This window comes from Poecilia mexicana, unplaced genomic scaffold, assembly GCF_051168715.1.
Source record: "Poecilia mexicana isolate PSO_F unplaced genomic scaffold, ASM5116871v1 scaffold_10, whole genome shotgun sequence".
NCBI classification, from domain to species: Eukaryota; Metazoa; Chordata; class Actinopteri; order Cyprinodontiformes; family Poeciliidae; genus Poecilia; species Poecilia mexicana.
This window is the reverse complement of record NW_028263379.1, coordinates 32,540,552-32,612,640: the sequence shown is the minus strand read 5'-3', so window position 1 is coordinate 32,612,640 and position 72,089 is coordinate 32,540,552. Positions and strand designations below refer to the sequence as shown.

The following is a 72,089-nucleotide window of genomic DNA, read 5'->3' as shown; positions in this document are numbered from 1 at the left end:
CTTTGTCGGCCTGATTGGAACCACAGCTCTTGTGGTTCCAAGGAGCCGGGTGGCACCGGGTCAGAAGTTCTAATGTAAACACGGTCGGCCCTACTTTGAACCCGTGCCGTTCAGTTCCTTGCAGTGCAACCACAACCACAGGAGTCTGTAAACAACTTTATACTTTATTGTTATGACCTTTCATATTTAAAAGAGAAAATTCTTTGGTCTTAATAAGATGTAGGTCTAGATATAATGAGCAAGTTATATTGAGATGCTGCTCCTGAATTTATTTCCGTGTTCTGGCAGATAAAGGCTTCCATACTATTAGGCCTGTCAAGATAACAATTTTTGCTGAGCGATTAATTCTCTAAAAAAGTATTGCGATAAACTATAATATTGTTTAAATACGTTTTAACTCCAATTTAATGGAAATTACTAATAATGCACACCATTTCCTGCCATAGATGGATACACTTTATTTTCAAAAGAACACATAACACTGGAACTGATAACTAAATAAACAAAACAACCAAAAACAAAAATAAAATGGATTCTCAGTCTCCATTAACAAAAAACGTACTTGAATAAAAAGTAAACAACATAAAGCCAAAGTGGAAATAAATACTGCATTCAACCAAAAGAGTGCAGATTATGAAGTCTGTATACTGTATTGCCCTTCAGTAATCACTAGATTTAATTAGAGAAGATGGGCACATCCGACTACCTAATGCAATAGTTCATACTACACGATTTTCTGCCCCCATTTCCCCCTGAAGATAATCTTAGAACGTTGGCCGATCTAAGATTGTCGCTGGTGATTTCTAAATCATCCTGCAGTGTAATTTAGATCATCGTGGCCTCTCCGATCTAAATCAGCGGTTTTCCCCGACTGGGAGCTTTAACGCTGAATGTGACAGGTAGCCAATCAGAAAGCGCGGATTCTCCTCCTGCTTTCTGAGGGGAAATTACAGAGGGGAATCCCAAACAGCTGACACGGCGCAACCCGAAGTCCAGCGGACATCGGAGATATGTGGAAACAACATTAATATTTATTTCACATTTCGGGCAAAGAATATAGAAATGACAAGGAGAGGAGTTGGAGCCAAATTGCTACCGCAGTTGATAAACCCGGTAACTTTTCAGCTGCTCTTCGTTAACGTGACATAAATAGGTTATAATGACTTTTATTCAGTCAGGACTTTACGCTGACTCTAGCCACATGCATCACAGGTAGATTCTAGTAAAGCATTGATTAATGCCCGATTTTAAAATTAGTTAACTGGACTTGTAGCCATTATTTTGGGCTACAAGTCCAAAATAATGGCTGTGTGGCTCGACACCACACAGCACGATCGAACCGTTATACCTATGATTTCTGTCGGCTAATGTGTGATCTCTCAGGTTTTGAAAATGGGCCGACAACTCGTGTCGTGTGCGCTGGATATTACACTAAGGAAATAGGAAGGGAGGGTCAGTGGAGAGCACCGGAGTTGAGCCTTTCTTCATTCAGTGTCATCAAGAGAAAGAAAAAAAAAGGCAGGAAGAGACGATAAAGCCGATAATTAAAATGAGGTCGATAGGTTTAATTTATCTAATTGATTTATCTTTTATCGCGACAGGCCTACATACTACTGAACATTTTGGAAAACTGCTGATGAACTTAGATTTTCATTCAGAATGCTTTCTTAAAGTAAAGTTTCCCAGTTGTTACAACCCCACCCCAAGGCCCCTAAGGTAAGTTCTGGCACTAGGTTTAACATAAAAATCAGTAGTTAATGTCAGTAACAAAAATATAGTTTATTTTACAATTCTGGTAACATCTCAACAACAGGAGACAGAAAACACAGGGAAGCTTTAAGCTTCAGGGTCTCCAAGGCTAAAACAACAAACAAAACACCTCCCTTAACTATAAAATAAAACAACCACTTTCAGTGATGTGCGGTGAGGTTCATTGCTGGTGAGGCACTGACTTATGACTTAGACACCACACATATTATTGGACGTACGGAAATTTCGCGCATGCATACAACGCTGGAGGGCAAAAAGACTAATCATTTACATGTCATTCATAGCTGCGTTAACTCAGTGAAACTTAGAAATGTAAATATTGATTTCGTGCTATGATCCACAGCAAAGTTATCTGTATTCGTTAAGCTACGCAAACTCGTTGCCAACTGACAACAATGAAACTTCATGTTTTAGGATTTAACACCAAAAAACATTCAAGAATTTTGCTCACAGAACATTCAGTCGGTTGCTGTAGTACGTTTTAGGCTTAATGTTTAATTAATAAATAATTGCTGCGGTAGATTAGCTACCGCTTCTACTTTACTGAATTATTTAGACATACAAACTGTAGCCCAAAAAACACACATTTCATAAAAAAAAAAACATCTTATTGCTGTCTTACCTTTTGTATCAATGAAATCCATGCACCTAATTCTGCACAAAAATATCCGTTCATCCAAAGCCAAGTCTATCTTCGGCATGTCTTTTCTACTCCGTTTGAGAATCATCAAACTGTCTCGAAGCAAAACTTACAGCTCCGGTGTTGGTCTTCCTGTAGTTATTTCCTGCTTCAATTGAAAATCCACTTTAGAAAAAAAAAAACTGCTAAAGTGTAGAAACGTAGTCTTTCATGTTTACGTCGGAAGAAAGGAACAAACAAATATATCGCTGTGCTTGACTTATTTACTCTATGGCTAGTTCCATGGCTAGCTCACTGTGTCTTACTCTGCGCCCCCTGCCATGAGGCAAGAGAACTGCCTGCCTCCCCTGGAGTCACACACACACACACACACACACACACGATACACACACAGTTGGTGACAAAAAAACACTGTACATTATATACATAAGCTAAATTATGGAAAATCAGTCCATATATTAAATGTTTTTTTAGCCATTTCATTGCCGGCGTACAGAAGGACGAACTTGCTCCCATAGAATGGCAGCCAGTGCAGTTAGCGAGAGGTTGCGCAATCCCAGGTGAGGCTCAGCTCGCTGCTGCCTCACCGACTTCGCTTCTGAGCATTTGAATGGGAAAATGCGAAAATCCAGCGATTTTGAAGAACAAATCATCAGAATTGGTTAAGCTAAGTAAAAAATAGATACTTTATAGTACAAACCACAGGGTGAAAATAGCAATATAAATGGTTTTTATTATTATATTATTTTTCCATAATGACAGGTGAGGCAGAGCCTCACCTGCCTCCCCTGACCGCACGTCACTGACCACTTTCTAAAGAAGAACTAAAAGAAAATACAAAACCTGACCTCCCTGGCTTAACACAAAACAGGAGAAAACAGTTAAAAATGGTAGAGAACTCCTACCGGCTTCCACTGTGAACAGAAAAACACAACTTTAGTTAAACACTAGACCCCTCACAATATGCTCACAGCAGAATAACTTAAGTTCCCACAAACAGTCAGACAAGATCACATCAGATCAAGGACCAGGGTCTCCAGCATGAAGCTCTTTATGGGGTGGCTGACGAGCTCCAATATATTTCACCTGCGGCAGCCAGGTAGAGCTGAAACACAGACCCAGAGCTCTCTCAGGAAGAGAGCCCCTAGAGGTCAGTGACCGTAACACCAGTTAAGTCTATTCTTTGAGGAATTAAGAGAGTTCTGAAGTCATGAAGTAGTCTAGCCCAGGTTTTTTGCTGCCGATTCTGATCATCCATGAGCAGGGGCGTGGTATAGGGGGAAAAGTGATGACGATTCTAGGGGCCCTGACCAACAGGGTCAGGGCCCCTAGACAATTAATTGTTAAATTGTTTTAACAAATAATTAAAACAATTTAATTATTTGTTTTTTGTTCATAGAAATAAAATAAAAAATCGGAGCCCTGTCAATTACAAAATTAATCATATTGTATTTTCAAAGATTTGTTTTTAGGAGTAAAAATTTAATGTTCCCACTCCCAGATCAAAAAACACACATCCATATTTGCTATGAACTCTCCCCCTCCTGCATGAAATGGTTCATTCCTGCTTGGAGCGCTTCTGAGTGATGCTGTTAGCAGCAGACAGTAGGAAGACACAAACGATTGTGGCAGTTACTGTGCTGCTAAGAAAAGTTATAAAATCAGGTTTTCAAAAAAAGAGAGAGAGAGGGGGAGAGAGAGAAAGTCAAGAGTGTTAATTTATAACCCAATTTTTCTCCAAGAGAGGTGGGTAGACTGTGTGAGATTATCAACCATTTAGCATAATTAGCTCAGCTACAGACTACTGCTTGCCTCCATTTCACCAGCATTTAATTAATTAAGGAAAAAAATTACCAACATATTCATATATTTAACTTGTCCATTGTACCTTTTGCCACTTAACAGATGAGTCAGTCAGCAGCAGCTCTAACCCACGTCCATCCTGACCCATCCTCTCCTAAGTGAGCTGCAGTATGTCACTTTTATGTAAATATTTTTTTTCACATATTTGTTAAAACTGTCATTATGTTGTGACAGTATGGTATGAGAGGTAATCTGTGAAAAATCTATTTCCTCTGCCTTCTCCCAATGCTAGAAACAAACAGTCAGTGACAGGAGAGTTTCAATGCTGTCAATCACAATCTCATGTGGTGCTGCTCATCCTTCCTCCCCCTTGATTTGTGCCGTGCTGCAGCTAACATAGCACAGAGCTGTGCAGATTCAAACTGAATACTCAGTTTAGTTAGCATAGCTACCAATGATGCCACATAAATAGTTTCTTGTAATGATAAGTTGTTTCTCCACCATTAGCACATTTAGCAGTGAGTGAATGAGGCTAACTGACAGTGCTAAGAGTACCCTACTAGTTCTGATTGGTTGTTTTGGTCGGAACGGTGCATTACTTTCACCAGTAATAATAGTCCAGGAAGGAGGTGGAGGAGATTGATTGTTTTCACAGATTATCTGTCTCATAGCAAACTATCACGACATGGTGGCAGCTTTAACAAATATCCTCCTGACTACCAGTAGTTCATTTTTGTCCTCTGTAGAGGACATTTCTAAACTTGAATATCTCCCACCCCCTGCATTCTACTGAATTAATTCCTTTTGGTATCTGGAGAGGACATTTAGGGCTTTTCAATGATACCACATGTGAAGGGGTGGGACTTTTGTTCGTATCTTTTTCTAATACATAAAAATTGTGTTCATCAGTAATAACACATTCTATGGGACGAGACAAAGTAAGTGCATAAAACCTTTTATTACCTTACGAAGAATGTGGGATTTAAAAAAAATGGTGATTGGACAATATTTTTTTTCCTGGTAGTCAGGAGGATATGGAGAAAACATATTGTTTTATTAAAGTTATGTACTGCAGCTTGAATAAAATGCAACTACAGCATTTTTAGAAATCTGAATTGCTTTATGTGTAGTTGCACGTTGCTTTTGACTGTTGCTCATGGTGAGACATTTCAGAATCTAAAACTAATAGAAATAATTTAAGCAACCAACTTGCATACTGGATGTGGACTGTTGGATGTTAAATTCATGAGTAGTAAATATTGTGCTAATTAACAGTATTGAACCAAAGAAAGCAAGACGGTTGCAAGCCTTTAAAATTGTGACGCTTTTTATGGGTCAAATAGCTTGAAAAAATTGTAACAGCAGCTGCGCGGGGGGGCCTGAGCAAATTTTTTGTCAGGAGGCCCACAATTCCTGGCGGCGCCTCTGTCCATGGGGGCCGATCACCAATCACCTGGCCTGGCTGTTAATTTTTCACTTTAGGTATAAGTGATCGATGTGAGAGTTCACAGCTGGGAGGAGGTTGAGCTGCTCTCCATCTGTGAAATATTACTACAGTAGCGCTTAGGGGCGGTCCAACAGCGAAAGCAGAACCAGCGTCTTTTCCACTGCTAGCCCGAAGACTTAAATTATTTTTCAGTTTATTTGTTTAGCTTTCTGAGTGGGTGTTGGTAATTGTGCGCTGCTTTACCTGCTGTCTCGTTGTTCGGAATGTCTTTTTTTTCCTGCGTTGAGCCTTGATATAGCCATACTCCGTTTAGTGCTTGTTTCTTAAATGTCATATTAGATGCGTTGTGTTGATGCATTTTGACGTGGTACAAGCTATTTCTCCGTCGCAACACAACTTACCCATTCACTCTCAGAGCGTTAAAGTTCCTCACCACTTTGCTTAGGAGTGGGGTGCTGTGGTGGCGCAGGGGCAAAGCACGACCCACGTGTTGAGGCCTTGGTCCTCTGGTGACATTTGCCACATGTCTTCCCCCTCTCTCATTACCCTCTTTCCTCTCGAACTACTTTCAAATAAGGGCCACTAGAGCCAACAAAACCTTAAACAAAAAAAGAGTTTCTATGAAGTAAAGAGGAGATGAGCTGCACACGTAGGCTAAGTGAGATACTTAGCCTACGTATGCAGGCTAAGTACCTATTATAAATTTATAAATCCATTTATTATGGAAATTCGAAATTTCCATGATAAATTTCCAATTTATCATGGAAATTGTGAAAAAATCGGCCGATTATGATTGGTGGTCAACCTCTAGTGGATATAGCTGTTTATATGTTAATTTGTGTATCTGCTACTGTACATTTATCATAGCTATGAGGTGGTGAAGAATCATGACTTATACACACTGGAATGTGTTTCAATAAGACTGTAAAACTCATTAAAAACATGGTTGACAAAAAAGATCAACAAAAGACGACCATTTCAAGATATTTTGTTTCTGAAGTAGAGACCCATCACTGAACGTCTTAAAGCAACGTACTGTTATAAATTCTAATGTACTTATTTTGTTCTTAAAAGCCACAATTAAAAACCTGTAATAGTGGAATTTACATAACCAAAAAATAAAAGACCAAAATATCTTTGAAACTAATTATGAAAGCCACTGAGTTAAAAATAAAATCTTTCCATCTCTTATCTGTTTCTGTTAGCCTAAATGAATAAAGTTTCTGTGTGGAGCGTTGTGTTCGGGTAAACGAGGGAGTCACTTCAGGTTCACTTTCCATCTCACACAAAAGTGTTTGGAAGCACTTGAAGTAATACCCAGCTCTTTGCTAAATTACAGAGAAGGACAGAGAGCGCTCTCACAGGAGGCTGGTCAACTCAGGATTTAATCAGGTAAAGAATTCCACTTCTGAGGGTCCACACTATTCAGACACATAGTCTGCTGAAAGAAACGTATGAACAACAAACATGGTGTTCAACTCTTACTCTGCTAGCAAAACACTGATATGTAAAACTAGCACCACACTGTGTGCACGATTATCGACTTCATTCACCTTTATTTGCCACACAGACTATAAATCTAGAGAGACCACAATTATATATACACATAAACATACATACATACATAGACACACACACACACACACACACACACACACACACACACACACACATATATATATATATATATATATATATATATACACACACACACACACACACACACACACACATATATATATATATATATTAGGGATGTGCCGATCAGGTTTTTTCTTGCCGATACCGATACCGATCACCCATGAGGGCCGATACACCGATACCGATCACCGATACCGATCACATAATAATTATTATTATTTTTATCATAAACACTACCGGTTACATTATGTGGAAAAAGGAACCATGAATTCACCTTAATTTAGACAAAAACCTGTTTTTAATAACTTTTTTCAAGAAGAAAACTAAACAAAACAGGCATTGTGCAAATTGTACTGCTATTGATAATACTACCTTTAACAGACTGATAACATATGAAGGCTCTGAAGAGGCTAAATAATACAAAGAGCCAAAATAAAACCTCTCAACATTGCCAAGAAGTTCAAGTATAAAACTTAACATTCAAAGGCAAAAACAGGATCCATTACAATAAACAATCCAGAGTTACTGAATGAAAACTTCCTGATAGCATGGCGGCTAGCTGATTACTGCTAGCTCTGATTGGCTGTTTCTGACTGAGCGGAGTAATTATGCAGAACAGGGAGGAGATCGATTATTTTTTTAGAGATTATCTGTCTCATGTTAGGACAGCGAAAGTTTTAATATGTAGGTAAAATATATTTTTTTAAGTTAGATGCTGCAGCTTTAAGCAGGTTCGGTGTGAGAGTCACTACCAGGTGGAGCAGAAGCGAAGCTCCGTCTGTCAAATATTACTACCTGTAGCGTAGCAGCGGTTCAACAGAAGAGCAGAATCAGCGTCTTACATCGCAGCTCGAAGACTTAAATAATTTTGCGGGTTATTTGTTTAGCTTTCTGACCGTCATGCTAATCCAGGTGAGTGTTTGTAGCTGTGCGCTGCTTTACCTGCTGTCTGATCCTCCGTATGTCTTTTTTACTGCAGTGAGCCTCGATGTAGCCAAACTCCGTCAAGTATGGCTTTGTTTTTATGTCGTATTAGCTTCGTTGTGTTGATGCATTTTTGACGTGCTTCAATTTTCCCCACAACACGCAAACTTCCCCATTCACTCAGTGCGTTATAGTTCCACATCGCTTAGGATTTGTTGTTGCGCGTTTGCGCAGAGTGAAGGAAAGAGGAGACCAGCTGCACAAGCAGGCTGCGAAATGAGAAGCAGGTGATCGGTATCGGTAAAAGAGACAATGATCGCCGATCACCGATCATGCACTTTTTCACGAAAATCGGCCCGATTATGATCGGTGACCGATCGATCGGCACACCTCTAATATATATATGTGTGTGTGTGTGTGTGTGTGTGTGTGTGTGCGTTCGTGCGTGCGTGCGTGTGTGTGTTTCTTAGTAACACGTTACTAATGTAATAGATTATAGTTTCTTAATTGTGCTATAAAGTGCCACCATGTGCCTGGTAAACCATTTAAAAATGACTGCTTACTAAAGCTTGATCTGACTCAACCATGCAACATTTTACATTCTACTTCATGTTTTTCTCTGACCCAAAATAACAGCAAAAAAAACAAAAAACAGATGCTGTGGATGCATTGAGACAAAGTGCAATAAAAAAATAAATTAATAAAATATTCGAAATGTCCAGTTAAAAACCATGCTGGTTTTCGAGAAAGCGTCTCGTCTTCTGTGTTTACTGGCACACACAGATTTCCTTACATTTCCCTGCCTGACTTCAGGCAGCTTAAATGTCTCGTTAAAACTGGCAGCAACTTCTTACACCCCTTCAGTTCTTCAGAACGCCTTTCATCCACAGGAGCCCCAAGGTTGTTAATATTGGCTTCCCAGTTGTAGAGCGCCTGCTGGCAGAATGTGGGGGAGGCTTCCTGCAGCGGAGGACACAGACCGAGAGGCTGCCTTCGCTCACCGACCACACACTCACCCAGACGGTCCGATACACAACCCTGGTTGGGGACTTGTGTGTTTGTGGCACACTAATGCGCCCAGTTGTTGCACGTTTGCCTGTGTGTGCGCTCAGGTCAACTGTGTGTGTGTGGGAGCACAGATTGTAGGACCGGGAGTCCAGGTGGAGCTATAACTCTGGAAACTAGGCTCTCAAAAGAACAATAATCGTTTATAAACGCTACATGTGCCCGACTGAGAGAGGGAGGGAGTGTGTGTGTGTGTGTGTGGGGGTGTGTGTGTGTGTGTGTGTGTGTGCACCATTCCAGTCCATGGATCTGATTTATGAACTGGACCGTATTGTGTGTGCGTCTGCATTTGGCTTCAACATCATCATTTATCCAGCACCATTTTTTGTGTCTCTGGCATTGGTATTTAAACCATTTTGGCTCTGTGTGCTTGCGTGTGTGCGTGTGTGTGGGTGTGTGCGTGTGTGTCCAGATTATGTAGCATCTGCCTTCCTCCAAAGGCCACTCTGCAGGAGCTGTTCTCTTTGAAATGAAGACAAGCGGTTTGCACTCTCGTGAACTTTATAAAACAATCCCCCTCCCCTCCGCTGTCACACAGTGGGAAAATGTCACATCCTTGAGAAGGTAGCTTTGCAATAAATCATATTTCTTTATCAAAAGACTTAAAAGCAGGTAGATCTGAAGATAGAATAAAGAATTAAACACCTGCTTTTACTGGATGATAATGATAGTAGTGGTGATAAAGTTTATTCAGTGGCACAGCGACTCAAGGACACAATGTGAAAATTAATATCAAGTCAATGTCACCAAAGAGACAATAAAATATGCAGGTGCACTAATTCATTAGTCGGCCGATAATTTGGCTCAAATTTCATTTATTTTGGTAGATTGAACGAATGAAGTAGATGAAACTGATACATTTTTGTTAACTGAGCTAAATAAAAATGGTAATTAATGAGGAAGAGCTATATCCAACTGGAACTTTGTGAGTTTATAAACTAACATATTAACTTATAGATATATTATAATTGTTTTTGTGTTTATGAATCTATTTACTACTATTTCAAACTTTTTTTCTTCCCCCACACAAGCAGCTTATGTCAGCTGTCAGCAAATTGTGGCTCTCCACTTTCCTCCTGGGGGCGCTTGAATCTTTTTTTTTTTTTTTTTTTTTTTTTAAACTCCTGCTCTTTCTGAAACTCGTCCTTCAGTAAGCCATCACACCAAGGCTCCTCTATTAACTCTTTAATAATGTTTTTACCGCTCTTTCACAGAGAAGTATCTCCTATAATGAACTCAGATGTGCAGTTCCACCAGGTGTTTGCTAATTGTAGCTCTGAAGCGGAGCTGCGTCTTAAAGGCAGAGTTAGGTCCACCCAGGTGTTTTGCACAGCAGAAGGTTGCCATGGAGTTTAAAAGATTTCTCAAACATGGATGAAAGACTCAAAGCAACACCTCAGGTGTGTTTTTGATGAGGGACATAACACTATAAAACATTGTAAAGGTGAACAAAGTCGAATTTACATAATACTGCCTCTTTAATGAAAGGGATAATTTCATTAAAGAGGCATAACTGTATGATGGTGTGTGGGATGAAAGACTATATTAAACAGGCCTTTATCTCATTAAATACGTTCTTTACGACCGTTTAAGATTTATATTGAGGATTCCTGATTTACGGTCTCCTGTACCAACAGAAGTTGATAAACTGCACGAGATAACAGAAACTCCACAGCGTTTCACTGTAGGTAGGGCGGTTTTATTTTTATAGGCTTCAGTTCATTGCCTATAAACAAACTGAAGCACTCCTCCAAGTGCTCCACATTCATACTAGTCAGCCCGAAGCTCTTCTTTCTTTCATTCAATCAGCACTACAAGTTTCTCTTATTTTCTTCTGGGTGAGCTAACAGTTTTATCACCTTGTCTACAACATTATCACAAGAAAACAGGCCTTCATGATTTCTGTGTTTTGCTTGCAGCCTTTTGGCATTTTATTTCTTTTGTATCAGGTCTGCTCTTCACTCTGTCATTGTATGAAGAATGTAAAGAAAAAAAAAAAAAACAAGACCCAGAGAGTTTTTAGTCAAGCAAATCTTACAATTTAATATGACCCTAAGATAATCTGAAATATTTACAAGGAGTCCTCCTTACATATATTTATGAGAAATAAGCAATGTTCTTTAAAATGGCTCTATGTTGAAGAAAAAGCACTTCAAAACTATCTGCTGTTCATGTTCCTGTGACCACGATGTTAATAAAAAGGCAGTGGGTTCATTAGACTGCAGCCAGCCTCCCATTACCTGAATGCAGTAGGAAATGCAAACCCAGGTCAATCAGATGTACCCTGTGGATGGCAGCAAATTAGTCAAGGAAACCATTCAGGCTGAACTCAGAGGTCAAGGTACATAACTTTTCTCATTGCACCACCCGTCACATTTTGAATCCTGATGGAAGAAGACCCAGGAAGGTTTCACTGTTGGCGGATAAACAGAGACTGGAATTCATCAAAATGCATGTGGACATGGCTGAAAGTTTCTGGAAAAAGTTCCATCGGAGAAACAAACTGCGGATTGTGGTCAGTCACGTACAGAGTGCTTGACCTTACGGTGGATTATGACCGTTGCAGGAGGAAGCCTCCAGCAGCAACTTTCTGATTTACAACCTTTAAACAAAATGAAGCAGCATCAGATTTATTTCTCTTTTGTCTTTGGTAAAAGACCACTGCTAGTGCTAGACTTGCACGTTTGTTGTATTTACCCAGAATGCCCTGCACTGTTGCCCACTTCCTGTTTTTGGAACGGGCTCCAGTCTGCTTGACATTTGCACTCGAACTGCACCAGTGTTCACTTCAACCGAACCGAGACCGAAGTTTGTAGATGCACCAGAGATCAAATCTTTGGTCCGTGTCAGAGTTAGATTACGCATTCACACCTCCCCAATCAAATCAGACTTTCTGGGTAAACGAACTAGAGTTCAATTAAAGCGGACTGTAGAGGTTTGGTGTGAATGCACCCTTAGTGTCAGTTAATATGTGCCTAGTTTCTACAGTAAGCTCCATATGGTTTAAATGGAGTTAGCTAGCTAGCTTCAGGAGGACGCACATAGTGAAAACAACCCCAAAATAAACTCAACTTCAAATTAAGTTCTACTTCGCATTGATTTTCCATGAACGATCCACTTTTTCTCTGTATACATTTATATCAATTTAGTCCACCATAAAAACTAATGGTACTACTTTGTGTCAAATTTTAATTAATCGAGTTTGATGGATTAAAATGCCACGCCCAAATCAAAATCGATGTTATCGCACACAAACATCTGTTTATTTACGTCATAAAATGCTTATCGCACACAAACACCTGTTAAATCTGCGTCATAAAATGCTTATCGTATAAAACGACCGTTAAATCTGCGTCATAAAATGCTTATCGTATAAAAACATATGTTTTGATTAAAATTAAGTTCTTATCAAAATAAAACAGGCAGCATTCTGGAACCTTCTCTCTCTTGCATCATATAAAATTAAGTTCTTATCAAAATAAAACAGGCAGCATTCTGGAACCTTCTCTTTTATATCATATAAATCAAGTTCTTATCAAAATAAAACAGACAGCATTCTGGAATATTCTCTCTCTTGCATCATATAAAATTAAGTTGATATCAATGTAAAGCAGGCAGCATTCTGGAACCTTCTCTCTTGCATCATATAAAATCAAGTTCTTATCAATGTAAAGCAGGCAGCATTCTGGAACATTCTTTTTTATATCAAATGGTTAATAAGGGGTCAGGCCCTCTTTGTGACTTTTGACCCAGTTATACCAATGCAACTCCTCCTCACACAGATAGACTCCACCCCCAACTGCTTTTATCTTCCTGCTCCTGGCAGATGCCCCAGCCCACTTTTATGAATCAGCCAATAGAGATAAAGGGGTGGGATTTCTGTTTTTCTGCTTTAAATAATTTTTCGGAGGCCCTGTCATTCTACTTGTTGCATTTGTTAGAGGAAGTTCCACTTTGATCTCACAGAAAACAAACAAACAAACAAACAAAAAATGGTTCGCATTAAAAGAGAAAAGCCTCAAAAGAGAAGACATCAGGAAACCAATCGACTACCATGTGGCTCATCTGCTCCAACCTCACAGACTACAGATGGACAAACCATCATGAGGCCCTGCTCCATGGCTGATGCTCCATCCTCTGCACTCCTGGATACAAATCTGGTCTTACCTCCATCAGCAGCGTTCGAATCCTCGATTCAGCACGAGATTCCCACCTTCCAGGACTCCCAGCATGCTCCGCCTGATTCCAATGAATCCCACTCTGCTGAAGCTCCTTCATCCGGTGTGGGAAAAACCACCACCACCCGGTGTTGTCCAGTGGGACCTCCCTTCTCTGTCAGACTCCAGGCTCGGTCTATTCAATTCCAGTCCATAAATTGGATGCTTCCCAGAAGTCCGCCTTTTTTTGTGAAAGAGAAAACCTGAAGACAAAAGGCAGCAGGTTGTGAAGTGAGGTGGAGAAGCTAGTCTGCTAACATCCAACTCAATTGCTTGAAGATCCAAAAACAATCAGATGGGAATCCCACCACCTGCTCCATGCATCACCCCAAGAAGAAAATCATGACAATTGGACAAAGTTTCCTCTCTATTTTTTTTTATTTATTTATTTATTTATTTTTTTTTTTTTTGCTTCATTCATATAAATTTAATCCAACAAAGAACTTTTATCTCCACCTCCAAAACCTGGATCCACTCTCAGTCACTTCATCCCAGTCAAGGTTGATGAAGAAATTAAGGTCAAGGAAATTATAGTCACTATCTACTCAATAGTTAAGCATTTAATAAATCATGTTAATTGTTATATTAATTTCAAATCATAATAAAAAAAGAGAATAGTTTATTTCATAAACAAAAATGTATCTGTGTTTAACTTCCTCACCGTTTCTTTCTCTGTGCTGCTCTCAGCTGGTATCTGATGAACCGTCCTCCACTCTGTCACTTCAGCCAACCAACTTGGCTCGGGGTGAATGAAGGTCCAAAATAATTTCGAGTCATTATCTACTAAATTGTCAAGTATTTTATTGACTAATATTTTTGTTTTTATAGTAAATTTTTTAAAAAGTTACAATTTAAATAAGAGAATGGGTTAATTTTGTGGACAACTGATCCATATGTTTAACTTTGAGAGCTTTTCTTTCTCTGTGCAGCTCCAGCTGCTGAGCTCAACCTGCATCAGATAAACCAACAGTACCTCTGCAACGGTCACTTTACCCCTGCTAGGGATGGGAAATAGTAAAAGTCAAAGATATGTGGAACCAGTAAACTGTCAACCATCAATACATTTTAGAATAATAATAAGACAAGCATACTGTTACAATTATTACTATAGCTTATGAACAAGTTTTTGCTGTTTCTTTCTCTGTGCTGCACTCGGCTTGTATCAGATAACTCAGCAGCCTGTCTCCCACAGTCACTTTAAGCTGTTGCTTATTTAAAAAAACAGTCAAGGAAATCTGGTTCTACTGTTCCCTAACTCAACAAGTATTTACTAAGCCATCAAACATGTACAAAATTATTAATATTAGTACAGGTTAATCAGCAAGTTAGAATTGCTTACCATGTCTTTAGTTTTGTTTTCCTTCTGTCAGGTAGTTTTCTATTTATCATTTTAAACTCCTCTCCTATCTAGAGATACCAAAGGAAATGAAAAAAAAAACCAAAACACCGTAGCACTAGCACATGATTAAAGAACAAACTTTTTCATAGAGATTAGGACAGCGCATAAGAATGACAGGATTGAGTGGAAGTTTGATAGCTTGGCCTCTAGTCAAACCTGAGCCCATATAAAAATAAATGCATAATTAAAGATTAGCTTTGTGCATTTCATCGTAAACCAAAATGAACCAGCTTTAATAAAAATCCTTTTGTTCATGTGTGTCAGGCTTAAACACACACAAAAAAAGAAGAGTCTCTTATTCAATATTAGTTTATGGAAAACTATTTTAATATTTAGTTGTTTTTTTCTGACTGAAACAAGCCTGACCTCTACTACGTTTACACTACATCTACCGATACCTGCACAAGACATATGAGGGACATTTTTATCATCCTGTCTGATTATGCATTGCCCATGCTGTTAGTGATTCTATTCAATCGTTCAACCTTATTTTTCCTCAATATCTTTCCTAAAACCCATTTAGTACCATCTATGGTTCAATTACTGGTTGCCATCTTCAAAACACCAGGGCAAGAACATGCATGCAGTTATGTGTTGTAGGAAATAGACCTCCCTGAAAGGAGAAAAGTTGGAAAGAAAAAAAAAACAAACAAAAAAAAAACAGGAAAACATGACCACAGAAGCAAATCCACTCAGACCTGGTCTCCAAATTCAATTCTGAAGCAAAACTGTATCAGTAGATCCACAAGTCCACCACACTTTTCAGATGTTTTTTTTTTTTTCTTTTTTCTAATCCTTAACTTTATAAACCATGTATCCCATATAATTGTCAATCTATTGGAAAAAAAAAAGGAATACACTGACATATGTGGTTATTTACTTTCTTACATTTATTAAGCTCCTGCACTGGACTTTCTTTTTTTTTCTCTCTAGTTGTATGTCTGAATGTTTTAGCACGTTGAATTCTCTCATTACTGAAATCATCAGTACAGACAAAGTTTCAAAAAATGAACATTTATCATTTTCATATTGTTTTTTCTTGTAAGCTAACAAGTGAACCATTCTTTATAATAAATCCCTCTAGTCAATATGTCATCACCAACAGTTTACTTCATTAGGATGAAAAAGTTGATTGGGCAGTTTAGCTGAAATGTTAATTTAGTAGATTTCTTTTATTACCTCAGAGGCAGGACTTTGATTAGACCCTAGCCTGCTAATGACCACACAGCAAACTTCTTTCTGCTTTTTCTGATGTAAGTTTTTGCATCAGTGAAATAAGAACATGTTTAGTTTACGGGCACGGATGTACTTGCAGCCAGACCCGAGTCATACAGGACACAAACTTTCATTTTTGTTACCTTCTCCCTTTTGCAAGTAATAAGTTATTTTTTTAAAAGTAGTTGACAGTCTTTTTTTTTTTGCTCGTCAATATGTGATCGCAGTAAAGTCAGAAACACAAGCATTATGCTAACAAAGTATTTTTTTCTCTCTCTACTAAAATGTACGATCTTTCAAATTCATCTATGTTGTGAATTCGTACTGTTAAATTCTGTGCTGTGTAATCGAAAAGATGGTGACCAAAAAACCCTGCAAGACATGTTTTTGACAACCTTGATTTAAGTTTTAACTCTGTCTGCTAGGAAGGGTCCAGTGAACATTTTAGTTTATTTTCAGTTGCATCTGTTTGACTTTCCACAAAGAAAATTTTTGTAGTCCTCAACTTGATGAAGTGTGGAAATGAGTTAAGCATGAAAATCAAGGAATGTTCAAACTGTTTAAATCATGATTTCAGCAAATGGTCTTCACTGCACATCAATGTGAAAAAATATATTTTTTTCTTTCAATGTTTGTTGCACAAATTCACATACTACCTGTTCACTAATGTTCACCAACAGACAGTTCACCTCTTGTAATTGATAAGCTTATAAATGATCAATGTTATCCTTTCAGTTCCCTTCCAGTGAGGCAGTGCTTCACTGGGAGGGAACTGTCAGTCTCAAGCAGAAGATGTTAAATGATTAGCAATGTTTTATAGGTTGATGAAAGCAAAGATTGGTATTTTTTGGTAACATCAAAAGTTCATTGTTGAGGCAAACAGAAAATCCAGCTTATTGTAGTTTACTATAAACTTGGACTGAAATCCCCCTTGACAAATTTGGAAAAAAAAAATTCAGCTAAAGTGGGTGGTGCTTTAAGGCACAGAGTGACTCAGCCAAATCACATAGTGACTCAGCAAGTGTTGGGAGTTAAGCAAGGCTGTAGTAAGCGCTGTTACCAACTCGGCACTTTATTATAGTTTTCTCCAAGTAGCTAGCATTTGGAGAAAACCTCAACATGTGCAAAACTGAGAAACTCCATCGATCAACCAGCTGTGCATTGAAGTATGTCACTGGAGATTTGTTCTCCTGCCCTCGGGATGAATCCTTGGCCCACTGCATCAGTGAAGACTGTCACATGGGAGCAGGCATAGCGGTGATGTTCAAGAAGAAGTTTGGCCGAGTCTCAGAGTTAAAGGAGCAGAATGAGTCAGACTAGTCTTTGTTTGGTAAAAAATGTTTCATGCTTATGCACTTCATTCAAATGTCTGATTTCAACATCAAGTGCTAACTCATGTCCTGTTTTGCATTTTTAATGTATGTCCTAACAGAGAAGCTGCCAGGGCAGTGTGCTGTCCTGCCACATGATCAACGTTTCATCTACTATCTGGTAAATATACCACGGTCAATTTTACTGCATAGGACCAAAGTTGGTTCATTATTCAGTCTGGTAACTGTACATTTCCTATTATTTGTCTTAGATCACAAAGACAAAAGCCAGCCAGAAACCGACATATGTCGGCCTGAGACAGAGTCTGGAAGACATGAAGTCTCACTGCTTCCAAAATGGTGTCAATAGGATATCAATACCCCGGTTTGTAGAAACTACTGTGGATACATAAGTATAATAAGTACCCTTCATTCTTCTTCTTTATTGGGAATAATTGTTTGTATCGTGTCTCTCTCTCAGAATTGGTTGTGGCCTGGACCAGCTGCAGTGGTCAAAGGTGTCAAAGATCCTGGAACAAGTCTTAAAAGAGACAAATATCTCTATCACTGTGTACAGCCTGCCCTGCGTTGGGTCAAAATAGCAGATGCATGCCATGTAGTACATTTTTCATTGTTTCTTTTGCTTAAAATCATTTATAATCTTATAAATTATGAATGAAATCAACACTCCTTAAACAGTTTTAAGGAAACAATAACTAAGGAAACTATAAAACCCTCCCCATAAGATGTTTAGACGCAAAACTTTTAACATCCCATTGATGTAAAATAAACAAATGAGGGTGGAAAACGGGTAAATACAACATTGTGTCCTTTTTCACCACTCATATCAGAATATAGTTAAACTCATATTACCTTCATGGTGAAATAATTTATGTATTTTTTCCTGAAACATAGAATTCATATTCACTAGATATAGAAACTTCTGAAGCACTTTTATCGAAGGAATAAAAGCGATATTGTTCAAATAAAAGTACCACGATGAAAATTCTGTTTCCTGCCATTGATTCATATAAGACGCAAAAAAAAAAACTTATTGCAAACTCTGATGTTGCACTCTGTCACTAATTTTTTTATTCTAAAATTATAGGGTTGTTGAAAATGAAACTTTCCTATAAATATGTAAATTGAAATTGTGAAAGAGTTTGCTCCTCTATTTCCTGACCCAAATTAAGGAACAAAAATATTTTCACAAGGTTTTTTGTCATGACTTTATTTTGATTCATAAGCTTGTTTTTAGACTTTTTAGACTGTGTGTTCTGTAAATTATGTTGTAAATTATGTTGTGTCTTTGAAAATTGCTTTGTAAATAAAACTTAAGATCATGGTTTCTGACAACAGCTTCTTATTGTTGCGAGGGATGACCTGTACTTGCTCAGACCAGGCTGCAGTATGTGAGAAATGTATTGGAAAACATTTTTTAAAAATTCTTAGGTTCTTTTGCCTCAAAAAATGAACTTTAGTGCTACATGTAACCCTTGTTTAGACATGAGTCTATACACAACACTGGTTAACACCAATCAACATGGTCTAAAAGTGATCTAAGTTTACGCTTAAAAGTTACAAGGTTTACCATAGAACTTCAGTAGGTCATGCAAAAAGTATCAAATAGCATGTCATTTGATTCAGTGTGGAAAAATGATGATGTATTTACAGCAGCCCAGAAAAAGGCAGAGCTACCTTCTGTCTCTAGACAATATAGACTTTCCTGAAATACACACTTTCTTCTTTTTGATAGATTATAAATTGTGTTTTCAGGATGAGCAAAAGATAAGTATAAAAATCAGCAACCATCCCTCAACTGATTTTTGCTGTAAGTTTTTTTTCTTTTTTAGCTCATGCACACTTATAAAGTAATAAATTAAACATGAAAGAAAATTATCTAAAAATATATATGATGCACTTACATCAAGTTTTTCTTTTCCTCTGACATGCAGAGACTGTAACATTAATAAAAGTAAGAAAAAATACAGAATGCAATAGTCAGGCAAAGGTGTCATACACCTTCCTCTGTATTTTATTTGTACAAATTATCTCCTCATTTATGTCCTATAGACAGTTGTTGTGCAGTTCATTGATAAAGAACACATCCTGATTGAACTTTCAAAAGAACAGAGACTTTGTCTATTGGAGTGAGCAGTTACTTGGTGCACCAACAGTTGTTTAAAGATAAGCCACCAGCCAGTCAGAGATAGTCAGTAGCTGGTCCTAATGGAGGAACACCCATTTTTCAGTGGCAGCAGGATCCCAATGTGTAATTTAAGAACTGTGGGGGAAGGACAGTCTACACCTCTAGCAGTATGGTACACAAACTACCATTTGAAGTAACTAGAGCTAATAAAAATGTGCTGCAAATTTCCTTCAAAGACAAAATTTGTTTTGAACAGAATAGAGAAATCTACATTACAAGATTATCACCATCCTGCATAAAAGTGTAAGTCTTCAGCCTTAAACAGATGTTCACATAGCAAACATTATTTTGTATAACTATAACAGATTCACATTTAAGATCATCTCTGGTGTCTGGTGTAATAGATCACCTTGGCTTTTTGGAAACATTATTAAATTAAAGAATTAACCAAAAAAAAATTTTCACTTCACTAAAATGTGCTGTTTTGTGTTCATCATTAAAATAAAACCAAATAAAATGCACCACATTGCAAAAACTTGCAAAAGTTTTTCACACCAAGTCCTGCAATGTAACAGGACTTTACAGTAGGTGTCAAACACCTCACACTGTCACCCATAGTAGAAAAATAGAAAAGGAAAAGTTAATCTGCTAAAGACTGATTGTGTGTAAATTTTAGATGAACCACAAGCAGTTTCATTTTTTTATCAGACGGGAGAGCAAACTGCAGTTTGACTAAAGTGAGATTCTCAACTATGAGATTATTTTTTCACATTGATGTGCAGTGAAGACCATTTGCTGAAATCATGATTTAAACAGTTTGAACATTCCTTGATTTTCATGCTTAACTCATTTCCACACTTCATCAAGTTGAGGACTACAAAAATTTTCTTTGTGGAAAGTCAAACAGATGCAACTGAAAATAAACTAAAATGTTCACTGGACCCTTCCTAGCAGACAGAGTTAAAACTTAAATCAAGGTTGTCAAAAACATGTCTTGCAGGGTTTTTTGGTCACCATCTTTTCGATTACACAGCACAGAATTTAACAGTACGAATTCACAACATAGATGAATTTGAAAGATCGTACATTTTAGTAGAGAGAGAAAAAAATACTTTGTTAGCATAATGCTTGTGTTTCTGACTTTACTGCGATCACATATTGACGAGCAAAAAAAAAAAGACTGTCAACTACTTTTAAAAAAATAACTTATTACTTGCAAAAGGGAGAAGGTAACAAAAATGAAAGTTTGTGTCCTGTATGACTCGGGTCTGGCTGCAAGTACATCCGTGCCCGTAAACTAAACATGTTCTTATTTCACTGATGCAAAAACTTACATCAGAAAAAGCAGAAAGAAGTTTGCTGTGTGGTCATTAGCAGGCTAGGGTCTAATCAAAGTCCTGCCTCTGAGGTAATAAAAGAAATCTACTAAATTAACATTTCAGCTAAACTGCCCAATCAACTTTTTCATCCTAATGAAGTAAACTGTTGGTGATGACATATTGACTAGAGGGATTTATTATAAAGAATGGTTCACTTGTTAGCTTACAAGAAAAAACAATATGAAAATGATAAATGTTCATTTTTTGAAACTTTGTCTGTACTGATGATTTCAGTAATGAGAGAATTCAACGTGCTAAAACATTCAGACATACAACTAGAGAGAAAAAAAAAGAAAGTCCAGTGCAGGAGCTTAATAAATGTAAGAAAGTAAATAACCACATATGTCAGTGTATTCCTTTTTTTTTTCCAATAGATTGACAATTATATGGGATACATGGTTTATAAAGTTAAGGATTAGAAAAAAGAAAAAAAAAAAAACATCTGAAAAGTGTGGTGGACTTGTGGATCTACTGATACAGTTTTGCTTCAGAATTGAATTTGGAGACCAGGTCTGAGTGGATTTGCTTCTGTGGTCATGTTTTCCTGTTTTTTTTTTGTTTGTTTTTTTTTTCTTTCCAACTTTTCTCCTTTCAGGGAGGTCTATTTCCTACAACACATAACTGCATGCATGTTCTTGCCCTGGTGTTTTGAAGATGGCAACCAGTAATTGAACCATAGATGGTACTAAATGGGTTTTAGGAAAGATATTGAGGAAAAATAAGGTTGAACGATTGAATAGAATCACTAACAGCATGGGCAATGCATAATCAGACAGGATGATAAAAATGTCCCTCATATGTCTTGTGCAGGTATCGGTAGATGTAGTGTAAACGTAGTAGAGGTCAGGCTTGTTTCAGTCAGAAAAAAACAACTAAATATTAAAATAGTTTTCCATAAACTAATATTGAATAAGAGACTCTTCTTTTTTTGTGTGTGTTTAAGCCTGACACACATGAACAAAAGGATTTTTATTAAAGCTGGTTCATTTTGGTTTACGATGAAATGCACAAAGCTAATCTTTAATTATGCATTTATTTTTATATGGGCTCAGGTTTGACTAGAGGCCAAGCTATCAAACTTCCACTCAATCCTGTCATTCTTATGCGCTGTCCTAATCTCTATGAAAAAGTTTGTTCTTTAATCATGTGCTAGTGCTACGGTGTTTTGTTTTTTTTTTTCATTTCCTTTGGTATCTCTAGATAGGAGAGGAGTTTAAAATGATAAATAGAAAACTACCTGACAGAAGGAAAACAAAACTAAAGACATGGTAAGCAATTCTAACTTGCTGATTAACCTGTACTAATATTAATAATTTTGTACATGTTTGATGGCTTAGTAAATACTTGTTGAGTTAGGGAACAGTAGAACCAGATTTCCTTGACTGTTTTTTTAAATAAGCAACAGCTTAAAGTGACTGTGGGAGACAGGCTGCTGAGTTATCTGATACAAGCCGAGTGCAGCACAGAGAAAGAAACAGCAAAAACTTGTTCATAAGCTATAGTAATAATTGTAACAGTATGCTTGTCTTATTATTATTCTAAAATGTATTGATGGTTGACAGTTTACTGGTTCCACATATCTTTGACTTTTACTATTTCCCATCCCTAGCAGGGGTAAAGTGACCGTTGCAGAGGTACTGTTGGTTTATCTGATGCAGGTTGAGCTCAGCAGCTGGAGCTGCACAGAGAAAGAAAAGCTCTCAAAGTTAAACATATGGATCAGTTGTCCACAAAATTAACCCATTCTCTTATTTAAATTGTAACTTTTTAAAAAATTTACTATAAAAACAAAAATATTAGTCAATAAAATACTTGACAATTTAGTAGATAATGACTCGAAATTATTTTGGACCTTCATTCACCCCGAGCCAAGTTGGTTGGCTGAAGTGACAGAGTGGAGGACGGTTCATCAGATACCAGCTGAGAGCAGCACAGAGAAAGAAACGGTGAGGAAGTTAAACACAGATACATTTTTGTTTATGAAATAAACTATTCTCTTTTTTTATTATGATTTGAAATTAATATAACAATTAACATGATTTATTAAATGCTTAACTATTGAGTAGATAGTGACTATAATTTCCTTGACCTTAATTTCTTCATCAACCTTGACTGGGATGAAGTGACTGAGAGTGGATCCAGGTTTTGGAGGTGGAGATAAAAGTTCTTTGTTGGATTAAATTTATATGAATGAAGCAAAAAAAAAAAAAAAAATAAATAAATAAATAAAAAAAAATAGAGAGGAAACTTTGTCCAATTGTCATGATTTTCTTCTTGGGGTGATGCATGGAGCAGGTGGTGGGATTCCCATCTGATTGTTTTTGGATCTTCAAGCAGTTGAGTTGGATGTTAGCAGACTAGCTTCTCCACCTCACTTCACAACCTGCTGCCTTTTGTCTTCAGGTTTTCTCTTTCACAAAAAAAGGCGGACTTCTGGGAAGCATCCAATTTATGGACTGGAATTGAATAGACCGAGCCTGGAGTCTGACAGAGAAGGGAGGTCCCACTGGACAACACCGGGTGGTGGTGGTTTTTCCCACACCGGATGAAGGAGCTTCAGCAGAGTGGGATTCATTGGAATCAGGCGGAGCATGCTGGGAGTCCTGGAAGGTGGGAATCTCGTGCTGAATCGAGGATTCGAACGCTGCTGATGGAGGTAAGACCAGATTTGTATCCAGGAGTGCAGAGGATGGAGCATCAGCCATGGAGCAGGGCCTCATGATGGTTTGTCCATCTGTAGTCTGTGAGGTTGGAGCAGATGAGCCACATGGTAGTCGATTGGTTTCCTGATGTCTTCTCTTTTGAGGCTTTTCTCTTTTAATGCGAACCATTTTTTGTTTGTTTGTTTGTTTGTTTTCTGTGAGATCAAAGTGGAACTTCCTCTAACAAATGCAACAAGTAGAATGACAGGGCCTCCGAAAAATTATTTAAAGCAGAAAAACAGAAATCCCACCCCTTTATCTCTATTGGCTGATTCATAAAAGTGGGCTGGGGCATCTGCCAGGAGCAGGAAGATAAAAGCAGTTGGGGGTGGAGTCTATCTGTGTGAGGAGGAGTTGCATTGGTATAACTGGGTCAAAAGTCACAAAGAGGGCCTGACCCCTTATTAACCATTTGATATAAAAAAGAATGTTCCAGAATGCTGCCTGCTTTACATTGATAAGAACTTGATTTTATATGATGCAAGAGAGAAGGTTCCAGAATGCTGCCTGCTTTACATTGATATCAACTTAATTTTATATGATGCAAGAGAGAGAATATTCCAGAATGCTGTCTGTTTTATTTTGATAAGAACTTGATTTATATGATATAAAAGAGAAGGTTCCAGAATGCTGCCTGTTTTATTTTGATAAGAACTTAATTTTATATGATGCAAGAGAGAGAAGGTTCCAGAATGCTGCCTGTTTTATTTTGATAAGAACTTAATTTTAATCAAAACATATGTTTTTATACGATAAGCATTTTATGACGCAGATTTAACGGTCGTTTTATACGATAAGCATTTTATGACGCAGATTTAACAGGTGTTTGTGTGCGATAACATCGATTTTGATTTGGGCGTGGCATTTTAATCCATCAAACTCGATTAATTAAAATTTGACACAAAGTAGTACCATTAGTTTTTCACCATCATCCCATGTTTCCAAGTCTCATTGTGAGATTTCCTTTACAGATTTCCTTTACTTTCTTAAGGTCTTTCTATTACCAACTAGTCTTCTCAGTCTAAACACCAACATTGCTCATTTTCAAATCTAGGCTTCTGAATATTGGGCCCCATCTTTCTTATTCTTTTTATTATCTTGAAAAGTGTGTGGAGATTAATCTGCAAAATTTCATAGTTTCTCTGCTGTTATTTTTTCAGTATCTGCAGACATCTAGGTCATCCAGAACATCCTGAAGGAAGCAGAGGGTTCTGTCTCTGGGTAATGAGGGGAGGCACAAGACAGGGACATTATTAGATAGAAGATGAAAGCAGCACTGCTGATTTAGTAAACATCCATATCATAAATAAACACAAAGAGAGATTAGGCTGAATGCAAACATATCAAAACCAACAGCAGCAGGTACATCACTGCAGTGCAAAGTAGAAAACAAAAGTGGAGCAGGAGTTACTTCCTGAGAGCCTGAAGGCAACAACAAATCACCTCCATCAGAGTGCTTCTAGTCAGGGTGTGTGTGTGTGTGCGTGGGTGTGTGTGTGTGTGTGGGGGTGTGTGTGTGTGCGTGTGTGTGTGTGTGTGTGTGTGTAAGAAAAAGGAGTGAGTTGCACAGAAAGCAGGTTTACTGAGTTCAGACTTCAAGAACATATTTATCATTCCGCTGCCCAGACCAGAAATTAAAAAGGTTGAGGTGGCAGAATAGAAACGCTCATTAACCAGAGGAACCCCTTCTGCTTCTTAGCCAATTAAAATGGTTCCAGTCAGAGCTGGCCCAGCATTGTATGGGGCCCAGAGCAGAACTTAATTTGGGGCCCCTCTTCCTGTTTGGAACATCAACCATCACTAATGGTTTTTACAGGACAGAGTTGGAGGAGTCTGGGAGAGGAGGGACGAGTTTGACTGCATGGGTGTAAAAGCCCAAGCAAGCGGACTATACAGGGCTGGTGAATAATCACTAATGATTTACTAATACAACAATCAATGAAAATTATTGCTTGCATTTGCTAAAGTTAACTTGCTAATGCATTACATTAAAGATCTGCTGTTGTTGTATCAACCTTACAAACTTCTCAGGTCTTGTGGTTCTGGTTCTGCTCTGCATCCCCAGAACCAAACCGAATTCAGCTTCCATGCACCACGAATCTGGAACAGAGTTCTGAAAAATAAGAAAACTGTCGAAACACTGAATTCCTTTAAATCAAGAATAAAAACACACCAGTTTAGAGCTGCTTAATAAACATTATAAATAAAACATTAATCAACATATTAATGTGATGGCACTTGACAAATGTAATGCTTCAATTGTTGACAGTGTGTTTCTATCGCTGTATTTTTTGTGTTTTTATAATGTAATGCACTTTAAAGTGTAATGCACTTTGTTACTGAAATTTGCTATACAAATAAACTTGATAGATTGATTGATTAATACCTTTGATTAAAACATTGCTGAAACTGTCAAATTTCACTTGAGCAATATTCTCTTTCTCAATAAGGACATATAAATGTTTTAGATATATGGTCTTACTTAAAATCCAGGCTTTCATTCGAGGCCCCCAATGGCTTAACCTTTGACTGGTGTAACCCACGTGACCGCCACGCCCCAACCACCTTCCCTTTAAGCCGTCCCTTTAACAGCTGGGACCCTCGTGTATTTCCGGGTTTCCACTGTGCTGCTGCTCACTGTTGGTTGTGGCGTCGGTTGTTAATAAAACAATCTCAAATCTCCAACTCGACTCATCGCTGAACGAATTCATCCCTAAAACTCGAGGATCTGCGGTGAGTTAAGTACCATCTGAACTTGACGTTGTATCAGCAATACTAGCGCCGCTAATATATCCGCTGCAATACTCACCAGGTTGGGCTTTGTTGATGCCTGGTTTACCTTCTGATGAGAACAAGTAACATCCACTTCCTCAGACAATCCGTTACTCGACGGTGAGTAAATATTCATCCATATATGATGGGGCGTTATTTCCGCTGTGCGCCGCCGGTTAGCATTAGCTACCAACTCGACAATCAGTTGCTACATCAGCTCAGTCCACTTACTAATTACTTACTTAATAAAAAGTCACACTGTTAAAGCCGAATTAAAGGCCACACCTTTAATATTTAAAGGCTTCTCTTTCAACTTTAGATTTGATTATTTTTCATGATTTCTTTGTTTATTGTTGTATTTCATGCTGGTGCATCAATGAAGTCTGGTACCTAATATGATTTTGTTTGTAGCTACTTTGATCAATCACATTCTTAAAGTTGATTGATTTGATTTATTATTAGCTGTTTGTAGCGACTGCTAATTACTTTGAGAAATTTTGAACTTGAATTATGAAGTGCACTTTTCTTTTAAAAGAACTTTTTTCTTATTTTTATAAAATATGAAGTGGTTGTCAATACATAGCAGTATGTATTTGTTTTTTTTTTCCCATTTAGCTTATATAAATATAACATTTATATATGAACTTAATGTATGTTTTCTGGCCTTTTAGGTCAGGTTTTTTTCTCCCCCTTCATCGACTTGCTTGATGACGGAGGATGGCGGGCTACCCACACACCACCTGGTGGTAGGAAAAAGAAAGACACTCTCCACACAGGAAAACCAAAAGACACTTTTCACACAGGAAAACCAAAAGACACTCTCCACACAGGAAAACCAAACGACACTTTTCACACAGGAAAACCAAACAACACTTTCCATACAGGAAACAAAATAAACTCTAAGGGAGTATCTAAAGGAAAAGAACAATTCTCCCGTTGCTCTTGGACTTTTGAACTACATTTGGTTTTGAAGTATTATTGATTATTTCTTTGTTGGTTTGTTTTTTCCCCTCCTTGTTTCTTTTGAACAATTTATTTTTGTTTAGTTTTTGCTGTTATTATTATTATTATTATTATTATTATTATTATTATTATTGTCATTATTATTATCATTATTATTTCCACTGCAATAAATAGCAATATAAACAAAGCTCTTTGCATCAGTTGCATCAATTATCCACCCAATCATGACTCCATGCCGTACCTATTTCTGATTTTACAAAGTGGTTAACACTAAGCCTTGCAGTCAGACCTGCGCATTTAATAAGAGCGTTACACTGGCTCTGGTTCCAGTTGGCCGGTTTTCAAAATCTGAGGTACCACACACATGACAATTAAAAAAACCTTAGGTATGATACGTTTGGTTGTGTAGTATGTGATGTCGACCCACATGGCAGGAGCAATACAACACACAAACCGTTTTTACTCAACATGGTTGGGAAATTTTTTGAATCCTCTGGAGAACCAATGGAAGTTCAGAGTAAACAAACATGGCAGACTAGGAAGAAGCAATGGAGACAGTTTGTGGCCCATGTTTTGACAGAGAAAAAAATTATACTAAGATGATGTCTGTGACGTCCGTCTGAATTTCTGGTGCGCCATGACAGTTATTGTGTCTTCTTTTTTTAAAAATTACCTCAGTATTTCTGTCAGTTTGCTTTCTGATTGGCTATGCATCACATTGAACAGGCCATGTTGTCATTGGTCCTCGGGACATCATTAACTTACTAAGACTAATACCACACATCCTGCAGTATCATGCCAACACATTCAAACATGTTGAATATCCCACTCCAAAGCGCTCCAAACATCTTTCTGAGTGGACTAGATGTCTTGACTCTCCGCACGTGGCAGGAATATCTTGCATCTCTTATCTTAAGAACTGTCATAATATTTGGAGCATTCTTAAAATTGTCAGAAGGGGAACCACCATATCCCCAAAGATACCAAACACTGCTTCATGTTTGTCATACAGCCTTTGGTTGAATTGGCGGTTGTGGCAAACAACCAAAAACCAAGGCGCCAGATTTTTTGTTTGACTGTTTCATGACAAGCAATTTTGCCAAAGCTGCTTGATACTCATAGAGCCTCAACCTGTGTGGCAGTTTGGGTTTTACTCCAAAACATGGAGAAGTGGAGACAAATTCTTAATACTTCCTGCTTACAGCTGTTGCATGTAGGGAATTATCTAAAAGTGACTCAAAATAAGAACTTTTATTTATTGAACTTCATTAACTTACTAAGACTAAGACTATTGGTCAATTCAATATTGCTAGCCACAGCCTTTTAATGTTGGTAAATAGAAACTACTATGAGTAGATAGATGGCCTCATGAAGTTGACAGACATTAGCATTCCTTTTGTAAATTTTTTTTTGTAGATATTTGAGAATCTACACATTTATGTCTGAGTCTGTATGTGCCTGTGGGTTATAGAAAGTCTGTAATAATTTTAAAACTTGTGCACCAAATTCTTGTATATCATATCGCTGCAGGCGCATATTCCATAGCTACTCCACCCTACAAGAGGAACAGCTCAAACAAACCGCAAAAAAAGATCCAAAGGAATGACAGGTCAAGAGTGCGCAAAATAAATAGATTCTGTCTGGAATTCAGTATTACTGAAGACAAATGAAATCATCTAGAAGCTGTACTGGGCCAGGTTTGGTCACTTCTGCAACTTCTTAATGATGAAACAAAGAAGCAGTTTAGCTTGGCAGCACTTCTGAATGGCCACAGCAATTAAAGCAGTGATGGTGAAATAACTACCTAAACCAGAGGGAATATGTGTGAGCTCTCCAAGGTAGATGTTCAGTTTTTACTCTGATTGGTTGCACTTCCCTACTGGACCTTTGAGAGACCCCTAAATATGGCCTGTTGGCATGCTTGCTTCTTTCTTTCTCTGCTGGAATTCATATTTATATATATATGTGTGTGTGTGTGTGTGTGTGTGTTTACACTGCTCTCCACTCCAGGGAGCAGCTAGCAATCCAGGCTAAAGATCCCTGGCTTTGAGGATCGATCTGTCCCTTTGCCTCCATCAGTCTGCCTTTAATACTTAATGAGAAAAGCTGTTTGATGAATGTGAGCCACCATGCTCCCAGAGTGATCTATTAGTGCTGCTTTACATTCTTCTATAGGTCTCACACCAAACCACACGCACATACACCTAATCTCTCTCTTTGCATCATATGGGAGTTATGCAAGTCATCATTATTAAAGGCTGTTTGGTTGGATCTTACTCTGTCTCACTACCAGGACAACAGAAATGTCCAGCTGCTAGATCTTCAAGACTCCAGTTTCACTAATTGTGACTTTGCTGGAAAATTTTTCCCACTCAGAAAAGACAAAGACAAACAAAACAAAAAGATAACCTCTCTCTTTTGAATTAGCATGCCAACTTTGCGGTGGAAATTACTGCCTCAGTAAGGTGCACGGTGTCTGGGATCGTTCCCAACTGTCTCACATCTGACTGGTCAGCCGACAGCAAAGGGATGGGGGCCAGGGGGTGCACGTCCATGTCATCCACTTTTCAGAAGATGTCAAGACTGTCACGGCTCATATTATCATAATTGGTAGTTCCCACTCAGAGGAAGGAAGGGACAAAGAGGCTAAGGGCGCAAGAGGAGACAGACAGCCCAGGGAGTTGGGGAGTGTCATACAGGAGAGGACAGGCAGAGGCGGGAAGACAGAAAGCCAAAAGGAGAACAGGAGCGAGATTCTTAAGACAACACAAGAAGAGCTGGCCTGACATTTAGATTGTCAGTTTTCTAAAAGATTTATAAGGGGTCTCGCATTAGAGAGGAGAATCACATCCCACTGCAGAGTGCTCCCAGCCAATACATTCTGCCCAGGGGGGCCAATTCAGGGTTAGACATATTTATATGGCGGCCCCCATTTATTCTGCAGGACTCACTGAGAATTCTGCAGTGACTATGTTTCAGATTTGCTCTTGGAAGATGTCAGGTGGCTTTTGACAGCATATGTAGAAGAAATCAGAGCACTATGAGGATACAGTCTGCAAACATTCTTAAAGGTTTTATGTGTAGCAGCATAAATGGTGCGCTGCCACTTTAAGGCCAATTTCAGCTGCTGCATATAAGCAAGCCTTCACCTGTCATGAGGCTGCTTGCGTCGTGACGTCAACCAAATCTGCTTCCTGTGTTTGCACTGTTCTGGGTAAGCGTGACTGTTTTATCGTTTGTCGGCTTTAATAATGGCTATTAATACTAATTGGTTTATCTGCTTAGCCTCCTTTGCTGCACCTCCAATATTTGGACCGATCTGTCCGTTCATTCATTTGCTGACAGGAAGGTAAGGGCTTAGCGTGGCTAAGTAACGTCTACCCCATGTAAACAAAACCTTCACATAGCGTTTTCTTACAGTTGCACTGCATCTAGGCGGAATTGGGGATCTGATTATTTGGCAGTGCAGTCATTTATCAGGTCACAGGTAAGCAGCTGCTGCAAGTTATGTTTTTGTTAGCAGTTGTATTAATAATTTGCTCTATTCTTTTTAGCCTTCTAACTCATCAGCATTGCACCTGGAGTGACACTTGCTGCTGTTTTGCCTACTTATAAATTGTTTTAAAATACTAATCTGCACTTTCCTTGGGGATAAAGTGCAACATTGTAGGGCTATTGTATCACTGTTTTACTTGTATTGTTTCATTTTCTTGTCTGTCTTTTAGGGACTGAGGCTTCTGTGGTGGCGGTGGTGACCCCTGGTGGCGGTGTCTTGTCTTGTGTGTTTTGTTGGAGCACCTTTTTCTTTTGTTTGCTGTGTTTTGTAGTGTCCAGGGTGGTCCCCTTTTTTTCTGCACTGGATGTTGCCCCTTCCCTCACTACTTCCCCCATCGGTAAGCCTCAGTTTCCTTTGAAATTTAGACATTTTATTATCTTGTCAAATGCATTCACTGTTTTAACCATTCAATTTCAGATTATTGGAAATTAAAGATATTTTGAAGTTTAATAAATTTTGTATAACTTTCTGAATCTTGTCTCCTCATTTCCAATAGAACTTACCTGTGTCCTTACTACATTATATTTTCCTGGATTTATTCCAGGTGGCGTTGTTGGTCATCGTAACCTTTAATATTTTGTATTTGGGTTCATACTAAGAAAATCCACCCCCCAGGTTGCCACAAATGTTTGGCACAAACAAAAACTGAAATAACCACTTAATTGCCACCCTCAAAACACTAACAGCTAAGGGCAAAGATTCCCATCACTTGAAGTATTGCTATTTACATTTACATATTTTATTTACAATACAGGATTCCACATGAATCAGAATCTTCATACACGTTTGTGTACATCAGCAGAAATGTCGTTAATTTGGGTTTAAACAAATATTTTTAGTAGCCCTTTCCTACACTCTTTAAAACAAGAATTTGATTCACAATTTTCAATGCATTATGGCTTTTGCAGTCAGTTATGCATTACATACACCACACAAATGTTACTAATCCTAGCCCACTAGTTTTAAAGCAAACGTTATTTTCATGGTCATATGCTAGTAGAATTTTTGCCATTTATGTCAGTCTAACAGAGGTGAGGACTTGGGTCACGGGATTTGGAGTCAAATGAGCCTCGTGTCACAAATGTGATGACTCAATAAAATTCCAAACGATATGGACTTTCACACTAATGATTCAGGATTTCAGTTAAACTTGAGAAAAGGAAAACTTGCACACAACGATAGAACCGTGCAGGGTGTGCAATCCAGTCTGCTTCGTGTAGCGATCGAGACAACAGTTGCCCTTCTCCAGTCAAGGAACCAGTGAAATTTGCAAACATGAAATATTGAGCTTAAATAAAGAGCTTTTACACATGGACGTTCACACATAGGATAGCAACACCAGAAATTGGACATTGTTTTTTTAACTTTTCTCACTGTTGCGTTCTGTGTGTTGGGTTTGAGTGCCAGAAGTTTTTGCCTGTTTGGTTCATCATTCCTCATTCTTAATTGCCAGCTTGGAGACAGTAGCTGTGTTTCGATTGACCATATAATTGCACAATTTGACAATTCAAAAATAAATTTGCTTCATGGAAACATGGCAATTTTGAAGAAAAAAAAAAGAAAATAACATGTTTTTCAATGTGATAGGGTGAGGTGGTTTTTTTTTGGTTGTATCAAAACTGGTTTACTTTTGCAAAACTGCAATGGAAACACATTTCTATCATATGAGTAAGATCTGGATAAAGAAGAAAAGATGTCATTGGAGGATGATGCCATAGTTTGTTTTTAATGACTTATTCATGTGTGATTTTTGTTGCGTTTCTCATCAATTGGAAACACCTCAAAGGTAAAATTGTTTTTCTTTTCTGTTTGTTTTTTTTCTACATTAGTGGAATATGGACAAAGTTTTCTGCTCATTTGTAAAGGAAGCTCAGGTGGTGAGTGAGCATTGCCAGAGGTCTCATCAGTAATAATGTGGGATGCCAATGTTGTGAGAATGTGTGGATGTTGTGTTGAGTGAAGGCCTGGCACACAGGGAGCCCTCCATGTTCTCCCATACAGAAAAACACATATTAATAAAAGATAAATGTTTAATTGTTTCCTCTTCATCAAGCTGCTGGTCACCATCAGAAAATGTTTTTTTTAATATTTTGTCATACATTCCTATCTATTTGTTTCAGGTTTAAATATAATTTTCTTTCACTACTTATACATTTTTAAATATGTAAATTTGTAAGAAATTAGTTTCACAAGTGTTCCTTAAACATTTACAGAATCATTATTGATTTTAAAGCATTTTATTGCAACTCATCATAATCCCCAGACTTGGCAAAGCAGAAAATAATATACCTACACTCCTGATCAAAATCTTAAGAATTGCAAGAATCTAAGTAGAGCTTCACAATGTTAAAGGAAAAAATCAGTACAAGAGACAAGAACAAAAGTTCTTGTCTCTTGCACTGATTTTTTTGGAGAGCAGGAAATTTTCTGAAAGCTGCATTTACACTCAAACATGATTTTTTCAGCTGATCAAAAGTTTAAGACCATAGTCTTTAAAAGCCAAAGGCTGTGCAAAAATCTGGATTCCATGTCATTTTCTGTCAAGTCTTTACACTGTCAAGACCTCCTGATGGCAAAAGCAAAAAAGCTCACTGACTTTGAATGTGGTAGGATTGTTGAGCTGCATAAGCAAGGCCTCTCACAACGTGCCATCGCTGCTGAGGTTGGACGCAGTGAGACAGTCATTTTGCATTTTTTAAATGATCCTGAGGGTTATGGAACAAAAAAGTCAAGTAGACCCAAAAAAATTTCACCAGCTCTGAGCCGCAGGATCCAATTGGCTGTCCGTCAAGACACGGGACAATTCTCTACTGGTGCTGACTGCAGCCCAATAACCATCACACGGCATCTCCGAGAGAAGGGCTTCAGAAACAAAAATCGTCTTCAAAGGCCATGTCTTCTTCAACGCCACAAAATTGCCTGTTTGCATTTGCAAGGGTGCACCAAACATGGGACATTGAAAGGTAGAAGAAAGTTGTCTTCTCTGATGAGAAAAAATGTAACCTTGATGGTCCTGATGGCTTCCAACGTTACCGGCATGACAAGGAGATCCCACCTGAGATGTTTTCTACACGGCACAGTGGTGGGGGCGCCATCATGATTTGGGGTGCGTTTTCCTTCAATGGAACAATGGAGCTTCAGGTTGTGCAGGGGCGTCAAACAGCAGTTGGATATGTGGAGATGTTGCAGCGGGCATCCCTCATGACTGAGGGCCCTCGTCTGTGTGGTAATGATTGGGTTTTTCAACAGGACAATGCTGCAGTTCACAATGCCCGCCTGACAAAGGAGTTCTTCCAAGAGAATAACATCACTCTTTTGGACCATCCTGCATGTTCCCCGGATCTAAACCCAATTGAGAAATTGAGAACATTTGGGGGTGGATGGCAAGGGTAGTTTACAAAAATGGACATCAGTTCCAGACAGTGGATGCCCTTCGTGAAGCCATCTTCAACACTTGGAGCAAAGTTCCCACTAGCCTCCTGGAAACACTGGCATCAAGCATGCCTAAACAATTGATTGAAGTCATCAACAAGAATGGTGGAGCTACTCATTACCGAGTCATTTTTTTTGACACTTTGATTTCTGATTTGGGGGGTTTTCGGGTTTTTTTGAGCTATGGTCTTAAACTTTTGATCAGCTGAAAAAATCAAGTTTGAGTGTAAATGCAGTTTTCAATTAATTCCCTGCTCAAAAGTTTTTGTCTCTTACGCTGATTTCTTCTTTTAACATTGTGAAGCTCTACTTAGAACCTTCTTAAGATCCAATAGTGCAAAATGCAAATTCTTGCAATTTTTTGACTGGTCTTAAGATTTTGATCAGGAGTGTATCATTGTTACGTCCACAAAGGGCACAACATATTTGAGGACACAAGGCAAGAATGAGGGTTCAAAAAATTATTTATTCTTAAACTCTCTTGAACTTTTCTTTTGGTTCAGTTGCTTTGATTTTCTGTGAAGAAATAAAAGAGTGAGTTAGATACCCTCAGTTCCCCATGCCCCCAAAAAGAGAGAAAAAAACAAAACCCCAAAAGTATTAAAAGAAAGTTGAAAATCTGTTTTCATAGATTACAAGTAGATCAACAAGAGATGAAATTCAGTTGGTAACATGTGGCTAAAAGAAAACTACAGCAGAGAGGCAGCAACATTTAGCTTTATTTAGACAAAGAGTCAATGCTAATAAAACAGCTAATACATGGTTAGTGTTAGCTTAACATCTAAGTTTGTCTTTTCATTGCTCTCTAATTTAATCATTAAGCCTGGAAAGTCACATGTTCCAACTCTAATGTAAACATTAAAAAGATTAGATGCTGGCTTTAAAATCAAATACTTGGTAATTCAGTCTGCTAAGCTTGTGACAGACTTTTGAATCACAGAGTTGCTATAGTTTACGATAGAAATACTTGTTATGCTATGTGCTAACATTATCACAATCTGCTTACTCAGATGAAATTATCTCCTCTGATTGGTTGTGGTTCTGGCTCAAATCACAGACTTTGGCCTGCACACATAATCAGAGGTAGAGGATCTAAGTTGCACCATAATCACTTCCAACAAAACAAACTTCATCACAAAATTCACTTGCATGCAGGAATGCAAATGATTTCATTTGTTATTCTATTGGTCTGATTTTACTCTATTTAGATCTTAAAAGGAGGTTGGGACTGTTGCAGTTTTTTACTGTGGAGATAAGTTTTAATTTGCTTAGATATCCATTTTTTCAAATTTTGTTTCATTTTGCTGATTATTTTCTAAATTTACTGTTTTGTCACTTACTTCAAAAAGCAACATTTTCACAGGATTTTTATTCTGTAATGATTCTAAAACACATGGGAAGTTAAAGACAAAATGTAATAATGCATTGTCTGGTAGTTCATATATATTTTTCATTAGAATGCAATTACTGTTATTTTTAGGATCAAGAAAAACAGACTGTTTCAGAAGGCCTAACTGGCTGTATGTCTAAAACGAACATACTACACATATGCATTGAACTCGGGTCCATCCAGGTTGACTCTGACATGCAGGCGGCCCTGAAGGACCAGAGCGTTGAGCTTCAGTCGCTTCTTGGACTGATTGCTGCCGCTGGTTTTGATCTCCATGCAGGTTCTCTCCTCCGTCCTCCTCCTCCTCTCCTAGCAGAATGTTATCTGCTGTCACACAGACATGATGGAGGACTCATCAGGCCGGGAGTGCCTGCAGAAACAGAGCGCCAGCATATTCTGTGCATGCCAAAGGTTTTGCTTCAGGCCTTCGGATGGCACCTGTTAAACATTTGTTCCATGTGGCCTACATACGAACTAGAATGAAGGAGTCACAGGGAATTATGTAACAGTGTCTGATTGTTGGTAAAGTAGGTTGAAAAGATTTCTGTGGATGAGAGTTTGCAGTGGTTGTGCAGGAAGGAGAATGCTAGGAAAAAGCAAGGTGCGGAAAACAACTTGGAAGAGTTAAATGAGGAGTAGATACAAATTAAAAAGTATTTTGCACTATAATCAAGAATCTCATTTATTTCTAATCAACCAATATCTGAGACTGATTAAGTAAAAGCAAACGCCAAAGAAAAAAAAAAAACAATTAATGAACTAAGCAAACGCATAAATGCAAATTCACACACTTTGGATTTAAAGCGGGATGACGAACAATAGAAATGTGTGCTTAAACATCCTGGCAAGCTGAAAGATGAGTCACAGACAGTAAACCTAATCTGAAACTATAAGCCGACTAAATTTTACCTGCTGAATTTATTTTCAAAATACAATATTTTAATTTTTTTGTCAAACTGAATCTTCCTGGTAACAAACCAGGAAATGTGTAAAGGAAACAAAATATTCTGTTAGTGTGTGACACTAACTCTCTTGCAAGCTTCGTTTGATTTCACATGAGTGGATTCTTAAGAGGCCTTAAGCAAAGACAGCAGGAGCCAGAGAGACGAGGGGGAACAGAGACATGTGGGACAGACAGAGGACAAGGAGACACTTCTGTCCCACAGCAGATGGTCACAATGTTCCCAACAGCCACTCACTCAGAGGAGTAATATGTGGAGTTATTGTTCCCACAGCGGCTCACCACCCAGGGCCAAGCCCGGATTTTAGCACAGGCTTACCGGGGCTGCAGCCTGGGGCCCCAGCGCTTTGGGGGGCCCCAAAAGATGCTTTGTATCTTTGTGAATGAATAAGGTCAGATTGCCTTACTTTTATCACTGGCTAAGAGGATTTTGGTGGTGTTGTTGAAAAAAATGTGTGATTTGTTCTGGCAAACGTCCATCTTGAATGCTTGATTATTATTGGTCCTAGTTGGATGCTTCTTACATATTGGGCCAGAGCATCAGGGAGTGATTTTTCATGATGGCAGACAACAGAATGAATGACAGCAGAACGCAGGAATGAAAGAAAAAGAAGAGCGTAACGGAGAGGTGATGAAGAAAATATCCAAGCTAACAGGGTTTTTTTTAAATGCTTATTGGACATGGAACAGAACCATCGTCCCTCTCCGCTTCTCAAGACGTTAGCCTTGCTAACAGCGGCTCTATGGTCTACCAGAACCTGGATCTCTGACTGATCCAGTGCCCAGGGAGCCAGAGGCAGCGGAAGGTCAAACTTCTTCGTCAGGTGGAGTGATGACTACCTGACGAAGTATAGTACTGATCCTGCGCTTTGGGTAAAAACTGTGTGAACTTACTGGGCTGAGCAAGAAGCAGAAAATATAGATGTTAATTTTAAAGCATCGGAACAGCTTTACAAACATCAGAAACGATTCTTATCCAGATAGCGTTTTGAATGCCAGCTCGCAAGTGGTGGGTACATCCAAACACTGCTGGCTGAGTTATCCTCCATCCATCGCGGCTGTTTTGTATTTCAAATGATGCTAAAAATCAGTGAAGCTTTGAAACGGGTTTCCGTGAGTGGTAAAAAGCAACAGAACGATTCAAAGAGAAAGAAAACAGCTAAAGTCAGAGAAAAGTAATGCAACTGCTTTGCCCTTGTGCTCAATGAAAAATTAAAAAAGCAGAACTTGCTTTAGCCTCCAGCTAGCAGCAGCGGGAGGAAATATCCTAATCATATGGCGAAGGGCCAACTGTACAAATTATCTGTAGTGCGTCCGGCCCTGCCCTGACACACAGCTAAAAGTCAGTCATCACTGAATAAAAGTTTTGACCAGGTATGGCTCTCAGAGGGGAAATAACCTGACTGTCTGAAGTAGGTAAGGAAATAAACCTGATGATTACAGAGAAAGATACAGTTGATACAAATTGAAAGAGGGAGAGAGACAGATAAAGATAGAAATGAAGAAGGATAAATAAATATTGTACATAGAGGATGGATAGAGAAGACTGTCAAATTTTTCTTCCTTAGGAAAGCTCTGTTGAATAGACATATTCAAGATGTTCAAGTATTTCTTTAGTAACTCCTAAGTATATTTTGTTTGTAGTAATGATCTTTACATTCACTAAAGGTGCAATTTTCTGGCTGATCACTGATCTTTAAAAACCTGACTTGCAGAATTTTTTTTGTGTGTTTGTGTGCACAATATAGCAAAAAAGTTGTCAATCATGGAGTGACTGTTGTAAACCTTGCATGTAGAGATGACCTGGGGGTTGGGACTGTCCATCAGACCTCTCTCATGGTGGACAGTGGTTGTTTTTTGTGACCTTGTTGCTAGATAAGGTTTGGACAGGATCAAGTAAGTCATGGCCAAACGCTGACCACCCAAAGGGAAGGAAATCAGGGATATATATATATATATATATATATATATATATATATATATATATATATATATATATATATATGCAACTGTATAACGATGATTAAGTAGGGCCCACACCCCTTAGCTCAAGCCCAGGGGCCCACACCCTCCTAAATCAGGCCCTGCCCAGGGCATCAGGGGCCGGGGACACTCAGATGTAGTTTATATAAAAACATATTTTGGCTTTACTTTCAACAACTGTTTTTCCATTGACCATATAATAGAGTAATTCTTAATGGAAAACATGGCAATTTTGAAAAGAACTCACTTTTTTCAATAAAAACCTTTGACACTAGGATGAGTACCAACTCATTTCCTTTTTTGGCCGTACCAAGACTGATTTATTTTGCTAAACTGCAATGGGAACATTCAGGAGTCACATGATCGACAACATAATGTTGCCACTAGCGCAAACCACGAAGAAGAAGATGACAGAAAGTGGCAGAAGGACGATGTTTTTTAATGGCTTATCACATGAACAAACATATTCACGAGTAATTTTAAATGCATTTCTTATTTAATGCAGAATAGTGTTTTTTTTTTTTTCAACGTTAATGGATTATTGAGATCTGTATCAGACAGTTCTAACGTGAGATATTTCAGAATCAGATGTAACTTCTCATTCCTTCTCTGTTTTGACATATCAGGATGTTTCAATTGGCTGATTCTTCTGATTCTGTTTTTAATTACGTGGGGAAAACTCACCATCTCTTTAGCAACATGTTGCCAGCTGTAGCAAATTAATCTCTGCAGAACTCCTCCAAAGGGATTCTCTGACCTATTTGCTTAGTTAAATCCAGGTGGTGACTTTGTTTCTTTTTTTTTTTTGGCTCAGCAGCATAAATGTGTTTCTGTCACAGTTTTATATTTGGTCCACTTCTGCACAAGAAAACAAGAGCCTTCAATGTTTTCTGGCTGGAATCTAACGGAGCGAATGTATTGATTACAAACTGTTAATTTCAAAACTAAAAGTAAGTAAGTATTAAATGAATAAAATATACTTCAAATTAAAAGAACAGCCCGTAAATAATTAGGGATCACCGTTAGAAAGCCAACATGATCAGAACAAACATCTGGAATGATATACTTCAGTCACTTGGGATGTAAAGGGTTAGAAACGTCACTATAACATTGTGCGTCTCAAAAATATGCATCAGTATAGAGTTGTAAAAAAATATATATCTATCTCCCGACAGATGTGTTCTAGTTTTTCTGGGTTTTTTTTGTTTTGTTTTTTTTATCACAGTTTTGTGCAGAAACATTCAAATTAACTGGTTTTACCATTTTTGGATGGAACAAGAGTCATTCGGATAACTAGGATTAGTATTTTGCATCAGTATGGAACTTCAATCTTCTCAGCAAGTTTATCTTACAGTTTGCTCATTGGAAGATTCTCAAGCACATTTATCACAAAGAATCTCAATTCAAACTTTGACTTGGCCACTCCATAAAGTTCTTTTTACATTTTGAGGCCTTGAGAAATGGATTTGCTCAAGTCAGTTTTAGGCTTGGAGTCAAACACTGAATACTTTTGTTTTTTTGGATTTTTATCAGAAGTTTTTAGGACAATTTCTCCAAACTTCTTGATGAATACTCCAAAGTGTTTTGGACGGTAGCCACTATTCGTTCTGTCCTGTGTTCTAAATGGCGCTTGAAGAAAGTTAAACGTTCAGACTCGCTGGAGAGGACAATCCATGACCAATGGACTTCCACAGTGGATGGTTCGATCCAGTTATGCTTTCACATCACTGGCAGCGGCTTGGGGAGCAGTCGCGCTGCAAACTGAAGCCGTTGCCAATCGGTGCCGCACGGTGTTTTCAGTCTGATTGTGCTTTTCTCCGAATCCCATCGATTTTGGCACGATTTCGAACACAATTGGATGAAATTAATCCATTAACAGTAAGTTGCTTCATTTCTGTGAAGAATCAGATCACTTTGACAAAAAAAAAAAAAAAAAAATCCATCTAACTATGGTTAGTTTCAAAACTGTCTTTAAAATATTTACATTAGCTAATAAATGACAGTTAAAGTGGATACTTTTCATGAGTTTTAGGTGGATCAGTTGGAAAGATCATCATTTTTATAAACGAATGCTGTTGAATTATTTGAGAAGGATGAAATTTGGCTGCTCCAGCCTGCCTCAGTCCTCTTCATGACCTGCTTCAATCAGTTCTCAAGTACAGCAATACAAGTAATTACCTCTGAAAGATGAATCTCACTAAACAGCAATGAATACCGATGAACAGACTCAGTGGCCTCATCTTTTTGGAAAGGGACATTTCTTCCACATAAATAAGCTCTGATAACAACATAAAATAGCAAAACTAATGGAAAATAATGAGTTGAAACCAGAAGTTCGCATACACCAAAGTTCTGGTCTCAGACAGAAGTTGCTGTCTGAAGTTAAATCAGACCAGCAAAGGTTGGTTGGAATTACCAACACAATTTCTCTTTGTATTGTTGTCTTTAAGTTGTTGGGTCAACCTGAGTTTCCTTCCACAAGCTTCTCACAAGAGCTGCATTTCCATTAACAGTAGAGTTGCTCAAATTGCAACACAACATTTTCAAAAACTTACATTATTCAAGAAAATGTTTTTTGGGCTAGGATGAGGTGGTTTTTCCAGCCGTATGCAAACAGATGTATTTCACAAAACTGCAATGGAAACTCTTTCACCTGACATGAGTCGCATGATCAACAGCAGGATGTTACTGCTCACAGAAGCAGTGAATAAGATGACAGGTTTGATTTTGTTTCTTTTTAACGAGCAGCTGACTACCACAGCATCACGGCCCCTAAAATGTTGTGTGTTATTCTGTTGCGTTGAATCCATAGCTAATGTGTAAAATCACCAACTAAGGTGCCAAGTATGTAGCCGCTCCCAAATAGGCATGGCTTGTTGATTAACTCAAACATGTCAGCCTATCAGAAGCTTTCTAAACCATGACATCATCATCTGGGTTATGATTTTAAATAAATAAATCCCTCACATGTTCTTCCTCTCATGACATTCGACATTTAGCAAACAGAAATAACTTTAGTAATTCGAACTGACCTAGAAAATGAGAAGTTTGGTCTGATTTAACTTCAGTGAGGAAAAAATGTGTTTGCCTTTTTATCGGGTGTATGAAAACTTATTGTTTCCACTGTATACATCTAAAGTGAGTTTGATTGTATTCCACAGAAAATTGATTTAGTTTATTAAAGAGAAAAGAATGCATTAATGAATTAATTAATGAAACTCCAGCGTCACCAAGGCTCACTGCCAAAAGTAACATTATTGATATTTAGCAGCAGCGATACATCTGGAGCCTGTAATAAAAAAAAGACAAATAAGTGGATGAGATTGGTAAAAGATATAGATTGTCAAAAGTTTATATGATGTTTTTCAGGTTAGCAACTGGACAGGATGAAGTGAGCCCAGAAAATTAAACACAGTCTCACTCAGGAGGAAAATGAATGTTTTTTTCCTGAGCCAAAAGCTGAATAAAACCAGATAAAGACTCTAAAGTTTAGAGTCTAAACTGTCTAATTAGAGATGGTTAATGATGCAAAAAAAAAAAAGGTTTGAAGGCAGAAGGCTGGTCAAAGCCAAGGGGCTTTTCTGGAACACGCTAATTATATTTTCTGTTATTATGACAGGTTGTCACGCTTGAATTGTTTATAAATGCTTGTATTTAAAGAGCTGAAATCTCTGTACTGATTTGTTTGTTTTTGTCAAACATCATGAGCAACAAATTATTTAAATGACACTAAATTAAAACAATGACATTTCATAAAATTTCAGTGATTGTTTGTCCTTTTCTTTTTTTAAATGAATGCAAGATAAACATTCTGATTTTCCTTTAATTTCATAAAAATAAAAACATTTTTAGGAACGTAACACATTGTAACCAAGGTGCCCTTCCCAAATCACGGCTATTATGGTAATGTCAGGTTAGAAGCTGAGGATGTGCTTTTGTTTGATTGTGAAAATATCAACCCCCTAATTTGTGACACTGCTCATCAATCAACACACTGATGGCAGGTCAACAGTCACGAAGTTAGTCGTGTGTTTTTTTGTTTTTTTGAGCTTCTTCCTTCTTAAAGAAAATTTTAAAAAACATGTTTTTGTGTAAAATCATTCCCACAGCAGGTGTTCTTTGGCCCACTTGTGTCCAAATTGCTCAGACAAAGGGATGTACTTCACTCTGAACGACCAGAACATCTACAACCACTTGCCTTTTTTGCTTGTATGCAAATAAGAACGAATGAGAGGCACGTCTGAAACGTCCTGGAACACCCAGTCTATCACTAGACCACACAGACGCAGTTTTATACCGCCGCTGTTCTGCTGATTGATGGAGCACAAGCTGCATCTCTGAATAATTCAATCCCTTGTTGTTGGTGGAAAACTGGATTTACCGAGCGTGCTGGACGTACTCTGTGACTTCAGGATGAAGGGAAACATCCGGCGTGACGTTCAAGTCTCCCAGGTTTTCTACCGCCTCAGCAGAGTTTTTCTCCTTTCGGTATGGTTCGAAACGCCGTTGTTTGGTAATAAAATATACTGTGCTGACTTGCACAAAAAGGAAGGCTTAGTTTTGAAAGAGATTATGTACTCTGACTATAATGAAGACTAATGAATCTGTCAGCTCAGAAACACATCATGGCGTAGTTCTGCTTTCCAACTGGCCCAGACTTCTTTCCACTGGAAGGTGAAGCCTCATCAGTCTTACTCTTTTACAGCTTGAAGCTACTTCATGATAATTAATGGACGGAGGCTTGACCAATGTCTGTCTGTTAATTGTAATGTGCCATTATAATTCTTCACAGTAAAAAAAAGGTCATTAAGCATGGAGAGCTGGGCCTGGACGCTGTCAGAGTCGCTCAACGTCTGGTTCAGTTCGTTTGCTGTTGGGGCCGGGGTTCTCCTCTTCAGGCTGAGATCGTAGATCAGGAAATGACACGCTGGTTGTCCTTCCTCACATAATGGAGAGTGTTAAATTAAAATTGATCAGTTTAAGCAAAGAACTTGAATTTTAGAGAAACGTCAACTCCATTCGTTACTGTTGATGAAAGATGTTGAAGTAGTGGGCTGGGGTTCGAAAACCCATCATAGATTTCAAAAGACGATGTTTAAGTTTACTTTTCTCAGATTTACTTTAAAGCTGTAATATGTAACTTTTATATACATATATAAGTCACATATTGCAGCTTTATATATTGTTTTACATCATCACCTTCCTGGAGTAGTCTTTTTTTTTTTTTTTTGCCAAAAGCGATTTTGTCGGTTCATGAAGTTAGTTTTTGGTGAAAACTTTTCTGATTAATCTGATTGGCCCAGATTTTAAGCTGAAATTAAGTGACAGTCAACATGGAAATTTGCCTAATGAAAGAAGAAGAAAAAGGAGGAATGTGATGTAGTTTTGAAAAAGAACAAAATGAGAATGAAGAATAAAAAGACAATTAGGTAAGAAATGGGAATGTGTGATAATTTTTTTTTCGCCTTTACTTTAAAAAAACAAACAAACAAAAAAACAAAAGATTTGATCCATGTTATACAGTTTAAACAAGAAAAAACTCTGATAATGGCCAAATTTATATGTAAACTTCTGAATTTGAAAAACATTACAAAAAAGTGTCCTGGCTAAGTTATCTAGCATTTAGCAAATACAAATAATTTTGATAATACTACCTGACCTATAACAAAAGGTTTTTGGTCTGAATAACTTCACATGGTTAGAAAAAAAAATGTATTGGTGTATTTGCATATCTGGTTTCAACTGTATCGTATTTTGTTACTTATTGTTTCTACAAAACTCCTGAAGGAGAATTCAGAAGTCAAGCATTACTGAAAGCTCTGGTAAATGGGTTTGTGTAATTAACAATATAAAGATTCCCAAGCAGCAAATGCCATTTAATAAGTACAGTACAATAATGTAAAATGAGCATTATGAATAACCTTCCGTCTCTACCGTCTGTCCCATTTATTCTAAACATGCCAGTTGCCTCCAAGATTCTGAAGATAAATCAGAGAGCGGAGCTGTGCTGTCACTGCAGCTTCTGTGCTGTCCAGCTGCTGCCCATTGCTCAATTGGATTTAAAATGAAAAGCCTATTTGTTCTATTTACTTACTGTCCAGAGTTATTCTGTCTAATAGAGAGAACAGATAATAAGAACATCAATCTTTTGAGGAACATTGCTGGGGAGCACTGAAGTCTTTCTTATTAAATTAGTGAGAGCTCCATACAAGTTGTACATTTCATTAAATGTCACGGCTGACTCTTAAGGCAAAGTTCCGTCGTTCTGGGTCGTCTCCTGGTTCGGCGTACTGTAAAGGTGGATTCACACAAACTGATTTGAGATGATGTTTTATTGTGAAAGGCTTTTCCACATGGAAACCATGAGGTGAGATTTCAAAACATCCGACAGGAACGTAAAGGGTTGTCATGAAGCGGTGTGGCTATAGTGAGGATCGCACGCTGAGACCCAGGTAGATGAAAAAAATAATAAATTTAATGAAAATAAATCCAACAGAACAGCACGAAGGAACAACTGGAGACACGAGGAAACAGGCAAAGGTTTGACAATGTTAGACAGTTGTTGTGCGAGGCAGGAATCCATTAAATTACGCTCACAGCCGGAATCAACCAAAGCCGAAAGCGTTGTGGACTGATCGTGAACGGAAAGAGTGACAGGTAAAAGCAAACGAGGAGATTCTTCTTTAATTTGATGGTCCGCCAGTCTCGCATCTACCAGCGGACCCTGGCTTTTGCCTTCGTTGGACAGGAAGCGATGAAATGGCCCGCTACGCCGCAATACAGACAGAGTTTGGCATTCATACGTCTCTGCCTTTCTTCGAGGGAGAGGCGAGTGTGCCCTATCTGCATTGGCTCTGGTTCTGCCGTTGGTGGAGGAACAGCAGCAGGACGGTAAGGTGACACGCCCTCCACAGCCACCCTCACCGGGGGACTCCTTTTATCTTTTGCCCGAGCGCGGGTTCTGTTATCCAAACGGATAGCCAAACTAATCAACTCCTCCAGGGTCTTGGGCTCGTCTAAAGTAGCTAGTAAATCCTTTAAATCATCATGGAGGGCGTTGTAGAAAGCACTTTTGAGTGCTGGTGGGTTCCACCCAGACGCCGCCGCTTTAATGCGGAAGTCAATGGCGAACTCAGCCACAGTCCGCTGACCCTGTTTAATTTCTAGCAAATCCCGGGAATTTAACATTTTGTCCAAATCTTGGTTAAATGCTTGTTTAAACTCCTTCAGAAACTCCTCAAAGGTGCAATCATAAGTAGTGGATGAAGAAAATCTTGATTCTGCCCAATCTAACGCCTGACCTGATAGGTGGGAGATTATGAATGAGATCTTGGCTCCATCATGAGAAAAACAGTGCGGGGAGTGATTAAATAATATGGTGCACTGGAAAAGAAATCCCCGGAACTTACTCACGTCACCTGAGAACCTTTCTGGGTTTGGTGGTCGACACTCAGAAGACGTGGAATGAACTACGCCTGTTGCGGTACTGGGACTGGGTGCGGGAGCCGGTTGAGGAGCTGGAGCCTGCTGACGGGAGGACTGTAAGAAGCCTGCGATTTCGTCGAGACGGTTGTTTGCCTCTATCTGACGTTTATTTAGCTCTCGTAAGGCAACATCGTGGCTTTGAATGAGGGAATGTTGTTCCTGTATGCTTCTTCGGAGCGCGTCTGCTGGGGTTTGTTGTTGGCCAGAGTGTTCTGTCATGTTGAGGTTAATTTGACGAACCCACATGCGCAGAACGCACTCAGGAGAACCGGTAAGGTTTAAGTCGATTTATTGAATACAGTGAGAACAGATATATTTATATACACTAGATGGTCTGGAACTGGTGCTCGTCCTCGGCGGTTCAGGTTCTTTGTTGAGGATTACGTCTGTGCTCGGGAAGGAGTACCGCAGGGATCCGAGGCTGCAGGCTGGAAAGAGGGCCGGAGTTTCTCGAGAGGGCGGACAGGTGAGTTGGAGGGGAGACGTCCAAAATAGGAGCCGGGAGGGAGCCGCTAGACCGGAGATCAGCCGAGGTTCGCGGAGGTTCAATGAACTCAGGATTTCACGGAAGATGACCTAGGAGAGTCAGCACAGAAGGAGATCACTAGGTGAACAGGTTGGTCGGAGGTGAGCTATCTATGATTTACCATCAAAGGCTAACACTCTGGCACCGGAGTGTTGGCGGCCCCGTCCTGATAAACCCTTCCAACAGTAAGTGGCAGCAGGTGTGCAGCTGCAGGTCCACGCCCTCCAGGAGGTTCCGGATGCCCCCTGGTGGAAAAAAGGAACTATAGACGCTCCAGCCTTCCCCAAATCCTAACAAGGGTGTTCAGAAATGGATCATAAACAGCAATAACTTAGTGACAAAATAACTTCAGATCGATAAAGTCAATGATTTGGAGCAGCCATCACAAAGCATTGACCTCTGACCTCAGGCTCACATAAAAATGATCAAAGATTGTGCTAAAACGTTTATAAAGTGTGTGTAAATATCTAGCTATAACAACATTAATGATTAAACTCATAAAATACTGACAAATAAATATATAACATTTATCACAAGAGTTGGAGTAAAATATATAAACTATAAACTGAGGTAGAAAATATTACATGACCCATTTTTTTATTTATTTTTCTTTGTTCTAACTAAACATTAGAAATGTTACGAGAAGCAACTGAGCACTGCTTATTGTACACAGTTAGAGACTTTATAGTTAGCTGAGTATTGCTAATGTTCCTCTTTGTAGCTGATTTTTCTTCATTCTTTCTCTCTGAAATATAAATACTTGATGCAAAACAAAGTTCTGCAAGATTTCTTTGAAGGTTTTTATTTTTTGTGTACATGCGTATGCCTCAGTCGGGATCAGTATAATCTGAAATTCTGTTTTGAGATGTTTCATTCTATAGATCGAAGGTCTAATCTCTCATCTGGTTTCTTTCATCTTTCAGACTTTTTTCTTTTTTATAGTTCTGCTCTTTCCACCTCCCTGCCCACTGGCTTCAGTTTACCTTCATAAAAGATGAATGGCTCTTCATGAAAGGTCCTGAATAAAAACCTGCTAATACTTTTCACGTTTGACTCGTATCGTTTAACCCTCATACATGATTCATAAATGGCGTGGCCAATGCTCAATGGAGTGAGCGAAGTGTGGAATGATCTTCGGTGCACCAACTCCACAGTGACTTGGAGAAGACGTTGTAGTTGTGGAACCTGACGGACAGACATGTAGCATTACCAGAAAAAAATTTATATATGGGAATCCTTTTTAAAATGAGTCAGACTGAAGCATGAGATTCCTAAAAGATATGAGATGGATGGAAAAATGCAGCCATGTTCTAAATAAGATGGATGTCTTTTTCCTGTGAATTGAACATCTTGTTCCTCTCAGCGTAGTGTCTAAATATGTAGCAAGGTGGTTTGATGGCGTTGATACAAGGAAAGTCTGGCTGTCTAAACTCAAACTTTGCCAGAGAGAATTCACAGAAAACTTAAGATTTAACACTATTAACAAAATAGCTTCAACCTGCACTTTTTCAATCTATATAATGAATTATTTTTATTTTACTTTATTTTGAATTTCTTTGATTTGCTGTTGGAGTGTTAATTGACTAACAAGTATTATTATCATGAGTGTTTTAGACTGAATAAACCATAAGCTAACCTGACAACCGGTTGCCGGTTCAGGGCTTGAACCAGCAACCCTCCGGTTGAACTCCCACCACCGTCACCATGACTCCTCTTGTAAACCAGATCCTCCTGATGCTCAGAATGCGTTTGGTGTGAAAACACCATTATACTTTTGTACTGCCCCTGTGTGAAATAAAATAACTTATTTCCAGAGATAAAAAAAAATGACATGAGAACTGAATGAGGTTTTGTCATTTTTCTTAAACCCTTCATGTGATGCTGGATTGCACAGTCGGTAGCAATGATCCCTTGCAGCAGGACGGTCTTGGGATTGAATCCTGGTCAGGGTCTTTCTGTGTAAAGACTGCATGTTCTGTGCATGACTGTTAGATTGATTGGTCTCCCTAGATTGAACTTAGCTATGAGTGTGCGTGTGTTTGTGTGTCTCTGTGTGATGGACTGGTGGTCTGTCCAGGGCGGGCCCCGCCTCTCACCCAGTGACAGCGTGAGACAGGCTCCAGCTCGCCCACGACCCTGCAAGACTGAACAGGCGTAGACATTGGATGGACATGTGATGTTTCAGAACTGTCACATTGCGCCACGTTTCTGACAGAAATCAGTGACAGAGGGGCATTAGTTGGAGATATTTGTATATTAAAAAAAAGTCATCTTGTTTCTGGCTGACTTAATTCTGCATCTTGGTCCTGAAATAGTTCATGAGACGCTGATAGAGGATGCAGAGAGTCTGTCTCAATCAATGAAAATCTTTAACTTAGGCCAGGGGTCCCCAAACTATGGCCCGCGGGCCGGATCCGGCCCGCCACGTCATTTGGTCCGGCCCCCTGAACAATGCCGGATCCGGCCCGCCCGCCCATACCAGAGAGCATTCAGTGTTTTTTTTCATATATTGTATTTTCTGGTTTATATGTGGATTTTTTTTCAAACACCAGGGGGCTTGAGCAGATGTGAAACTAACTTTCCCTCAATGGAATATATACTCGTCAGTACCAGTCACCGTTTCACTCACGGTTTTTTCCATTTGCATTCTGGGTAAAAATCTATCTAAAAGCGCGAATGTGTCGTTGTCGTCGTCCCCCCTCCCCCCCCTCCCGCTCGACAGTTTCAAATACAGAACAACCCCCCCCACCCCCCCCCCTTCGACAAGAATTTTCTAAGTTTTTTTTCTGCAAAAACTAAGACCGGCCCCCGACCACAGAAAGGAACAGCTATGTGGCCCTCGCAGGAAAAAGTTTGGGGACCCCTGACTTAGGCAGTTGTTTGCATGTTTGTATTTTTGTATATTTTAGCTTTAACTTTCATGTGTTATTTCTGTTACTAGTTACTAGGCAACTTAGAAGGCTCATCCTGCCTGGAGAGGCAAAGATCACTGGAGGAGAGCTCTACTTCTTTACATAGACGTAGAGACATTCACAAGAATTCAGGTCAGAACAAACATATGGAGGTAACCAAAGGGAGAAGGAACAGATGGAACAAACTACAGTTTTCTTAAGTTTTTCTTTTTTTTTTTTGAATATTTCTTGTCTTCAACATGAAGCCCTAGGTGTAAATTCAACCTGTAAGACTCTTCGCCATAAAACAGCATCACCTATCACCATGCCTTTCCCCCAGCCAACCAGGACACGCCACCGCTCCACCGTGATCCAATCACCCTACAAGAGCTCCTTTAAAAGGCGAAGCAACCACAGATCCACCCAATTCAGCTGTACTTCAACCCACCTCCTCCCGTCTCCACCATCGGCCTCCTGGACGCCTCCAGGTACCATCAAGACTCCTCTCTCAAAGCTCTGCTCCACCACCAGTGGCTGGGCCCGGGGGAAGACCTACCTGAGCTTCATTCGAGCCGATCATCCAAGCTCGCGGCAATTCTCAGCACGCACGTCTTCTGCCAGTGTCTGAGCGCCAAATTCTCGGTCCAATAAAATTGTCTAACTGCTGTTTCTTTCTCTGTGTGAGTCTCTACAGATTAAAATAAAGATTGTATTGTTGAGGCAACGTCTTGTCTTTTCTAGTAGTCACTTGACCAACATTAAATGATGAAGGGACCCAAGAGACTTCATTTAATTCAGTGTATTTGATCAGAACAGTTCACTCCTAAAGTCTACCCCAACATCTTTAACTCTTTATGACCGAAGTTTCAAATGTCCACCTGGATATGTTTGCTTATTTTAATCGTACAAAGTTCTTTAAATGTCCTGTGAGTAACTATATTTGACAAATTTATCCATAACAACGGGAACTTTCGATATCTAGCAAGTTAGTTTAGCAATTTTATCGTATATTAAAAAAGAGGACCTCAGATTAATTTCACTCCCTGCTACAGCAGTTATTATAATAACAGTTATTACAGTTACTGTAGTAACTGTTACTGTAGTAACCCGATATTACTGTAATAACCCGATATTGGCTGGAAAGCGCAACGTCTCCCTTCCAGATTGCGGCACTCTATGCGCTATCTGGATTTTTTTTCAGATACCGCAAAATGCAGCGGAATTGAATGACTGCATATATGGCTGGATTGTCACCGATACTTTTGGTCTGGAAGGGTTAAGAAACTCTTCAACTTCCTTGGTGGTCAGTTGCTTCAGACTGACCACAGCTTAGAAAGTTCAGCTTTCTATGCTTACACACACAGTTTTAAAGGTGTGTCTTTTGCCACTTGGCTAAACATCTTAACAAAGCTACTCACCAGGCCGTGCATTTGTGAGACTCAAGAGGAAATCCATCTTATTGTTTTGGTTTCTCCATTTATTATGTGGGGTGAAATTAAATTTTAAATATTTCCACACTTCATTAACTCCTGTCTGATCTCAGAGGAAAATGAGAAATCAATGTTCATCTTGAGTCGTAATGGTTGTCGGAGCTTCATAATCACAATTCTAATCACCTCATGTTGTTAAATTAATGGAGCTTGCAGAATTATATGTGCGCACTCGATATTTATGTGCACTTGTATTTGTTCATGTTCCAGTTATTCCAAAATCACCTAAATTATACAAATGTAGCGGAGGAATGGCACTGGTCGTTAATGTGCATTTATGCCTATATGTCAAATCAATACGTAGTGGCAGTAATTTCCTGGGTTTCTGTCAAAGGTTAATGACTCCATGTGTCATTAAGCCACAATGAGGTTTTTCTGCAACAAGCCTTGACTGTTATGCTTGGCCTTTCCATGTTGGGCTGTGTGCTGAGTGCTAAATTTGAGCTGTGTGCTGAGTGCTAAATTTGATCTGTGTGGAATGCAGATTGTTAATTTTTGGTCTTTTCTGTTGTTTGGCGTCAATTAGCATATTTAGTTACACATTATTAAAAGGGATGTGAATAGGACATGACAAACATGTAACGCTGGTCACTAACATGAAGGAGTCTTCATGAATGTTCATGACTGCTGTCATGAAGTGTTATTCGGTAAATAATGACATTTTATTGCAACTTTGCTGCAAAACTTATGTAATTAATGCAAAGTTTACATTTTTTATGGACTTTTAATGTTGGTTTGAATGCAATTTTTCTTGAAGTAAAGTGTTAATGCACCGTAACTGCCAACAACACTTTGATGTCCAAACAATGTCAAAGACATAGGAGCATCAGATCAGTTGAAACCAGTGGTGTAAATTAGCACCCGTCACTGAGGCGGGTTGACAATTTGAACAGAAAAAAAAACAACAAAGCTGCATTCAGTTTGAATTTCTTTCCAGGGTAGGACTGACCCTCTGGACTACAGACTGATGCATATACTGTCCATATCTGGCGGCCCTACACTGTCATGATTTAACAAAAAAAGTATATTAAATATAATCTTTGTCGACTGCAACGGTCCATTGGTTGATTTTATTATTATCGTCAGAGGAGGATGATTATGAGAGAGACCAGGGACAGATTGAGGAAGAGTTCAGATTAACTGCTGCTGCCCATAAAAAAGGAGTGAAAATGTTCATAAAGAAAAGGTTTTATGCAGACCGGAGGGCAGGTGTGTGTGTGAGAGTCTGGGAGGGGGAAATCAACACTAAGCTCCAGGTAGCCAGAAAAACTCTGGAATAAAACAGATGTTGTTGATGACGGTTAGCACCATAGCTGAATTATGAACTTATCTCATAACTGTTTACATCCGTCACCGCAATGATTTTTAATAACACTGCATGAACAAGCTTATTCTCATGTGATTTTAACATAATTTCTTCTTTGATGAAAACAATGCAATTAAGAAATTGCTCAACTTTCTTTGACATTAGCGGAATTTGTAATAGAAACACAGTTACTGTTGGGCTTTAACCAATTAGTCAATCTCATTCCACACCCTTCTCACAGAGACCAAATGCTCTCATCACAGGTAGCTTTTGAAGTTTTACCTTTCAGAAAATGCGACGCGACTCTCCACAAAGCTAATATAAAAACGGTTTGCAGAGTAATGTGTTTCATAAGGCTGCATCTCAGGTGTTCTTTTGAAAAATCACCCTTATTCTGCCTTTCTCTCCCTTGGTAAAGTGTGACACACTACTCTCTTTGTGCACACATCAAAAGCAGAGGGATTGTGTTATCTGTTTGGGGCATGGGGTGAAATAAGATTTGGCCTTGGTTTGTCCTGCGTCTGGGTTCTCCTTTCTGAGTCACAGCTCGGTGTTTAACCAGGCTCGGGGGGGGTCAGTGCTTCCAACCTCTGAGGTGATCAACACGGCTTCCTCGGTCCCCTGGAGAGGTGACGATGCTGCTGTGCTGGCTTTGTGCCTGAACGGTGCTGCTGCAGGTCGAGTTGTTTTTTGCTGCAGCTGAAAATGAGCCGCCACACTGTGGCTACAAAGAAAAAAATTATACAGATGACAAAGATAAGGAGTGTATGCTTGACAGATTACATTGTACCCGCTGGATATTTGTCTAAATACCAAAAGTCCTTTTATAGTTTTAATTGATCTGCTATCAGAGTCATCACTGTCACACTTTTCCATTACAAATGTATACAAATCTTTGTCAGTATTCTGCTAATGTAGGACTAAACCCCTCACAATTTTCCAATTGTGGTGTTTCCAATTAAATAAGAAATGAAAATAAAATCACACTTGAATAAGTTTGTGTCATTAAAAATCATGGCAATATATATATATATATGTATATATATATATATATATATATATATACCGGACATTGTGGTGATGGATAAAGAACAGAGGAAAGCCGTTGTGGTGGATGTAGCAATACCAAGTGACCACAACATCAGGAAAAAGGAGCACGAGAAACTGGAGAAATACCAGGGCCTCAGAGAGGAACTGGAGAAGGTCTGGAAGGTGAAGACCACAGTGGTGCCTGTGGTCATCGGGGCCCTCGGGGCAGTCACCCCCAAACTGGAGCAGTGGCTCAAACAGATCCCAGGAACAACATCAGACATCTCAGTCCAGAAATGTGCAGTTCTAGGCACAGCCAAGATACTGCGCAGAACCCTCAAGCTCCCAGGCCTCTGGTAGAGGACCCGAGCTCAGAGGATGAAAGAGACCACCCATGGAGGGTGAGAGGGGATTTTTTTTTTTAATATATATATATATATATATATATATATATATATGTATATATATATATATATATATATATATATATATATATATATATATATATATATATATATATATATATATATACATATATATATATATATATATATATATATATATATATAGAGAGAGAGAGAGAGAGAGAGAGAGAGAGAGAGAGAGAGAGAGAGATAGATAGTGTTTCACTTAGTGACAAATTTTCTAAAGTAAATTAACTTTTCAAAAAATTTTGAATTTATTGAATGGGTCTGTGTTTCTGAAACAAAACAAAGAGCTATATCTGGGTTTTCTTTGCACAGACACAGTTTGCCCATTTAAATGTGGTTTGAACCATAAATTAACAGGAAGTGACATGCAAAAAGTAGAGACAGAGGGAGCCACAGTGCGCTACATGAACCGAAAAGAATAGAATAGCACATATGCCATATATCACGTTTTTGTTTTATAGACAATCCCAGTAAAACTCTTTGTGGTTTGTGGTTGTAATGTGACAAAAGCAGCTTAAAGGGGCTGAGACCTTTACAAGACACTGCTTCCCAGAGGTTTAGTTATTACTTTCCACCTGACTGACTTTTCACTGACAGACTGCTTAAAATTTACAAAGAGTAGAAGTTGTTTCCTTCCAACCTGGCTCTCTTTTCATTGAGCTGTCAGTCAGCAACCCCAAAGTCTCAGTGAGTTAGCTGGCAACATGTTCCTGCCTACATGAGCAACACATGTTGCCAGGCGTTGCACAGGGGCAGAGTTTTATTCCTCAAAATTGAGGAATAATAATAATAAAAAGCAAAAATAAAAAAACCCTTAACTTACTTTCTTTGTAATGTGTTGCAGATATAATATGAAATGCACAGAGGTTGCTATGACAACTAGTTTCTTATGTAGGGGAAGAGAAAACAGGTGTATAATTTACTCAAATGCAAGCAAGCAGTCGTCAAATGATCTTTATCCAGCGCTTTCTTCCAGGTTTCACCAAAGGTTTTGCATAAAATCCTGCAATGATCCCTCTAACGCTAAAGCTAACAGTGCAGCCTTTACCCTGCTAGCAACAGGCTAAAGACACCATGGCAGCAACCCAGTTCATTCAGGCTTTTAAACGATTTGCTGAGGGTTGAAATTAGCATCAGCTGGCTAACCAGCTAAAATATCTAAAAATGTTGCACTCTCGAATAGCATAGGTTCAAGCAGATTTATTTTCATCAATTCCTGATGGTGTGAGTGATTTGGTTGTTGCTCATGTCTGCATCATTTTTTTCCTCTCAAGGGAAAAGAACACATATATTTCAGTAACTTTCAATGTAAAACAGGACTAGCTTTTTTTACTGGCAGTACAGATACTTACCAATGAATCCACAGCAGCACTGACGGCACCAGGAGTTTATATAGATGCCTGTAAAAGCCTAACTTTTATTTTGATAGTCCAATTCTAGTTATTGGTAAATGAATTTGAATATTAGCTAAATATTTAGGTTAATAAGTATTCGGCTTGAAGCTAAATATGTAGCCTGCTAGCAAAATATTTAACTTGGAACTAACTAAAATTTGTTTGTAAAGTAGACATTTAGCTTGCAACTAAATATTTAGTTTGAAACTGTGACATTTATAAATGAATAAATAACATTGTCTTCAGACGTCACATTTTCAGCCTGACGTGCTACACTCAGAACCTGAGTCTAGAGAAAAAACGGGGCTGGTAAACCGTAATCGTCATTAGTAGAAAACCTTTTGAGCCAAGTTGAGTCGCATTGAATAGATGCTGACGGAAAAAAATCCTTCATCACTGAGCCTGTTCCTCAGGTTACCTGATTATTGTTGCATTTTCATTCTTTTACAGTGTAACATTCTGATAGTTGCTTCCAGCAGGAAAAAAAACAAACAAAACAAATCATCTCAAACTGCAATCTGTTCTCCTTCATCAAGTGACCTTCACACTCTCAAGGTCCCACGATGCCACCATGTCAACATAGTCCAAAATCTTAGACTTTGTGGAATTCCCACCATAACCTATCAGGTTCTGAAGCTGGCAGCTGTTCCAGTATTTTTAACTTCCTTCTGCTACCGGCTTCTACAAACCAGCCTTGAATTCTAAGTCCCATCACTTTCCCTGATCAGATGATATCTGTGGATGTGTAAATATTCTTCCCATTAAAGAACCCAAATGATTTACTAGGAGTGGTGGTGAGCGGGGCGGTCATTAACTAGATCCGAATGGGCAGGAAACATCAACTAGAGGCCATTAAGAAGCTTCAGCAGGAATGTGTGAGGCTCTGGCACATATGGCTCATTATTAATGTATATGAATCCATGGAGAGAAGGTGAAAACATGCAGTAGAGTGTAGGCTGCGTGTGTTTTCTTCTCTCCTAGCATTCAGATTCAGACGGTGTGGCAGAGGCAGAGGCTTAAGGCTTTCATTCGGTTCAGGCTGTCAAACAAAAGGAAGCGGGGCGATTAATCTACTTAAAAGCAAAGAGACTGAAACAGTGATATGTGTTTTATCTGGAATGCACTCTGAACTACAATAACATCAATTCGTTCTTCTTTTTTCTTCTCTTCTCTCAGACTTCGGTCCCGAACGGAGCAGGCGCCTCTCACCGCCGCAGGTTGTCCCGACAAAGGCCGGCTGCATGCGCACGGCGAATAATTCCTGTTTAACTGGCCGCCTGCTGTGCTCTCTAGGTTGTGAAAATCTCTCTCTGTGGCAGTAATTGACAGGGTGATATAGCGCATAGTGATTAGGCTGTTTGCGGTCACTAAACATGTCTGTGTGTCATAGGAGTTAAAAAAAACAAAAACCCACAAAGGCATCACTGCAGAGAGATTTCCAGCCGGTTGCATGGATTCTGTTGAACAAACACTCTTGGACCCCCTGCTGTCATCAGCTGTAGGTGTGTTTATTTATTTATTTTTTAATACAAAATGGTATTGAATGCTGCCAGTTGGAAGGCTGAACGTAAAGCTGCGGTTCCATTGTGCTGCAGGTGGAGAGGATCTAGATGGAGGTTTGAACGCATCGACAGCACCGGAGGGAAGATGAGAACACTTAGGCTTTCCATAACACATTCTAATATTACATCTCCTGCCGTTAGCCAGTGTGCACCTTTGTGTAATATAGCTAATGAATGTGCTACCACTGAATGTGGCCAGAGTAGTGCTCTGTAGATATTTTGGAGCCTAACAGAAACCAAAAAGCCACCACACCTCTGATTCATTTGCAGATTTGAGTCTTTGCTGCATTCAACTGTTCAGATGGCTTAAACATTTCTACACTTTTCCACAACACAAAGTGATATTTGAGGTAGGATTTGACTAAAATGTTTAATTGAGTTAACTGCAGGCTCTGTAATTAATGAATGAATCATTTTAATTGGAAACCATGCAGCTCTGGAAAAATGATCAATTTCTCTGATTTTACTCTTTATTGATATGTTTGAGTAAAATGAACATTATTCTTTTATTCGATGAACTACTGACATGTCTCCAAAACTCAAAGCAAAAATGTTGTATTTATTTGCAGAAAATGAGAAAAGGTCAAAATAACAGAAGAATGAAAAAGACGCAGTGCTTCCAGAACTCAAATAATGCAAAGAAAACAAGTTGATTTTCATTTAGAAGCAGCGACACTAATGTTTGAACTCAGGAAGAGTTCAGAAATCAATATTTGGTGGAATAGCCAAGAGGTTTCCAGTGGGGTTCACTGCAGTGGGTTCTTCATTTTTTTTTTCCAGAGCTGGATATCAACAAAATAAGCAACATTTTCAATTCAGAAATCCTTTTCGTTGCTGAATTATTGAATAAATATTCGCACAAGCTCAACAACAAATATACTTATTGTTTTGAATGTGTTATTATGGCTGTCCGAATATATGTAATCAGCTTTCCAGTGTTTCGGAAGTGTTGCTGCTGCTGCCACATGTGTAGCATTCAGATGCTAATTTAGACTTGAATTTCTTCACTGATAGGCTAACTCCTTTTACCACAACTTGAACACAGCAATAGTGTTTTCCGGTGTGCCATCAGATAACATGTGCATGCAGCACTTTCCTTCCACAGTTTTTAGATAAAATCCCAAACAAAGGGATGTTTGGTAATTAATAATTTTGCAGGACTCAGCCAGTTTGCCTTTGATTTGGCTTAATAATTGTATTGTTTTATAAAGTAGCAGTCAGGCATGCAGTGCTTGGAGCTACCTGCAGTCAGACAGAACTAAAAGCACCGATGAGCAGCAGTGATTCAGGCTGGCAGCAGGAGCCACTTGTTAGATAACCAGCTCTGGACCGCACACACACACGCACAGATAATAACTAGCTCCACAGTTAAACAGGTAGACTCAATGAGACGAGCCTGATTGGCTCTTAGTCATGGCTGCTCTTGTTCTTTAGCTAAAGGAAACAAAAAACCAAACCACCTGTTTGAAGTCTGAAATTTTATTTTAATGAGACAAACGTTTTGCCACAAAAAGAGACAAGAAATGTTTCAGACATAAAGAACTGAACTACATACAGGGAAAAAGCAAATTATGAATCCCAGAATGCACCTCCAGTTTCCAGAAGGAAGAGGATGAGTTTCACTGTTAGGTCATGTGACATGGCTAACAAGAATGGGACCCAGAAATGTCCTCATGTGTTGCACCAGGCCAACCATGGCAACACATTTATTTCACATGTAAGTTGCCGTTTACAGAATGGAAATGTTTTCTACTGGTGTTTTCTACACATTCTCATCCCAGCTGCATTCATGCTCAGCCCTAAACGAGACGGTCAATCATATGAGGAGCAGGCTTTGATCCCATTAAGGCCACTGGTCCTCAGAAGGTTAGGAAATATGTCTGAAATACTCCTAAACAGGATAGATAGACAAGTACACGCACACGCATACACACACACATTTGGTGTACTTCAGACACTAGACATTTTCCATAACTGTAACCATTACTGGTCTGTTTTTAATCCTAACCTGGCCACTGCCTTCCTTCACTTACAACTCAGTCTGGGCTTTCTCCCTTTCACTTAGATTCCTCTAGTACAGTGGTCCCCAACCTTTTTATTACCACAAACCGGTCAAGACTTGGAAAAAATTGCTGCAGCCTGGGGGGTAGGGGGGGTGGTGAACCGTCAGATAAGGCTTCTGCATGTTGGTGTTCCCGCTAAATCCTGAATATACCCAATTTGGGTTGTCTTGGCCTTTTTATCGCAGCCTGTGGGGTTTACCCTGACTGGGAACGAGAACACGACCTGCTGAATGTGACAGGTAGCCAATCAGAAAGCGCGGTGACGTAAGAACAGAGGGGAATCCCAAACAGCTCACATATCGCGCAACTGAGAGTCTGGTGGATATCGGAGATGATATGTGGAAATGTTTATTATTATATGTAAAGGTCATTATTATATATGTTTATTCAGTTAAAAATGTTAAATATGAAAAAACATAGTCGCTTCCAAAGCATAGTGCTGCAAATAGAGCGGCTGCTCCCGTCGTCTTTTATCCACCACCTTTTCTTTTATCAACAAACTGTCACTATTGCTTCTACATTGTCATCCGTGTTTGATTATTCTAAATTCACGTGTGGTATGATAAAGGTTTTATCATACCTTGTTAAGGAAGAATTTCCTAAAATAGGTTAACTTTGGAAAAAAGTCTGGCTCTCTCTCTTCCTTAGATCCCAGGTCCTCTCGGCAGGCCACGTGTAGGCACAAGGAAACAACAATGCGTGTTGACATCACAGAATTACAGAATTTAATCCAATATAAGACAATGCATAAACTTAGAAGTAAGACAATGCACAAACTTACACCAGAAACTGCAGAACGACGGAGACATACATTCATTTACCTCACATAAAGAAGGAAAGAAAGAAAACAAAGACGTGCAAAGACATCTTTGGAGAATTGCAAGAGCAAATCTAAATTGTTACTTCTGTGTAGAAAGTTTTATCCTCTTGTATTTAATTTATTCAAATAAGGCGTATCTTTGCTCCTCCAACCAGGAGCTATCTCTGACCCTCTATCTGAAGCCTAAACCCCTGCCGTGTTTACGGCCTTTCACAGATGAGTGTGAAAAGCTACAACTTCCACTGTATTGTTTTCTCACAGACAAAAGGCAGTTCAAACGATCCTAGCAAACCATCTGCTGTAACTACAAGTAAAATAAAGGTCAATAGGCCAGAATAAGTTACTGATTTAAAACCACAATTTAGGCCATTTGAATCAAGACATGTTAAGTTTTAAAACTAGCTTATTTTAAATTTATTTTCTCAACAGTTCCCTCTTTTAATCTCTTAATAGAGATTACACTCTAAAATATAAATTCAAAATATGCTATGCGAGAATATAAGCCTAACACCATATTATAGCTGATAAATTACGCCCCTCTTTTTGCATGCAACCTTCTACATAACATTTGTTGTTAAAATGTTGGCATATTCATAGCAAATAAAATCAGACAGCAAAATCATATAAAGGATTAAAATCCTAAAATACATGTTCAAAATTATCTAGCCCATAGTCATATCTTATCAAAAGATGATGCATAAGTTTATCAATACTTAACAGAAACTTTACCACAAATCTTACTGTAATACTTAAAATGATATTTTAGAAAAGTCAATCATATTCCTGATGTAAATAGGATGTTACACAAATATTTGTCCAAAATTATCCATGCAATAAATGAGCAAGTTAGATACAATATACTGCATATAAAAGACCTACAAACTATCAATAAACTTCCAGTTGAATAGTTTTGTACAACAATTTTTTTTTTTTTTTTTTTTTTTTTTACATATCTTCATTTTGTGTCCGTGTTTCTTGATGCTCCTTGAAGTAAGATGAGTTTGATGGCACGTCGTAGATGAAAACTTGTTAATAGGAAAAACAAAGATGATCCTCTGGTCTCCAGCAGCTCATTTTCCTGATAGTTTTGAACTCAGGGTCGTCAGCTCAGTAACGATGCTCACCTATTTAGGGATTATTATGCCCAGAATTTGGTGAGTTTCACAAAGAGGCCGTTCCCCCTTTTCCAATTTGATGACATCAAAAGCAGAGAAGAATGAAAGAAATCCTGATGAACATCTAGGTGTGAGGTCGTCCTCTGGCCAGGGAAGATCCTCAGTCACACCAGGTTGTGGTCCTTTGTTATTCAATGAGGTCATCAGCTGGTCGGCGTACTGGAACAGAGTCTGTCACCTATCTAGAGCTCCTTAATGTATTTTAAAATAAAATAAGTAATTCCTTCCAATTTGAATTAATGTTTTATTTGCACTGATTTATTAATTAATCCTCTAATTATTCCTTACTGTTTCAAGTCATATATTGTTCTTGTTATCAAATCTTATTTTAATAGTTATTTTATTATCATAAAGTAAGAGATTTTGTGGTAGCTTTTAGTTTTATTTCTTTTTAAAACTTCATTTCAAATTATCATTTATTTCCTTATGTTAAGTCTCTTCCAGTAATTTTCCTTTTGTATTATAAATCTGCTCCTTTAGAGCTGCATTTTTTCAATCCTTTGACCCTCTTTTTATAAAAAGGCCTACATCAGAGAAATAAATGTTTTCCCATTGTGTTGAACCCAAACCTTAACCATATTTTAGAAGCAGTTCCATAATTGTTCATTTGTAAATCTCCAATTTAGACCAATTTAATTTCAATCATCATATTTTCTATTTTAAAACCTTAAAGAATAATTAGCCTGTTTTACAAGAATAAAGTTAACCGTGTCACTAAATATCAAAAATGATTTACTTTATTCCAATCATAGTTTTGAATCCCAAAATTTCAAACATTTTTTACCTTTGATCCATTTATTCTTTTGAAAAGCTATTTGTATTTAATTGGATAATGAATTACCCTTTTTATATTGTTTATCAATTATCAATGCCATTATCAGTTTTGGGGAGAAATTCGATACAGCTAAGTTTATTAAATGATGTAAATATTTAGTTTAGACCTTCCTGGATGTCTTAGTTAAACAACTTATTTTAAATCATATGAATAGAGATTCAACAATCCAACAATCACCTTCCTTGTTTTAAGAAACACTGTTTTTATAAATTATTTGACAAGTAATATTTAAGTTTAGTGTATTCAATTTATAAATTTTACTTATTCCATATCCAAATAGTTAGCTCATATTTTAATGCTGCTAATACACTGTAAAACATTTAATGTATTTTAATTTAACTTTAACACCCTCTTTTTCCAAGAAGTAAAGAGAGCTCCGAACTACAAATTTGCTTATTGGATCAATTCCATTCATTTCCCCCTGTTTCTATAACAGAACATAAATGTTCTGTCATAGAAAACAATAAAAATCCCATACAACTCATTGAGATGAAATCTGCTAGCACCGCTAACCTTAGCATCATATAACACAGTTGGATGTAATTCAAACATGGTGTCCCAGATGCTGTTACAATCTGCACACCTCAATCAAAGAATTTAATGTTTGATTAAATTTATGAAATCAACATAGAACTTGGTGTCATTAGCTCAGTAAGCTCTATAGACACTCATCAATCCACTGTAGCACCTTCATTTCAAATTCCATTTAAATCTAAATTTAGTTGTCACTGAATGGTAGCCACTGTAAAATAGGCCAAATAAAATTTAGATCATCTTGTTTAGTAGATGAAACGTAACACACTATGAAATTCAGCTATGATTAAGAAAAACTTTTGTAATTGTAATAGTTCCCTTCCCATTCCTGTTTTAGGAAGGAAGGGAAAAACACATTAGCATTTTGTGAGACAAACAGAGTGAATCATGGAGGAAGTTAATGCATTTCCAAGAAATGCAGAGAGTCGTAACCGCTGGGTCACACGAACCCTCAAACTGCATTGTAAAACCTCTGACAGCAGGAGATGGGGTGTCCTCAACACTTAGCATTTCACAGCATAGGTTCAGGACGTGAAGGCAACAGGGCGCATCTGTGCTATAACTAAAGTAAGGAGAGAACAATGGCATCACACACTACAAAAATTAAAAAAGAACTTATTCACCACTGCCAAGTTTTGTTGGCATCCATTTCGTCTCCAACCTGCAGACTGAAGGGAACCCCAGGAGTGGGCTTTGGCGCTCAGGTCACATGATCAGAGGTGAGAATCCAGGATCAAACATGAGAACACACAACAGGACCACTGCTGAGCGACTTGCCATGCCCCAATTCTTTATCTGCTGAATCAGAAGGTGTCCAGAGTAGCAGTCATTCCCGCAGTGCAGAAACATCTGGATACAGTCCCTTTTTGATGAACTTTGGTCAGCCTTTCGTGGTCAACAGAGCAGGACGTAGAAACCAGCAGATCAATCATCCTCTGAAACCCCGTCTGGGTTAGGACAAAAAGCTTTGATCTTTGTGGTCCCGACTCCCCGCTGATTCCAGGCAGTAGAAGACTCTCGCAGATAACGCCTGAGTCCCTTTTGTTTTCAGCCAGGTGTGAAAAGCAACACTCAAAGCAGACATCTGTTGCCAGGTCCTGTGAGCAGCACTTTGCCCCCACGCGACAACAGGAAAACACAGTCCTTCTTCACTGACCTTAGTAATCGTTCAACAGTTTTTGGCTTCCATACAGCAGTCCAGCAGAAAATGGGCACAGTTCAGCATCATCATGTCCTTGTTCAGCAGCAACAACAGCGGCCTGATGCGGTAATCAAGAAGATCCTTTCTAATCACACCGTCCCATGATCTCTGAGCTTGAAAGACCCTGCCCCCAAGATCGCCATCAAGTCAGAAGGAAGGAAAACTGCCAGAGAAAAATAATACAAAGTAATTAAAAAAAATCAAACTTATATATGCCACATTTTGTTACTTTCATCATTATAATTAAAATTTAATTTTATCTTGTGATGCATCCTCCTTTGTGGCTCTAGATTTGTTGTTACAGCACAAACGGCCAACTGCCACAAGTCCTGAACTGCAAAAAGAATAAACATATAAATGTGTTAAAACAGTCCACAATCAGATGTGCCAGAATTAAGAAAATAATGACACTTACTGTTCAAAATCAATAGACGTCAATACCTCGATGATATTCACTCTGCTTGTGCCAAATATCAACTACAAATTTTAAAATCACAACCTCACAAACTCATTAAAGAACTAGAACAAAATCTAGAATGTCCTAGTACTAACTCTTATAAAAGTTGTGATTGAATTGTACTTTGTCAAATAATTATGAATTTCATATTGTTCTACTAAATACTAAACATCCTTATCATTGTCCCACGCTTCAAGACAAAGTCCTATTTCAAAATTTCAGAAGTTATTCACCTTTTATTTGAATTTCATAGCAGTTTTAACCAAAATTTTCCTCAAAATTCACAATTTACACCCAACTGTATATAATTAAAGTCAGTAGTGATGCAGAAATCTATCAACAATTTGAAATGTAAATAAACATGACATAGATGTTGTTTAAAGCTGTTCAATTTTAGATGATCAAATCTAATTTAGTAGAAGCTTCTATATCACATACACCATATTTTAGTCAAGCAGGAAGGCAATATGACTCTACATTAAAGAAATCCATAATTCACTATTGTTGAATGAACAACTCAATATTATTGATTAACAAGTTTACAATTAACCGTATCCAAAAATTTACCAGGAATTAGGGTCTACTTCTTCTTCTCCCCCTGTTGATATAATAAAATTATCATTTTGAAAACAATTTTGAATCTATGTTACTGTTATAATTTGCTGAAAAACCAAAATATTGTAAGATGCTCCACCATTTCTCCAAATCACCCATCTAGTATTCAAAATAGATGATATTCAAACTGAAATGTTTCAAATTTCAAAGTTCTATCAGTAATCTCTTAACTTTATAATATCCCCCTGTGTTTTTCTTATTTCAAAAAGAAAAACAATTTAGAGGTGGAAAACTAAAATTGAAGAACTTTCTCCCATTATGCTAAAATTTCAACATGTCCAATCAGTTACCCATGTGACATATAAACCAAGTTAATTTAGTTAGAATATAGGTTAGTTTGTTAGTGTTGTTAGTCAAAGTGGATGAGACAGTTTCCTAATAACTACATTTATCTTCTTTAAGTCAAGGCTGAATTCTTATTTTGTATTAATGCTACTGCACAAGCAGATGATTCAGCTTTAACCAGATTGTGATACCAAAATATGCAATCTTCACCTTTAACATTGTCCGTAAAGCAGTAGTACAAGTAAATTTATGAAACAAAACCTTCACTGTCCCTAAATAGTTTAAAATAAGAAAAATATCACACAGCTACTCCCTAAAGTGACGTCATATGTACATAGCGCTTCCTAAAACCCATCAATGGCCATATGCATACACATTCACTCTCATTCACACTCAAACAGACTCTTTAACATCCCATTGTAAGAAAGATGCAGGATGTTACCCCAGATCAAACTGACCAAACAAAGTGAGGTGTGATCCTCCCCCAACACTGCCGTGAGAGCAGGAAGAAGACCCCATTCTCAGTATTTGAAGGCATCTTTACATTAGTTGACCTGTAATGTAACCAATATATTTTCGAATTCTTCAGAAACTCCGGGAAAACACATTAAATAGTGTAATTCACTCACAGCAACTGAAAAGATTCCCATGTTCACCTGTAATTTTCCGTCACACTCCAACATGTGAAATAAAATATTTGTGAACCATAAAGTTAGAACTTCCCAATTTGTACTGATTCCATCTTCCAAACACATATTTACCCAAATTTCAAACCAAAATTCATCCTGTAGAAAGTTCTAAACACAATTATGATAAGACTATGCCCGAAAGGAAACAAAATCATCCAACAGTTCTAATGTTGTTCAGTTTTGAGTGAACCTGTTTCAAAAACTCCATGTTATACACACAACCTTATTTCATGATAGCCCACTGTTATTAAATGGCTACCCAGTAACTAGACCCCCTGTAGGAAAGTCCCAAAAACCATTCATATGGTCATGAAATAAGAAAAAATGGACTGCACACGAAGATCATCCTACAAGAAACAAAGTTATTCATTAGTGTTCCAACATGTCCCACATTAACAGTGTACAAAACACTGTCAAGGAGAAAAACATCATATTTATCAGTTCTGCGTCCCCGTTCAGATTAGTGAGGGTGTTCCATCCAGTGTCAGGAAACCTAGAAATTGAAGTGATTGTAAATGTTACAATATTATGAAAAAGCAATGAGATCATTCCAGTGCTCCAGCCTGGAACTGACACCACACATTTCTCCCGCTGAGAAAGTAAAAACATCTGTAAATCTGTCATTTTGTACTTTTCATTTCAACATAAAACACAGTTCTAAAAAAAATTCACATCAAATTCCAAGAATCCTGAAAGAGTGAGCTGGAAATGTCAGTGCTAACAGAACTGCAGCACTCCCAAATGCAAATGGAGTGGTCAATCAGGCCCCCTGCTCTGTGGAACAAAACCTGTAACCAAAATGGAGAAGAAATCTCTGTCCCACAGAAGCATGAGTTAACAGAAACACAGCAACAGAACATCCAGCAAAACAGACAAACACATAAGACACAAATCTCTTCTGCACAATCTCAACACAACTCAGACTGAGACAGACAGCAGCGCGTGGCGGAACATATAACGGCGGAAGACAGACACACAATCAGTAATAGATCAACCCGCACACAAACACAGATACACAGACGACGTCGTAGTTCAGCCAAGAAAAGACAGGAAAGAAGAAAATGTTAGGCGCCGGCTATAAAACACAGTATTCCCAGAGTTAAATAATATCTCTCAGTCCTTTTACTGCTAGAGTAGGGTGATTCAACCCGCTTCAGTCCTTTTACTGCTAGAGTAGGGTGATTCAACCCGCTTCAGTCCTTTTACTGCTAGAGTAGGGTGATTCAACCCGCTTCAGTCCTTTTACTGCTAGAGTAGGGTGATTCAACCCGCTTCAGTCCTTTTACTGCTAGAGTAGGGTGATTCAACCCGCTTCAGTCCTTTTACTGCTAGAGTAGGGTGATTCAACCCGCTTCAGTCCTTTTACTGCTAGAGTAGGGTGATTCAACCCGCTTCAGTCCTTTTACTGCTAGAGTAGGGTGATTCAACCCAAACCTATCCAATTAATCCCAAACCAGTCCAATTATAAGTCCACTGGAGATGAGCCATAATCTCCGGGCTGATTCAAGCCCACACTATCTGAATACACAAAGACCCAAATTCTTTTAAAGAGGTACGGGACGACTCTCAGGGCAAAGAATTCAAAAGAAACCCAGCTTTAGCAGAGGTAGCGCAAAGTCCTGCTGCTTGGAACAGCCACGAACCCCCGTTTGTGTGTATTTTCAAATCCTTAAACTACAGACTCTTTTAGGAGGGATTCTATATACCGCTGCAGTTTCTAAATTCTGTGAATCCGCACACACCAAGAGCAATCAGCCACGGTCCAACGACACAGCGCTTCAGACAACCAAAAAATAATTAAATAGTGTCTTACCACACCGAAACGTCGGGCCGAAACGGATCAATCAGGGCCAAACAGCCGCCCACCGAGACTCCAGAACCGGCACGAGCCCCCAAATGTTAAGGAAGAATTTCCTAAAATAGGTTAACTTTGGAAAAAAGTCTGGCTCTCTCTCTTCCTTAGATCCCAGGTCCTCTCGGCAGGCCACGTGTAGGCACAAGGAAACAACAATGCGTGTTGACATCACAGAATTACAGAATTTAATCCAATATAAGACAATGCATAAACTTAGAAGTAAGACAATGCACAAACTTACACCAGAAACTGCAGAACGACGGAGACATACATTCATTTACCTCACATAAAGAAGGAAAGAAAGAAAACAAAGACGTGCAAAGACATCTTTGGAGAATTGCAAGAGCAAATCTAAATTGTTACTTCTGTGTAGAAAGTTTTATCCTCTTGTATTTAATTTATTCAAATAAGGCGTATCTTTGCTCCTCCAACCAGGAGCTATCTCTGACCCTCTATCTGAAGCCTAAACCCCTGCCGTGTTTACGGCCTTTCACAGATGAGTGTGAAAAGCTACAACTTCCACTGTATTGTTTTCTCACAGACAAAAGGCAGTTCAAACGATCCTAGCAAACCATCTGCTGTAACTACAAGTAAAATAAAGGTCAATAGGCCAGAATAAGTTACTGATTTAAAACCACAATTTAGGCCATTTGAATCAAGACATGTTAAGTTTTAAAACTAGCTTATTTTAAATTTATTTTCTCAACAACCTTTATCACGATTATCCTCTGGAATCGGGATGTTCGTGACTGGAATCGGTTCGTGTGGTGTGTATATCCTGCCTTCTGGCTGAACAGGAACCGATCGAACCTGTTGGACTTTTATAAGCTCTGTGGTCACAGAGGTTTGGAGAATCGGCCGACAATCCTTAAATCTTGCCGTCTAAACCAGACTTAAGACTCACAAGCTCTACTCATCTCCTCTCGACCACTGCCCAAACGCTCTGACTCTGGTCGCTATTGTAACGTTTACATATCCCTTCAAAATAAGACAGATGCGCCACAAAACCGAGCATTTTATTTTCGTGAAAATTTTAACTCACGATAATGACTAACAGGAGCCCTGAGCTTGTTTCTCTGTAACAAAACGGTCCCATCTGGGAGTGATGGGAGACAATAACACCCGAAGTGATGCTTATATCCACAGCGTGCTTGGTCTCTACGTGGCGAAGCAGTTTGAAGCTTCATTGCCTCATTAGCAGCCGGTCGCCGCATGTTACACAGAGCGGCTTGTAATGTTTTACTCACCTACCGGTCCGGGATAAATCCATCCTCCTGTCTCTTCTCTGGGCCTTTTCCCCTTTGCAAAGAAACTCTCCAAAGACATCTGATCTGTTTCTTACTTATTTTGCTGCTTGTGGGCTCAGTGTTGGCGCGCAAGTAACTAAGAGAATCCGGTTAAAGGATTTTCAAAATAAAAGATCCTCCAGACTCAAATACTACATAAAACCGAAATATTTAATTATTTCTTGCGCAGCCCGGTACCAATTGGTCCACGGACCGGTACCGGTCCACGGACCGGGGGTTGGGGACCACTGCTCTAGTAGATTCTCCACCGAGCCAATCAGTGAACAGAAGGAGAAGTTGTGAGGAATGACGTTTTCTGTGCTGTTTCAGAACAGTAGTCTGCCTTTAGCAGAGGAAGTGAACGAAGCCACTCAGGCCGTGTTGGTCACATTTCCAAATTCTAAATATTGAATTAAGATTAACGTCCACCTTGTTTGGATCAGTACTTCTATCTTCACAGTAGAGGACAGTTGTCTACAGCACAGACAATTTCCAATAAGCTTCTTAGCATCAAACTGGCGCATTACATAAGTCAGGGACAAATGCTAGGTACTGAGTAAAATATAAAACCTCAACAGAGTTCACATCTCCACAGTGAATCGTTTCTCAATAGCTGAGAGCCCAGACCATCTGAACGAAACAAAGCATACAAACTAGTTGTGGTATAAACCAGGCTATTCCTAACCCTAACCTAATTCACACCTTACTGTGAAATCTAACTAGTGGAGCATAGTGGAACTGAAAAAAAAGAAGTGGTAAAATGTCCTCAAATGACCTCCCTGTGTGAAAGTTGTTCTCTATATGTAGCATGTACAAGTACACACACACACACGCACACACACACACACACATATTATGCATTTCTATCTTTGTATATTTGTTAGCAAAATGGTTCTTACATTAATATATCAAATGCAAAACTACACACACTCTTCCACACGCGCACACACCAAAAGCCAGATTGTCCCCTTCCTAAAATAATGGCTTTAGTCATTTTACACCAAAAGTTATTTTTGAAAAAAAAAAAAAAAAATCACCATTTATTTATTTCTATATTTACACAAGGAGAACGTGCAAATTCCAACAACCAAGGCCTTCACCTATGAAAAAGTCATGAGATCAGTTATAAAAAAAAAAAAAAATACAACAATGAAATCTGCCTCAAATGGAAAGTATCACTGCTTCCAGTATTCAACACAAATGAAAAAACCTTGAGAACATTTAAATTGTTTGACAGCAGAAGTTTCTCCGAGTCTCTCTATGAGCTGAGGTGAAGCTGTGTTTTCTGGACAACACCGGTCATTCACCAGGGTGCTCTCTGACGCTGGTTATGTTTGAACAAGTTAATTGGTGGAGATTGATTTTTTTTCTCTCTTCTTATTTTTTTTAAAATCTTTTTGGAGATCCTCACACATCTTCACAGACGGGCCCAATCTGTAAAACAGATACTTGTTTGATTGGTGTGTTTGAGGTTTGTGGGATCAAGTCGTTAGCCCGTGTTCACGCTATAGTGCCGCTGTTTGTTGTCTGCTGCTGTGATTGTCATCTTAGAAACCTTTTTATTTTGCAGTAGTCAATAACTGCAGACAGCTTTCCGATAACAAGCTTGCCTTCCCATACAGTGTATCAAGAAAGTGTCTGGAAAAAGAGGAATTAAATGTCACATTAGGAATTTCTGGGTAAATAATGTAATGAGAAAATGTGAAGTGAGCGTCTTAGCTTATGTATGGATATTTTCCTCTAGCCTGTTTATAAGTCTGCTTTTTGAGATATGGGGATGTTGAGTGATTTGAAATGTTTTTTGCATAGATTTTATAATAAACTGAGGAAATACTGAAAATTTAACAATGTGCCTTTTCAAATTTTAAACAGGATTCCTCATCTAAAGCTTTTGTCCCTGCTCTCAGATTTAATATCTCTTCCACAAATGTTGTTTGATTCAAACATCTTACAGATAAAGCAACCTGCTCTCTCACATGTGTCCCCTCTAAATGTAGATTCTGTCTTCTCTCTCTTAGGCCCCATCAACACCAGATGAGCAATTTAAGTGAATGATTAAGAAAAATGCACATCCACGCAGGAAATGTTGTAGTAGTTCTGCCGGGCCAGTGGGTGGCACTATAAAACTGCCAGAGAACGACATGAAAAAGATAGAATGTTGTTTGTTATTTCTGAGAATGAGCTGCATGGATAGAGTAAGAGATGGAGATACAATGTTTAAATAAAGAAACATGTCTCGCATGGCCTCATGAAAACATGGAACCGCCATTTTGAAATTTAGCCATTCTGGAACCTGCTTTCAGAAATGATCGTATCAGCAAGACGCTGGATGCGAGCAAACGAATATGCAAAACAAGAAGAAACTTTTGCGGATACACCTGAAATCATCTCCATGTGAACGTGACTTTTGACTACAGTGGTAATCCTGCCTTGTAACAGTTCCAGTAACTTAGTTTGGTAGCTGCAAATGGCTAAAATCTGTGAACAATCTACCATCTGCTGTAAAAATGATTATAATGGCCTGTTTTAGTAGTTCAAGCATAAAACATTCTGTAATAAGTATTAATACGCACAACAGCTAAAATTTACCGTCCTTAGTGTTTCCACTCTTGGCCATACAGTCAATCAGTCCCAAGGAAAATAAATTAAGTTCCTGGATTGGCTGCTTCACAAATCCCAGTGAATAGCTTGTAAAGTAGCATTCCGTATAGGTATGGAATATTTTAGATCTGCTGTATTCTGTGAATAGGCAAATTTTCCGTGAATAATTAGGAGCTACATTCCAAAGACAAATCTTTAAATCTTTGAAAAGACAGAGTCCCACTGAGGACAGCCCACAGAAGCAAACAGTACTATTTTCACATTAGGTTTATCCATCTTAAATTAAAATTTGTTATAATATTAGACAGTGGCACTTTATAAATTGGTGTTAACCTATAAGCTCACAAAAGCATGTAGTAGTGTTCCTTTAGCGTGAAAGATAAATGGCGGTATACCCCGTGACCTTTGATGGAATCTAAAAATCAAATTTGGACTACTAAAATCTGAGAACCATTCAGTTCTAAGGTGCTGAGATTAAAGGTTATCACACTTATTTTCAGCTACATTGAGCGGGTCACTTTTATCTGGAAAAGACATTTGCCAGCCCAATACACTGATATGATTTTGACTTTAATATGACAAAATAAAGTGACAAACCCAATTGTGTTCCAGAACCAGCAACTAGTTAGTGGTCATTACAGGTTGGTCTGTTACAAGGCTGCTTTTTAAGTCCTATTCCTCTTTTGACAGAAACATTCAAACAAACTCTGCCATTTCAGAAATTTCTGCTTTGTTTCCTGCTTATGACTTGGTGTCATTCTCAGGTTGTTAGGAGATTTCTACTCCAAAAACAATGTTGACAGGATGTACAGACCTTGACATATGCCAGTGTTGTTTGGTA

General features: G+C 38.5%; 2 long non-coding RNA genes across 2 annotated transcripts; both read left to right on the top strand.

Moving 5' to 3' along the window:
- The first annotated feature begins 17,702 nt into the window (after positions 1-17,702).
- LOC148157534 (uncharacterized) lies at positions 17,703-20,742 on the top strand. The gene is made up of 2 exons (XR_015764523.1): positions 17,703-17,816; positions 17,913-20,742. It is a non-coding gene; the product is annotated as an uncharacterized LOC148157534 (long non-coding RNA).
- A 9,677-nt stretch (positions 20,743-30,419) lies between these two features.
- Positions 30,420-31,425, top strand: LOC148157533 (uncharacterized). The gene is made up of 2 exons (XR_015764383.1): positions 30,420-30,745; positions 30,817-31,425. It is a non-coding gene; the product is annotated as an uncharacterized LOC148157533 (long non-coding RNA).
- Positions 31,426-72,089: the final 40,664 nt, after the last annotated feature.